Source organism: Elephas maximus, chromosome 3 (genome assembly GCF_024166365.1).
Source record: "Elephas maximus indicus isolate mEleMax1 chromosome 3, mEleMax1 primary haplotype, whole genome shotgun sequence".
Taxonomy (NCBI): Eukaryota; Metazoa; Chordata; class Mammalia; order Proboscidea; family Elephantidae; genus Elephas; species Elephas maximus.
In genome coordinates this window covers 35,324,359-35,394,779 of record NC_064821.1, presented here as the reverse complement: position 1 = coordinate 35,394,779, position 70,421 = coordinate 35,324,359, and the positions used below count along the sequence as shown (strand labels likewise).

The window sequence follows — 70,421 nt, the reverse complement described above, 5'->3', positions numbered from 1 at the left end:
ACAGATCCGAGCACTGGCACAGACTCCCAGCCCCGTGTGTTCATGCTTAGAGGAGAATGAGTAACAAGGAGGAAGGGGAGGCAGTTACCTGGGGGATAGCGGCAAGACTGCCTGGAGGAGGCGGTCTTAGAACTGAACCTTCCAATTCGTGGAAACTTCCCATGCGAAGAGTGCTTTAGCATTTCCCTGACCCGGAAAGAAGGTCTGGAATGGGTATGAGGCAGAAAATGTGAGATTATAAGGAGTTTGCACTTGATCCCCGGCGTGATGGGGAATCGGGGAGGAGAGGCAATAGGGGAGGGTCTGGAAGAATTTGTGTGTCTAGACTACTACTGGGGAGAGGGCGGGGCCAGAGGAGAAAGGTTGAAGATGGGGTGAGGGATTAGAAGGAAGCTGGGTGTGGTCCAGGCGCTAGGCGGTGAGGCCCCAATTCAGGGGCGGGGATATTTGGGGCAAAGGCATGTTTGGGGCCTGATCAATCTGAAGGGTCTGGGGAATGCCCTGAGTGGCAGAGCTGGACCTCTAGGGCAGGAACCTAGAAGCGTCTTATAGGCTGAAGACAAAGACGCCATAGCAACCGCCATGTTGTTGTGTGCCCTCCAGTGGATTGAGACTCAGAGTGACCCTATAGGACAGCGTAGAACTACCCAAGGCTGTAATCCTTATGGGAAGAGATTGCCAGGTCTTTTCTCCCATGGAGCTGCTGGTGGGTTCAAACCTCAGACCTTTTGGTTGGTACCCGAGTCCATAATCACGGTGCCACTGGGTCTCCTGTGACCACCACATGACCCAGCAATCCCATTCCTAGGTATCACTTACCTAGAAGAAGTGAAGGCAGAAACACAAACAGAAGCCTCTGCACCAATGTTCACTGCAGCACTTTTCATTACCAAAATGTGGAAACAACCCAAATGTCCATCGACAGACAAATGGATAAACAAAATGTGGTCTATACACACAACAGAATTCTACTCAGCCATAAAGAGAAATGAAGTCCTGATTCATGCCACTATATGGATGAACCCCAAAGCATCATGCTGAGTGAAGGAAGTCAGTTGCAAAAGAACAACTAATGTACGACCTCATTTATATGAGATAAGCAAATATATAGAAACCAAAGATTATTAGTGTTTTTTTTTTTTTTAAGGTGGGAGGGAAGGAGGAAAGCGGGAGTTCTTGCTTAAAAAACAGTTTCTGTCAAGTTGATTCTGACTCATACAACCCCATGTGTGCAGAGTAGAACTGCTCCATAGGGTTTTCAAGACTGTGACCTTTAGGAAGCAGATCGCCAGGCCTTTCTTCTAAGGTGTTTCTGGGTGGGTTCAAACCTCCAACCTTTTGCTTAGTCTAGTGTTTAACCATGTGCACCACCCAGAGACTCTAGAGTTTTTGCTTAGGGGGCACTGAGTTTCTGTTCACAGTGTTGGAATGGTTTGGAAAACGATAGCGAGAAAGGGTGTACAACTTGACAACTGTCATCAACACCACTGAATTGCACATGTATCAGTTGTTGAGATGGCATATGTTTTGTTAAGTATATTTTCATCACAATAAAAAATAAAAAAAGATGGCAGAGTGAGCATCAGTAGGGGCTGGGAACTGACACCAGGAGAGAGGGGGAGGTCTCCCCCAGAAGAGAGTGGAGAGCAAGACCCAAGATGGATCCCTGGGCCTCCAGACATTTCAGGGACACGCAAAGGAGAGAGATAGGAGAGGTGGGAGGAGAATCAGGCAAACATGGAGCCCCAGCCGTGGAGGAGAGAGAGTTTCTAGAAGAAGGTATAGCCAGTGGTGTCAAAAACTCCTGAGAGACCAAGTCAGAGGAAGAGTAAGCCCTGAAGATCCTAGTGACCTGGGAACACACAAGGCATGGGGCCTAAGGACAGAGGGCTTGAATGCTGTGTCATCAAACAGGCATGGAGAGGGGAGGGGTACCCCAGTCAGAAACCTGGGGAGCAGAAATGACACAATCAAATGGAGGTAATGTGGGGAAATTTCGCTACAGGGAGTGCGAACAGTTAATGTGTTCTGCTGCTAACGGAAAGGCTGAAGGTTCAACTCCTCTCAGAGGCACCTGGGAAGAAAGGCCTGGCAATCTATGCCAAAAAATCAGCCATTGAAAACCCAATAAAAAAAGTAACCAACCATAATAAATTGGAATAAATAAAATGTACAAAAACAATAATGCACACACACAAAAGGAAAAGAAAGAAAACACTGTGGAGCACAATTCTATTCTGACATACAGGCAGTCACCATGAGTCGGAGCCAACTCTACAGCAGCTGGTAGTGATGGTGGTTGCTACAGGGACCATATACAGCGGGCAGGCAGCCTTTGTGGAAATCAGAGAGGGGTGGTACTGCCTCCTGGGGCAAGCAAATTTACAGAGCTCTCACCACCCCTAAGTGCCTCCAGGGAGTCCCTGGGTGGCATAAATGGTGAACATGCTTGGATGCTAACTGAAAGGTTGGAGGTTTGAATCTCTACCTAGAGACACTTGGAAAGAAAGGTCTGGCAATCTACTTCCAAAAAATCCACCATTGAAAACTCTGTGGAGCACAGTTCTACTCTGACCCAGATGGGGTTGCCAAGAGTTGGAATTGACTCATTGGCAACTGGTTTTTTACATGCCCCCAAAGGGTCAAGGGGAGGAAGGACGGTAGCAGGGTAGCAGAGCCCATGGAGGGAGTCCTCTGCACAGGGCCTTGGGTTGAGGGGCTCGCCATCCCGTGGTGACCCCACAGGGAGGGAGAAGTCCAGGGGAATTAATGCTCCGTTCTCACTCTCCTCCGGCTTTACCTCCTGTCGGCGCCTCCTATTGGCCAGACCCACCTGGAGCCAGAGGACAAGAATGCCCATTGATGCTGCTGCTGTAGAGGTCAGTCTACAGGGCACAGACGGGGTGGAAAAGGGGGAGAGAGGCACGGCAGGGGGAAGATGCATCCGAGGGAGAGGGGTCAGGAGCTGGGGTGGGGATGGGATAGAGGGGGGAGTAGAGCTGAGAGAGGGTCTGGGAGCCGGCGGAGGAGCAGCTGCTGCCCAGAAGAGGGGCCAGGAGCTGGGGGAAATGTGGGGTGCACATTCACTGTGGATTTCACTCCATCCTGGAAGACAACTCGCTGTATGAATAGACTCAAAAACAAAACAAAACCTGTCACCCTCAAGTTGATTCCAACTCATGATGACCCCATGTGTTACAGAGTAGAACTGTTCCATAGGGTTTTCTGGGCTACAATCTTTACTGAAGCAGATCGCCAGGCATTTCTTCTGTGGTGCTACTGACTGGGTTCGAACCACCAACCTTTAGGTTAGTAGATGAGTGGTTAGCTATTTGTGCTACCCAGGGACCCTCATGGATGGACTAAGGGAAGAGGTAATGAAAAGCTGGGGAAAGTCAGAGGATGGGTGCCATGCCCACAGAAAGGAGGACAAGCTTCAGGGGCCAGGGAGGCAAGGACATCAGAGCAGAGGAAACGGGGTCCAGGGTGAGGCCATGGTGTGGAAGGCTGGGATGACCTGGATAGAGGACAGGGGATGGGGCCCATTGGAGGGTCCTGGGGCAGAACAGGTGGTGGGCTGGCCTCCTCTCTCCCCCCCGTCTAAAGCCACAGAGCCAGTAGGTGCTCCATAGAAGTGAGTTCCCTTCTCTCCACTCCCCTTTCCTCCTCACTCACTCCTCAAAGCTCAGCAATCAGGCCCCCCCCCCCAGGAAGCCCTCCTGCAGTCCCCAGCTCTCCCTCTGGCCTAGGCCTGACTCCACGGAGGGGCTGGATGTATCTGTGCCCTGACAGTGGGGTAGGGTCTCAAGGGCTGGCCATGGGCACATTCAGGGTCCCAGCTCCTGGGTCCAGCTCTGTCCCAAGCCAAAAACCAAAATAACCATACCTGTTGCCTTTGAGTCGATTCCGACTCAAGGTGACCCCATAAGTGTAAGAGTAGAGCTGTGCTTCATAGGGTTTTCTTGGTTGTAATCTTTATGGAAGCAGATCTCCAGGTCTTTCTTCCATGGCACTGCTAGGTGAGTTCGAACCACCAAACTTTAGGTTGGTAGTCGAGCACAAACCATTTGCGCCACCCAGGGACCTGGGCAGATTCATTCATTCAACTGGCAATGATTTGTTATACTGCGTACCAGCAGACTCTGTGCTCCATATTGGGGATTCCACAAGGAGCAAGACAGATGCCCGCAGAACTTAGTCTAATGGGAAGGCAGGATCATGTGGAGAGGTCTGAGGTACGAAAAGCCTCAGGGATGGCTCCTTGAAGAGTTGGCAGAGCTTCCAAAATGTTCCTTTTACAACTGAAATCAGATCAGCTTCCTGGTGCTGAAACCAGTGGCTTCCTCTGCACTTGGAAGAGAGTCCCAGGCCCTGTGGTCCCTTGGGACTTGGCCCCATCAGCTTCCCTGACCACCCACCCCTTATACACTCGGCCCCCGCCACAACTCTGGCTTCCTTGCTGTTCCTCTCTCCATCAGCCCCTCCTGCCTCTGGGCCTTTGCGCTTGCTGTTCCCTCTGCCTGTAACACCCTTCCCTGGCTCTTTGCCTCCTGGATCCTTCTGCCCCTTCAGGGCTCAGTTCAAATGTCTCTTCCTCTGCAAAGCCTGCCTTGACCTCCCAAGCGGAAATCTTTCCTCCCTTCAGATCATACTTAAATATCTCAATGACTCTTATTTGTTCCTTCCCTATCAGGGCAAGACCTGGACTGGTCTTGGTCCCCCCCACCTGCAATAGGGCCTGGCCCCAAGTAAGCTAAAAACCAAACCTGCTGCCATTGAGTCCATTCAGACTCATGGCGACCCCATGTACATAAGAGTAGAGCTATGCTCCATTAGATTTTCTTGGCTAAACTTTATGGAAGCAAATTGCCAGGACTTTTTTTCTGTGGCACCACTGGGTGAGCTCAAACTGCCAACTTTTCAGTTAGTCCTTGAGTGAAAACCATTGCACCACCCAGGGAGTTTGTTGAGTGACTGAATGAAGCTGAGAAGAGCCGAAGAGTCAGAGCAAGCCACAGGCGGAAGGAGCTGTCAGGGGTGGGGATGCTTCTGACCATAGGAACAGCCTGTACAAAGGCTGGGGAGCCTGAGAGAGGGGGGGGTGAAGCTGGCAAGATGGGCAGGGGCTGTACCACCTTGGCCATGGAGGGTTGAAGCATGGGAAGGCCCCAAGAAGGCAGCATCCCCATCCTATAGGCAATGGGGTCTGCCCAGCAGCCCCCACCCCTGCTGGTCCCTGTCCAGCTCCCACGGCCCACCGCCTGGTGTGAGGGCCTGGCCCTGGCTTCCGCACTGAGGACGGGACTGTGGTCCTGTCCTGGGAGGCAAGGCCGAGGGCACGTTCTCAGGTTCCCGGTCAGCGGGCCCAGCAGCTGTGTCTTGGCGTGGTCCCAGGTCCCAGGTCCCCAGGGACTGAGCTCACTGAGGAGAAATGTGGTCCCTGGCCAAGGCGGCCGGCAGGGGCAGGGGAGGGGGCTCCAGCCTACCCCCACCCGCTGGGTTGGGAACTGTTCCGCCACTTGATCTGAGGCCGTGGGAATGGTCACTCCGACTGTCTTGCCCTCTGGGGATCCGGACACCTTCAGCCAGTCCTGCGAGCATGGCTGAGGGTAGCACCACGGAACCAGAGCCAGGACCCTGCCCTCTTTGGTGGGGCCCTGGGAGACATGGAGCTTGAAGAAGGGGCTAGTACATAGTTGGGGCTCTGCATATGTGTGTCTTCCTTTTGTCCCTACTCCCCCATGTCGTCCTCTGCCTGCTTCTCTCTGTCTTCATCTGCCGCAGTCCAGGGCCAAATCAGCAGAGCCCCGGCCTCTGAACTCCCTGCCTAGCAAAATATGTGTCCTGGTTCCTTGGTTACTCCTTGTGGTGGAGAACTCAGCACCTCTGACTGAAAGTCCTTTCTCAGACAGTTCAGGGGAGGGTTGGCCTCTCCTGAGGTCCTTAGCTTTGCCCTTAGGACCCCCAGACCCTTTCGGGACCCCCAGCACCAGAATGGTCCAGAAGAGAGTCGTTCAGGCCACCTGTGGCAGTTCTTCTAGGCTGTGCATCCCAACTTCTTCAGCTACTTCCTGAGTTACCAAAGCCTCCCATGTCACCACCTCTGTACCCGCACCCTGCTAGGCAATGCTGGGGCCCCTGAGAAGCTTCATGCCCTGCATGGCCCCTGAGGAGCCTCCAGTTTTGGGGAAGACAGAGCTGCACACAGTCACTCTACCTGGTCTGAGCCAGAGGGGCACGGGGGCTTTGACTGGGATCAGGGAGGGCTTCCTGGAATAGGACTCCGGTTCAGACCCAGGAGGAGGAAAGGCATGCTAGGAAATGTGTGGCCTGTGCAGGAAATAGCAGGGCATTCAGAAATTCCTGGGCAGTGCAAACGGTGAATATGCTCGGCTGCTAACCGAAAAGTTGGAGGTCCAAGCCCATCCAGAAGCAACCTTGGAATAAAGGCCTGGCAGCCTAATCTCAGCCTACTTCCGAAAAATCAGCCATTGAAAACCCTGTGGAGCACAGTTCTACTCTGACACACATGGGGTTCCACGAGTTAGAATCCACTCGATGGCAACTGGTGTTTGATTTTTTCCCCCTATAGCCTAAAAGCAGATTTTTTTTTTCTTCTTTTTTTACAAGATGCATTTTCGTTATTTTCCAAGACATGTTTTGAAGAGAACATATTTGCTGGCGGTTCCTGCTTCGAGAGGAAGCACAAAGTCCTTCCCCTCCAGCTGGACACCCTAGGCAGAGGAGAGGCCCCAGGCAATGGCTTGACCCTGGCAGAGAAGAGTTTGACCTGACAAAGCATGATGATGAGGGGAGGGAGTGGGAGAGGGCCATTCCAGCCCTGAGGGGCCTGGAGGCTGGGCTGGGGGCTTGGATTGTCTCCTGGGGTGTTGGGTGTCTGGCCTCACCCACTGGGCGTGAGTCTCTCTGTGTCCCCTTCTTCCGAAGCGTTTGTCCTTATCTCTGCCCACCCACCACCCCTGCTCCATGTGGCGGGAATCACTCAGACATGGTTCTAATTCAATTCTCCCTCTGGGTACTCCCCCCTCCCACACAAGTCACTGCCCCTGTCTGCACTATGTGGCTGCACCAGCAGGGATGGGGTGAGGGGGCATCTCTGATACCAGGCGCTAGTCGGTCATTCAACTTCTGCTTCTGCCCTCTAGCTTCTGTCCTCTAGCTTCTCCTTTCTCTCAGATGCTCCTGTGCTTTAAAAATCATCCAAGGAAATCATCAAGTGCCAAGACTAGTGGGTAAGAGTTTGATGGGATCAGGATGTTTATACAGGTTCTAAGTATCTCCCAATACCACACTTGTTCATTACAAAGAGGTCTACAGAAAGAAGCCCGGCTGACTTCACTGAAGCGATCGGCGTTAACACCACTAACATCAGCTGCCTCCTGATACAGCACTCTGGAGAGGAGCAATAGCCGCTTCTGTGGTCCCTGCTGAAGATGGTCAGCCTTTACCTGGTCACCAGGAAACAGCTGATCAACCTGCTGAAGGACGTTCCACAAAGCAACTGACCTCAACTCTCCAAAAGTGAACATGTCACGATAGACAAAGAAGGGCTGAGGAACAGGTTTAGATTAAAAGTGAGCATGAGACAAGCCGATTAAATGCAACACATCATTTGGGATTAGAGCCTGCATAAGCACAGAAACATGCTATAAAGCATAGTATTGGGCAACTGGGTGGTGCAAGTGGTTTGCACTGGACTATTAGCCTGAAGGTTAACAGTTCGAACCCACCCAGCAGTTCCATGGAAGAAAGGTCTGGCGATCTGCTTCTGTAAAGATTACAACCAAGAAAACCCTATAGATTAGTTCTACTCTGTAACACATCTCTTCATGAATCAGAATTGACTTGACGGCAATGGTTATGGGAAAGTGGCAAAAATTGAGTGTGTATACATAAGAGAATGTCTTTGTTCTTAGGAAACACAATGAAGTATTGGGGTGGGACAAAGGGGTATCATGTCTGCAATTTACTCGAACAGAAATGTATATATTTTTAGAGTATTCTAAAGCAAATGTGACAAATTGCAGCTAGCTGGTGAATCTAGACAAAGGGCACATGGAAGTTGGGGGCAGCGCTGGTTTAGAGGTAGAATTCTTGCCTTCCATGGGGGAGATGGGGGTTTGATTCCTGACAATGCACTTCATGGGCAGCCACCATTCATCTGTCCGTGGAGGCCTGCGTGTTGCGAGGATGCTGAACAGCTTTCAGCGGGGCCTCCAGACTGAGAGGAACTAGGAAGAAAGGCCTGGGGATCTGCTTCCAAAAAGTCAGCCAGCAAAAACCCTATAAATCACAATGGTCCAATCTACAGCCGATCACAGGGATGGTGCAGAACTAGGCAGTGTTTTTGTTTCCTTCATTTGTGCATGGGGTCTCCATGAGTCTGAGGCCAACTCAACAGCAGCCAACAACCCCAGCAACAATATGAAAGTTCCTTGCACTATTCTGCAACTTTCTGTAAGTTTCACATTATTTCCAAATGAGAAGTTAAAAAATCATCCCAAGCTGTCTGGAACACCCATGTGACTTTCTCCTACTCCATGGTGCCCCAATGCTCAGCCCACGCATTCAGCAACCTTGTGGGTGACCCTCAGGTTCCTAGGACCCAACACTTCACCCCCTAACCTCATCACCAAGCCAGATACCAGGTGTCACCCTGGCCTCTTCCTCCTCCCATCTGGACAGCCTGGCCCCTGGCCTACTGGATCTCCCTCCCAACTCCACCTCCATCTCTTCTAGAATACCTTCTCTCCAGCTTGACTTCAGGGCAAGCCCCCATAGGACCCCTCTCTGGGAAGTCTTCCCCACTTTCAGGTAGCAGGGCGGTGTACCCCCAAACCTTAGAATAGAGCTGGACTTAGAGTTGGGGCTTTATACACACTTGTCCAATAAATGAGTGAACAAATAAAGACCGCCCCAGCAGGGCCCTCAACACCCCCTCTGTTTTCCTCCACTTAGCCCCTGTTTCTCCGCCGAGCCCAACCCTGACCCTTCTGGACTAGAGTTATCTGTGCTTGGCTCTTTCTTCCCCAGACTGGGAGCTCCTCTGGGGCTGTGTCTGGAGCTTCTTGGCAGTCCCCATCCTCACCACAGAGGGGGCAGCAGAAAAGGCTTTGCAGAGTGGCTGATTGTGCATTTAAGAATCCTCCGTGTCTTTCTCCACTACACATCTGTCAGTTTATCATACTGAGGTGGCTTCAGTGTTGCTGTGATGGTGGAACCTATGCCACCAGTATTTAAAATACCAGCAGGGTCATCCATGGTGCAGAGGTTTCAGCAGAGCTTCCAGACTAAGACAGGCTAGAAAGGACCTGGCAATCTACTTCAAAAAGCATTGGTCAGTTAAAACCTTATGAACAGCAGCGGAACATTGATATAGTGCTGGAAGATAAGCCCCTCAGATTGGAAGGCACTTAAAACACGACTGGAGAAGAGCTGCCTCCTCAAAGCAGAGTCGATCTTAATGATGTGGATGGAGTCAAGCTTTCATTTGCTGATGTGGCAGGACTCGAAATGAGAGGAAACAGTTGCAAGCATCCATTCATGATCAGAACGTGGAATGTATGACATAGGAATCTAAGAAAATTGGAAGTCGTCAAAAATGAAATGGAATGCTTGAAGATAGACATCCTAGGTATTGTTGTTGTTGTTAGATGCCATCGAGTCAGTTCTGACTGATAGCGATCCTACGCACAACAGAACGAAACACTGCCCGGTCCTGCACCACCCTTACAATCATTGTTATGCTTGAGCTCATTGTTGCAGCCACTGTGTCAATCCACCGCATTAAGGGTCTTCCTCTTTTCCGCTGACACTGTACTCTGCCAAGCATGATGTCCTTCTTCAGGGACTGATCCCTCCTGACAACATGTCCAAAGTGTGTAAGACACGGTCTCGCCATCCTTGCTTCTAAGGAGCATTCGGGCCACACTTCTTCTAAGACAGATGTGTTCGTTCTTTTGGCAGTCCACGGTATATTCAATATTCTTCGCCAGCACCACAATTCAAAGGAGTCAACTCCTCTTCGGTCTTCGTTATTCATTGTACAGCTTTCACATGCATATGATGTGATTGAAAATACCATGGCTTGGGTCAGGCGCACCTTAGTCTTCAGGGTGACATCTTTGCTCTTCAACACTTTGAAGAGGTCCTTTGGAGCAGATTTACCCAAAGCAATGCGTCTTTTGATTTCTTGACTGCTGCTTCCACGGTTGTTGATTGTGGATCGAAGTAAAATGAAATCCTTGACAACTTCAATCTTTTCTCCGTTTATCATGATGTTGCTCACTGGTCCATTTGTGAGGATTACTGTTTTCTTTATGTTGAGCTATAATTCATACTGAAGGCTGGAGTCTGTGGTCTTCATTAGTAAGTTCTTCAAATCCTCTTCACTTTCAGCAAGGAAGGTTGTGTCATCTGCATAACGCAGGTTGTTAACGACTCTTCCTCCAATCCTGATGCCCTGTCCAGCTTCTCCTATTATTTGCTCAGCATACAGATTGAATAGGTATGGTGAAAGAATACAATTCTGGTGCATACCTTTCCTGACTTTAAACCAGTCAGTATCCCCTTGTTCTGTCTGAACAACTGCCTCTTGATCGATGTAAAGGTTCCTCATGAGCACAATTAAGTGTTCTGGAATTCCCATTCCTCCCAATGTTATCCATAATTTGTCATGATCCACACAGTCAAATGCCTTTGCATAGTCAATAAAACACAGATAAACATCCTTCTGGTATTCTCTGCTTTCAGCCAGGATCCATCTGGCATCAGCAATGATATCCCTGGTTCCACATTCTCTTCTGAAACCAGCCTGAATTTCTGGCAGTTCCCTGTTGATATACTGCTGCAGCCGTTTTTGAAAGATCTTCAGCAAAGTTTTGCTTGCGTGTGATATTAATGGTATTGTTCTATAATTCCCACATTCGGTTGGATCACCTTTCTTGGGAATAGGCATAAATATGGATCTCTTCCAGTCAGTTGGCCAGGAAGCTGTCTTCCACATTTCTTGGCATAGACGAGTGAGCACCTTCAGCGGGGCATCTGTTTGTTGAAACATCTCAACTGATACTCCCTCAATTCCTGGAGCCTTGTTTTTCCCCTAGGCCTTCAGAGCAGCTTGAACTTCTCGCTTCAGTACCATCGGTTCCTGATCATATGCCACCTCTTGAAATGGTTGAACATCGACTAATTCTTTTTGGTATAATGACTCTGTGTATTCCTTCCATCTTCATTTGATGCTTCCTGCGTCATTTAATATTTTCCCCATAGAATCCTTCACTATTGCAACTTGAGGCTTGAATTTTTTCTTCAGTTCTTTCAGCTTGAGAAACACCGAGCGTGTTCTTTCCTTTTGGTTTTCCATCTCCAGCTCTTTGCACATGTCATTATAATACTTTGTCTTCTCGAGATGCCCTCTGAAATCTTCTGTTCAGTTCTTTTACTTCATCAGTTATTCCTTTTGCCTTAGCTGCTCAATGTTTGAGAGCAAGTTTCAGAGTCTCCTCTGACATCCATCTTGGTCTTTTCTTTCTTTCCTGTCTTTTCAATGACCTCTTGCTTTCTTCATGGATGATGTCCTTGCTGTCATTCCACGACTCGTCTGGTCTTTGGTCACTAGTGTCAATGTCTCAAATCTATTCTTCAGATGGTCTCTAAATTCAGGTGGGATGGCTCTCGTGGACTTGCTCTGATTTTCTTCAGTTTCAGCTTGAAGTTGCATATGAGCAATTGGTGGTCTGTTCCACAGTCAGCCCCTGGCCTTGTTCTGACTGATGATATTGGGCTTTTCCATCGTCTCTTTCCACAGATGTAGTCAATTTGATTTCTCTGTGTTCCATCTGGTGAGGTCCATATGTATTAAAAAAAAAAAATTTTTTTTTTTTTTTTATGTATAGTCACCATTTATGTTGGTGAAAGAAGGTATTTGCAATGAAGAAGTCGTTGGTCCTGCAAAATTCTATCATTTGATCTCCAGCATTGTTTCTATGACTGAGGCCATATTTTCCAACTACTGATCCTTCTTCTTTGTTTCCAACTTTCACATACCAATCGCCAGTAATTATCAACACATCTTGATTGCATGTTCGGTCAATTTCAGACTGCAGCAGCTGATTAAGATCTTCTATCTCTTCATCTTTGGCCCTAGTGGTTTGTGTGTAAATTTGAATAGTAGTCGTATTAAGTGGTCTTCCTACCACTGACAGCATTGTACTTCAGGATAGATCTTGAAACGTTCTTTTTGACGATGAATGCCACACCATTCCTCTTCAAGTTGTCATTCCTAGCATAGTAGACTATATGATTGTCCGATTCAAAATGGCCAATACCAGTCCATTTCAGCTCACTAATGCCTAGGATGTTGATGTTTATGCGTTCCATTTCATTTTTGACAATTTCCAATTTTCCTAGAGTCATACTTCATACATTCCTGGTTCCGATTATTAATGGATGGAATGGAATACACATAGACACTATATTCAAAAAGAATTGGTCAACGCTTAACCATTTCAGGGGGTAGCATATGATCAAGAAGTGATGGTTTGAAGGAAGTCCAAGCTGCACTGAGGGCACTGGTGAAAAACAGGGCTCCAGGAATTGATGGAATATCAACTGAGTTGTTTCAACAAATGGATGCAATGCTGGAAGCGCTCACCCATCTATGCCAAGAAATTTGGAAGACAGCTCCTTCCCCATTCCAAAGAAAGGTGATCCACCAGAATGCGGAAATTATCAAACAATGTCATTAATATGACAAGAAAGTAAAATTTTGCTGAAGATCATTCAAAAGTGGCTGCAGCAGTACATCAACAGGGAACTGCCAGGAATTCGAGCTGGATTCAGAAGAGGATGTGGAAAGGGAGATGTCATTGGTGATGTCAGATGGATCTCTGCTGAAAGCAGAGAATGCCAGAAAGATGTTTACCTGTGTTTTATTGACTAAGCAAAGTCGTTCAACTGTGTGAATCATAACAAATTAGGGACAACATTTCGAAGAATGGCAATTCCAGAACACTTAATTGTGCTCGGAAACTCTGGTGGTGTAGCAGTTAAGTGCTACGGCTGCTAACCAAAAGGTCGACAGTTCAAATCCACCAGGTGCTCCTTGGAAGCCCTTTGGGGCAGTTCTACTGTGTCCTGATAGGGTTGCTATGAATTGGAATCGACTTGATGGCACTGGGTTTGGTTTTTTGGCTTTAATTGTGCTCACTTATGCGGAACCTGTACGTAAACCAAGAGGCAGTCATTCAAACAGAACAAGGGGATACTGCATGGTTTAAAATCAGGAAACATGGGTGTCAGGGTTGTATCTTTTCACCGTATTTATTATAATCTGAGAAGCTGGAGTATATGAAGAAGAATGTGGCATCAAGGTTGGAGGAAGACTAACAACCTATGATATGTAAATGACACAACCTTGTTTGCTGAAAGTGAAGAGGACTTGAAGCTGTCAAGTTGAAGTTGTTAAGGATTTTATTTTGCTTGGATCCACAGTTGGGACCACCTCGACGGCACACAACAACCATCACTACAAGCGTTCTCCTTCCACCTCTTCATTCCAGTTTGGCAGACGGATGCAGAGAAGTTTACATACCATCAGTCTTGGCCTTGCGGCACAATTACATGTCATCTGTTCAGTTGAAGCCTCTGCCTTGCTGCTTTGGTCTCATCTGCCTCTCACTGTGGTTCTTGATCTCCTGCAGCCTGTACGTGAAAGCAACCTGATTCTCCATTACAAGGTCACTTGCCCTGTGCCGTGGTGATGTCCTGGTGAACTCACCAGCTATCACGAATTTGCATTCGCAGCTACTTCTCAGCTCTCTTTGGGGTGCCCAGGAACTTCTGGACCCCATGTGCCTCTCATAAAGCCCATTCATTATGAACCAGGGATGCTATCTCAGGCCCAATCCACTGGGACACCTCCCTCAGCCATTTCTATTCTAGGGCTTGGGCGCCATGTTAGATGCAGTGACAGGCAGACCCAGGGGCTGCTCTGAGAGATCTGAAGACTCCTCAGGCTACACCCAGCTTTGTAAATGCGGTGCCAGCTTTGATGTAAATGGAAATGGGGCACCAGTTGTGATGTTTTTGGAGTCCTTAAAGCTATGTAGGTGTTTTACTCCCTTTACACCTGGGGTTTTGATCCCAAAGAGTGGCATGGGGGAGCCAACACACTCACAACCTGACCTTTACCTGCCTTGCCTTGCTCTCGTTCTCCCTAACCTCCCCCAAGTTCTTAGAATAGCTTTCCTTCTTCTTGTGGGGTGGAAGCTTCTCTTTTGTCAAATCTGCATCTTTCCTCCTCTATGACTCACTTTAACCTTGGATTTCTTGATGTGTGAAAACTCCAGTCTTGGGAGTTGTAAGAAAACCCTTTCCTCTCTCTGAAAAAATCTGGCTTTCGAGACTATTGTCTTGCTATGGGATTTCAAGTCTGCTTCAAAACTCAAAGCAGAGAAATGACGGCTTTGATTCAGGCTTTATCCACCCTCCACTTCTTTAGAGAGGTATGTCTTTTCCACCTCCAGGTCTAGACTTAATGACAGAAGTGCTGTAAAGAAGGAAAAGAATGAATTATGGGAAAGAATATATGTTAAGTGATATTTGAAACATTATCGCACTGCATTATTAAAGAATAGATGTAAATGAGAACAAAAACCAACAATAAATATTAAAAGAAAACCCTATGGAGTTCCTTTCTGTCACGCATTGAGTTGCCAAGAGTCATAATCCACTCAGCAACTAACAACAGCCACCACGGTTTGCTTATCCATTCACCTATTTACGGACATCTTCGACGGCACTGGGTTTTTGGGTTGGGGTTGCTTCCAATTTGGGGCAATTATGCATAAAGCGGCTATAAACACTGCGTGGAGGTTTTTACATGGAGATACGTTTTGACGTCACATGGGTAAACACCTAGGAGGGCCATTGTTGGATCGAATGGCCAGTCAAGGTTTGGCTTTGTAGGAAACTGCCAGTCTGTCTTCCAAAGTGGAAAAGGAAGCTGATGAAAATGAGCAAGATTCGCTGAGCGGCAAAGCCGTGTGCGGTATGGGGAGGGAGCGTCTGGGATGGACCCTGAAGGTTCACACGGAATATTGAGGAGGACCTGGGGTTACTTCCTGGGATGGCTGAGAGTAAGGTGTGTATGTGCACGTTTGCACACGTGCATGAACCTTAGTGTGTGTGTGTGTGTGCGCGCGCGCGCGCGCCTGCGACTGAGGTCTCAGGTTCACAGACTGCTCAGGTCCGTAGCCTGGCTGGGCTGGGCTTGGAGTTTGTGAGTATTTCGGATTTCAGAGTTCCCATGAAACTCCATGAGCTGGTCTGCATTTGTGTGTCGGTGGCTGTGTGTCCAAGAGCCCCTCAGGGGTGGCCGGCCTCAGTTTCAGATTTCTGTAGTTTGTGCGTGTGTGTCCTGGCTCTGTGTACCCGGCTCTGGGTGGGTGGGTGGGGGTGTTCACGAGCCCGGTGTTCACGAGCTTTCCTGCCTAGCCAGCCTGGACTGCGGAGTTGCGAGGGTCTGCAGGTCCTCAGCTCCGGCAAGGGGCGGGAGAGGACCCCGAGGGCGGGGCGGGCGGGGCGCTCAGGGCCGGCCCCGGGGCGGGGCGAGCGCCGAGGGCTGGGGGCGGGGCGGCCGGCGGCCTCACTTGGGCGAAGTTGGCGGCGCGGAGGCTGGCCCGGGACGCGCCCGGAGAGCAGGGAAGGAGGGAGGAGGGAGGGTCGCGGCCGGCCGCCATGGGGCCAGGGGCCCGGGGCCGCCACCGCCGCTCGATGTCGCCGCCGCCGCAACCCGTGCGGGCGCTGCCTCTGCTGCTGCTGCTCGCTGGGCCGGGGGCTGCAGGTGAGGGGCCAGGACCCAGCGGGCGGGACGGGGAGAGTGCAAAGACCCACGAGCCCGGGATTGGGGGCCTGGGAACTAGAGACCCCGAGCCGGGGCAGCGGCGCAGGAGCCAGGGGGCCGCGTGCAGTCTCCGGGGCGCAGGGGTGCAGAATGGGGGGGAGAGAGCCCCAGGGTTTCGAGGAAAGGAGGCTCAGTTGTGATTGGGATTGGGAATGAAGGAACCCAGAAGTCTGGGACTGGGGGCTCGAGGTTTGAGGATCAGGAACCCAAGACTGGAGGGGCCCGAGGGTCCGGATTCGCTCCATCGCACCCCCGCCTGGAGTCCAGGGAAGGTCACGATCGGGGCCTCTAGGCCCCCAAGCCAGGGTTGCCCCCAGGCCGGGGGTGTCCCCACTCTGCACAAATTACCCCCCCATCCCAGGCAGGCCGGTCGGGCGGGGGGCGGGGAGGGGGCGCAAAGTTCTCGGAGCGCTGAACTGGGAGAAAACTTCCCAGGCCGGCGCGCGGCAAGACCCGGAGCGGAGCTGGAGCCGGAGCTGCCCGCGCCCCTGCCCCCGCACAGCCCTCCCCCAGCAGCGGCGACCCGGCGGCCCTGGGACCCGCCCCCGCGCTGGGACAGGAGGGGGCAAGGGCTCACGTGCTCCCTTCGAGTTCCAGCGCCCCCTCCCCCGCTGCCGGGGCCTCTCGCCCCTCCCCCGCCCACCCTCCCCTCCCCCGTCCGGGACAATGGCCGCGCCGTCTAGACACCCCCTCCCCCCGGCCGGCCTCGCGCTTTCTTTGCCAGACAAAGCGGGCTGGGCTTCGGGGGCCGGGCGGGGGATGCCGGGGCGCCCCCCACGGGAGGCTGGGCCGGCGGGGGAGGGGCGCGGACCCAGCCGTGGCCCGGGGTCCCGGGACTCCTTAGGGGCTCAGCGCTGGGCTTGGTGGAGTCGGAGTGGGAAGGGCCTTCCTTGCCTAGCCCCGGAGCCACGACCTGGGCAGGACCGGGCAGGAGCCGCTGCTCCCGCGGGCCGAGGCACACACATGGCCTGTCACACGCGTGCAGGCACACGTGGCCCGGGTCACACACAGATGCAAACGTGCGCACCTGGCTCACGTGAGGACACACCCTGGACCACAGAGTGCCTTGACACATGTGCACACAGGAGCACACATGAGCATAGGCCTTGCACACATGCAGACACACAGGGACACAAGTGCAAGGGCATGCCCACATCTGGCTCTCACATGTGCACAGGCACATCCTGCCCACCCCAGACACACACGTGCACACACAGACACACAGCTGCACACTCGCCTCCACAGTTCACACACAGGGATACACACTAGGCCCAGTCTGCACCCCCAGGTCTGTGATGTGCAGGCCCACCCAGGTATGCACATGCAAACACGCACACGCAGATGTGCACATGCAGACACGCACATGGCCATAGCATGCATGGCTGGGTCCAGACACAGTTCACACACTAGCCTACAACCATACACATGTGGCTTACACTGCCCACAGCTCAGTGCAGCCCACAGCCCATGTCCTGGGGCCCCAGGGTGAGTTCACAAACATCCACAGACCCCATCTGGGTGACAGAGTCCTGTCAGTTTTTCCCCATGTCACGGTGAACCTTCTCATGTCCAGTCGAACTCTCTGTCAACTTCTAGTTTCTTTTATGTCTCTGCCTCTGTTTTTTCTTATCCTCCCTTTCCCTCTCTTGGACACATGCATGCACCCACAGACGTGTGTACACGTACGCAGGCACGCATGCGCACTTGTACATGCACACATGCATACACATGCATGCAGTTCTTTGCTTGATCCTTCACACCCAGTCCCCGCCCTGACCCATTCAGTGGGACTGTTAAACTATGCCACACCCCAGAGGGACACAGCCCTCAGGGATGAGGACGCTGGACAGGGCAGGACACATCTTGTGCCAGCAGCCCCTCCCTTTCACACATGCTCCACTCCAGCAGTGTCCAACACTGGCTACCCTAGGAGTGGCTGGGTTGCCCACAGGGAGCCAGAGCCCCGACTCCCCCCTGGATATTTGCCCCACGGTAGTCGATGCCCAACATCAGGGGAAGACCCATGGGCTCCCAGTCTGCCCTGCCTAGCCCCTTCCATGACCCTGGGACCCAGGCCAACAGCCCTAGCCCTCCTGTTAGCACTTCCTGCCCTGTACCCCCATCCTGTGTCTCAACTCTGGCAGCTTCCTGAGCCCCCACATCTGGCACAGGCAGCCCCACCTCCTGCCCGCTCCCGCTTTGTGGGTTCCCAGGGCCAGAGCTGGCAGGGACAGCTGCAGCCCAAACAGCTGGGGCTGGGGCGTGGGAACTGCGGGTAGAGGGGCTCCCTGCACCCGCGGAGACACCCCCAGCTCGGCACAGCTGTTGTTGGGGGGGGTGGGGAGGGAAGGGGTCTGCCACTCTGGGGCCTGGCTGACCCTCACCTTCCTCTGTCGCCCCCCACAGCCTCCCCTTGCCTGGATGGGAGCCCATGTGTGAATGGAGGTCGCTGCACCCAGCTGCCCACGCGGGAGGCTGCCTGTCTGTGAGTCTTGGAGCCCTCAGTGAGCTGAGGCCCAGTGTGGGGAGGTGGTTTGTCTTCTGATGCCACTTCCTACATGCTGGTGGCATTGGGCAACAGTGATGAAACCTCTTATTTCCCCTTCAGGAATAGAGCAGGATTAAGGCTCTGGAGCAGGAGAAAGACATGGCACTCTGTTCCTGTAAAGATTGTTGTTAAGTGCCATTGAGTCAATTCCAACTCATAGCTACCCTATGTACAACAGAATGAAACACTGCCTGGTCTTTTGCCATCCTCACAACTGTTAAGCTTGAGCCCATAACGACATTGCCCATAAAGATTACAACCAAGAAAACCCTATGAGGCAGTTCTACTTTGTCACACAGGGTCTCTAGGACTTGGAATTGACTTGACCACACACAACAACGACAAGGCTCTGGAGTCCACCTGGCTTGGGTTTAAATCCCACATCATGTTGCCAACTGCCTGGTACATCCTTTAAGCCTCAGTGTCTGGGTCTGGAAAATGGTCCCATTAATCCCAACTTCAGGAGTCCCTGGGTGGCGCAAATGGTTAAGTGCTCAGTTGTTAACCAAAGGTTGGAAGTTCAAGTCTACCCAGAGGTGCCTTGGAAGAAAGGCCTGGCGATGTACTTCTGAAAAACGACCACTTAAAACTCTATACAGCTAGTTCTACTCTGGTACACATGGGGTCGGCATGACTTGGGGTCGACTCGACAGCAACTGGTTTTACTGGTAATCCCAACTTTACATACAGTCACTTTTAAAGCCTCTGATGGAGGGAGTTATTATTCAATCAACAAACTTTAGGGACCAATGCTAGGACTTGGCAGTGGTGTGGATACCATCTGTACCCTTCCATTTCTCTGAAATTTGGTGGCTCTGCTACACTTTCACTGAGTACCTTGGGTCAGTCACTTCCCCTCTCTGCACCTGTCTGCATCTGTGAAATAGGTATGTTCTCCCTGGCTTGTGGACTGTAAAGGGGCCCAAGAATTCAGTCATCTGTTAATACAAAGAAAGGCAAAGGGTTGGGGGGAGCAGGAAAGAGCTGAGCAGGGACAGATGAGCCGAGTTTGAATTCTAGGCTCGTACACCTTGGGCAAGTGTTTTGAGCTTTCTGAGCCTCAGTTTTTGCATCTGGAAAATGGGGCAGTAATTGCTCCTCAAGGAACCTTAGTGGTGCAATGGTTGGTGGTTCGAACCCACCAGCTGCACCAAGGCAGAAAAGACCTGGCCATCTGCTCAGTTCTACTCTGTCGTATAGGGTTGCTATGAGTCAGAAATGACCGCACGGCAAACTACCACCACCACCAAAATAGCTCTCCTTTTCGAGGCTGATTGTAAAGATTAACAAAGATCAGCATAGTGCTCAGCAAACGGTAACCAAAAAACCAAAAACCAAAGTGCTCAATAAATAGGTGTCATTATTATAAATAATAATAATGGTAGGGACACAGGAAATAGGTGGTATAGCAGGAATCCCTCAGGGTTATGGAGAAATGTTTGGTTTCATTTGTAATATTATTGTATTCAGCAGCCATGAATTGATTCATTAATGTATTAATTTATGCAACAATGGGTGCCAGGCACTGGTTTGGGCCCAGGTTGGTGATCTGGGGGCGACTGTATTCCCAGGGGAGCCCCTGTGAAGTTACACAGGCACTCACTTTGGTCAAGCCCCATCCGGGGTCACCTGGGTGGGGGCTGAGTCTGGTCGAGGGGGTTTCTAGGGGGGTGGTGGTGGGAGTAGGGTAAAGTGTGATCTTACCTGGAGCCACTCGCTTGGGAGGTGGAGTCGCGGGGTCGGGCGCCTGCGCAGTAGGGCTCCGCACCTGGAATACAGCCGACAGGTGAATACGCCTGCGGCTGCCCCGCCCCTCGACAGGTGAATCACCGGCGCTCGCGGCTGCCCGGAGCCCGGATTTCCCGGAGCGGAGCGGGCTCAAGACCCCGAGCTGGGCCATGGGAACCACTCCCTACAGGGCCCCCCAAATCTCCTTCAAGGTCCAAAATACGCGTGTCCTTTTGGGGACACCCCAAATTGTACACCCCCATGGAACTCCCAAGGCTTCCTTCCCAAGCAGGCTCCCACGCTTTTGTCCGCATCGCCAACCCCTCACCTCCCGGCGGGCCCCCCCCAATCCGCGTCCCCCCCACCCGCGTCTCCCCCAAAGCCCAGGCCGTGGGGCGGGGCGGGGGCGGGGGCTGGAACCGGCCAGACCGGTCGGCGGGGGCGCTGGGCGCGGAGCGTGGGAACCCGCCCGCGGCGTCGGGAGGGGGCGGGTGGGCCGCGCCCCACTGGCGGTGGCACAGGCGGTGTGCGGCACTCGGGCGCAGCGCGCCCCCTTCCGACGCGCAGTCGAGGCAGTGGGCGTCACCCTGCGGGCCTTTGAGAAGGGGCTGGAAGCTGGGCCCCCCTTCCTACTAGCGTCACCCGCACACTCCCCCGCCCGGCCGTGCCCCGACTTGTCCCGCTGGGGGTTGGGGCGGGGGGATTTTGTGGGTGACGCGTACTGAGTCAGCTACTTGCTTGAGCTCAGCCCCAGGCGTCTGGGACAAGGAAGGGGGCGGATAGAGCACCGGAAGGAGTGGAGGCGAGGGAGCAGCATTGGGGGCTGGGCCTGAACCCTCAATCCTTTCCAAGCTGCTCCCTGTAGCCCCCCTCCCCACGCCAGCCCCCAGGCGGTTCCAGGCTTGAGACCCCTCCCCTCCCAGCTCTCAAATTTCTAACCCTCGTAGTTGCCTTCCTGGGGCTGGAAAGGGGCTGCGTACTGATGGACCCTTCCCAACAAGAGGGGAATCCCGACGTTGATGTCGCAGTTCCCCCTCGCCCCATGAAGGAAAGGTTGTGTGTGGCTGGCTAAAGGGCTGGAGTATTTGTGGGGGCCCCGGTGTTGTCCAAGGAGCCCTGGTGGCACAACAGTTAAGCGCTTATCTGCAACCCGAAAGATTGACGGTTGGAACTCGCCCAGTGGCTTGCTGCAGAAAGACCTAGGGATCTGCTCCAGTAAAGATTACAGCCTAGAAAACTCTAGGGGGCAGTTCTACTCTGTCACATGGGGTTGTGACTCGAAAATTGACTCCATGACACCTAACAAAAACAACACGTGTTGGTCCATGTGAGGGTTGCCCTGTCCTTGGGTCTGATTTTGCCAGGCTGATAGGGTGGATTGGTGTATTTGTGTATGTCAAAAACAAACAAACACAAATACCCACAAAACGGTATTTTGTGTCTGTCTGGGAAACCCTGGTGACCTATTGGGTAAGAGCTATGGCTGCTAACCAAAAGGTCGGCAGTTGGAATCCACCAGGTGATCCTTGGAAACCTTATGGAGCAGTTGTACCCTGTCCTATAGGGTCGTTATGAGTCGGAACCCACTGGACAGCTATGGGTGTCTGTCTCTGTGTCTGTTTGTGTGTGCCTGTGCACTTGTCTCCTGGATTCAGAGACTTTGCACATGCTTTTCCCTCTGCCTGAGCACTGTTCCCCACAGCCCCTCACTGCCTTTGATCTGCGCTTGAGTGTCCCATTATTGGAAAGGCCTTTCCTGACTCCATTCTATAAAATAGCCCCACCCCATCACTTTGTCTGCCTTATCCTTACTCTTTGTGTGAGTTCTGGGGGCTGCTGTAACACATGACCCCACTGTTAGCTTAAAACAACAGGAATTTATTCTGTCACAGTTACAGAGGCCAGAAATCCAAAATCAAAGTATCAGCAGGGCATGCTCTCTCCTGAGGCTCTAAGGGAGGATCTTTCCTTGTCTCTTCCAGCTTCTGGTGGCTCCAGGTGTTCCTGGGCTTGTGGCTGGATCGCTCCAATCTCTGCCTCTGTTGTCACATGGCTGTCTTCCCTGTGTGTGTCTCTGTCTTCTGATCATTGGATTTGGAGCCCTGGTGGTATAGTGGTTAAGAGTTTGGCTGCTAACCAAGAGGGTGGCAGTTCAAACCCACCAACCGCTCCTTGGAAACCCTATGGGGCAGTTCTACTCTGTCCTGTAGGGTCGCCAGGAGTTAGAATTGAGTTTGGTTTTTGGTTTTAGTCATTGAATTTAGGCCCCACCTGGATAAAGCAAGATGATCTCATCTCGAGATCCTTAACTTAGTTACATCTGCAAAGGCCTTTTTTCCAAATAAGGTCACTTTCACAGGTTCCAGGATGTGGACATCTCTTCTTTGGGGTCCACCATTCACCCCATTTACCCTTCCTGGCCCTCTCTCCTGCCTGTGGTCATGTTAAATATTAATTCACTATTGTATATGTTCTCTTTGTCTGGCCTGGTTGTGAGCATCAAGAGGGAATGTTGTATGTCGTTGTTAGTGCATTGAGTTGGCTCAGATTCATGGCGGCCCCATGTGTGCAGAGTAGAAATGCTGCATAGGGTTTTCATGGCTGTGACCTTTCAGAAGCAGATCGCCAGACCTGTCTTCTGAGGTACCTCTGGGTGGGTTCAAACTGCCAAACTTTTGGCTAGGAGTCTAGCACTCAACTGTTTTCACCACCCAGGGACTCCATTTCAAGTAGGTTGGGACCTTTTTTATCTTGTTTCTGGCTGTATTACTAGTGAGTCCCTAGTAAGGTCCCTGGGTGATGCAAACAGTTTCTGCTTGGTTACTAACCAAAAGACTGATGGTTTGAATCCACTCAGCTGTACTTCGAGAGAAAGACCTGGTGATCTACTTCTGTAAGGTAAAACCAAACCCGTTGTTGCTGAGTCAATTCTGACTCATAGCGACCCTATAGGACAGAGTTGAACTGCCCCACAGGGTTTCCAAGGAGTGGTGGTGGATTCGAACAGCCAAACTTTTGGTTAACAGCTGTAGCTCTTAACCACTGCACCACCAGGGCTCCTCCTATGGAGTGTAGTTTTATTCTAACACACATGGGGCCACCATGTCACCTGGCAACAGGTTTCAGGTTTGGCTTCCTAATAGGGGCTCGGGCAATACTTGTTGCACGAATGAATACGTGTGCTTGTTGGGCTGTTTGCCTTTGTGTTTCTTGCTTGTCTTGTGTGTATCTCTGTGTCCTGTCCTGCCCCCACTGACCTGTCTCTGTCCACAGGTGTCCGCCAGGCTGGGTGGGTGAGCGGTGCCAGCTGGAAGACCCCTGCCACTCAGGCCCCTGTGCTGGCCGAAGTGTGTGCCAGAGCTCGGTGGTGGCGGGCACTGCCCGCTTCTCCTGCCGCTGTCCTCGTGGTTTCCGAGGTGAGGGGGGGGGTCTGGAGGGGAGCCTGAGGCAGGCAACCATGTGGCCAATCCCAAGCTCACCCTCCCCCAACCCCTCCAGGCCCGGACTGCTCCCTGCCAGACCCCTGCCTCAGCAGCCCCTGTGCCCATGGTGCCCGCTGCTCTGTGGGGCCGGATGGACGCTACGTCTGTTCCTGCCCGGCTGGCTACCAGGGCCGCAGCTGCCGCAGTGATGTGGATGAGTGCCGGGCGGGTGGGCCCTGCCGCCATGGGGCCACCTGTCTCAACACGCCGGGCTCCTTCCGCTGCCAGTGCCCAGCTGGCTACATGGGGCCACTGTGTGAGAACCCTGCTATGCCCTGTGCCCCATCGCCGTGCCGGAATGGGGGCACCTGCCGGCAGAGTGGTGAGCACACCTACGACTGTGCCTGCCTTCCGGGTAAGTAAGCTGTGCCCAGTGGAGCCAGTGGGAGGGGACAGGAGGCAGCCCAGCTGTGGCCATCCTTCCTGTCTTAGTTTCCTAGTCCTGTTGTAACAAAAATACCACAGTGGGTGGCTTTAGTGAACACAAATGTATTGCCTCACAGTTCAGGAGGCTAGAAGTCTGATTTCAAGGCACTAGCTCTAGGGGAAGGCTCTCTGTTCGCTCTGGGGGAGGGTCCTTTCTCTTTCAGCTTCTCTTCCTCAGTTCAGCGTAGATCTCCATGAGGCGTCTTTCTTCCCCCATCTGTGCTTCCTTGCTTTTGGGCCTAACTTGCTCCTTTTATATCTCAAAAGGGATTGGTTTAAGACACACCCTACACTGATATGGCTTCATTATCATAACAAAGGAAACCTTATTTCCAAATGGGATTATATCCACAGGTATAGGGGTTAGGGTTTACAGCACATAGTTTTTGGGGACACCATTCAATCCATAACACTGCCCCTCCCCCCATGCCAGGGTTTGAGGGCCAAAACTGTGAAGTGAATGTGGACGACTGTCCAGGACACCGGTGCCTAAATGGGGGGACGTGTGTGGATGGTGTGAACACCTACAACTGCCAGTGCCCCCCCGAGTGGACAGGTGGGTTCTGGGGTGAAGGGAGCTGGGCCGCGGAGCCCAGGTGGGCATGCACCAAGTGGCTGGACTGGGGTGTCTGTGCACCACAGGCCAGTTCTGCACGGAGGACGTGGACGAGTGTCAGCTGCAGCCCAATGCCTGCCACAATGGGGGCACCTGCTTCAACACGTTGGGTGGCCACAGCTGCGTGTGTGTCAACGGCTGGACAGGTGAGAGCTGCAGCCAGAACATTGATGACTGTGCCACAGCTGTGTGCTTCCACGGGGCTACCTGCCATGACCGTGTGGCTTCCTTCTACTGTGCCTGTCCCATGGGCAAGACAGGTGAGTGGCTTTCTTCCCTGAGGGTGGCAGGGAGCCTTTGATAGTTTTTGAGTGGTGCCAGAATGGAGTCTGACTTGAGTAGTAGAAAGATGATATTAGAGGCTGGGTTTGGGGGGAAGGATAAGACTGGGGAAGGCCTGGGAGGAGGCTGGCCACGGCCTGGGGCTACAGCTATGGGAATAGAGAGCTATTGGGACGTGTAACTGAGAAACCAGAGGGCAGTGGTGGTTCAGTGGTAGAATTCTTACCTTCCATGTGGGAGACCCGGGTTCCATTCTGGCCAGTGCATCTCATGCACAGCTATCACTCATCACCCGTCTGTCACTGGATGCTTTCATGTTGCCGTGACGCTGAACAGATTTCAGCAGAGCTTCCAGACTAAGATGGACTAGGAAGAAAGGCCTGGTGATCTACTTCTGAAAATCAGCCCATGAAAACCCTATGGGTCACAGTGGTCTGATCCACAACCAATCATGGGGATAACGAAGGACTGGGCAGCATTTCGTTCCATTGTGCATGGGGTTGGCATGGTCAATCAGGGGTTGACTTGATGATAGCTAACAGCAATAACAACTGAGAAAGCAGGGGATGGCTTCTAGTGAAAGAGAACTTTGAAAAGGACAAAGGGTCAGAGAAGGTGTTTGGGAAGGGGGACTTGGAGATGGAGGGAAGGGCATGCCAGGCTGCGGGTATTGCAGAAGCAAAGGCTTGAGGGTAACATGCTTTTGTAAGCAGAAAATGCTTCAATAGAGTTAAAAACAATAAGTGGATGTTTGGAATTTATTTTCAAATGGTTCAAAAAAAAAAAAGAAAAAGGTAGATGATAGATAAGATTAGATAGATTGATAGAGCTAACAATAGTGGAATCGAAATGGTGGGTATATGAATTATCGACTTTTCTGTATGTTTGAAATTTTTAATAATAAATGCTTGGAAAAAAGCATTAAGTGAGAGGTTGGCTGTTTGAACCCACCAGCCCCTCTGTGGGAGAGAGATGTGGCAATCTGCTTCCGTAAAGATTTATAGCCTTGGAATCAACTTGATGGCCATGGGTTTTTTTTTTTTTTTGGTACTAAATACACTGTAGGTAAAAGCAAAAAACAGAACAAAACAAAAACAAAGGTTTGAGACCTTTACGAAGATTTGGAGAGTCCACTGACCTCTGCCTGCCCCCCCTTCCCAGGGCTCCTTTGCCACCTTGATGATGCCTGTGTCAGTAACCCCTGTCACGAGGATGCCATCTGTGACACCAATCCAGTGAATGGCCGGGCCATCTGCACCTGCCCCCCGGGCTTCACAGGAGGGGCCTGTGACCAGGATGTGGATGAGTGCTCCATCGGTGAGGGGGTCTGTCTGGGAGTGGGTAAGGAGGGGCGGGGCCTGGACTGACCACACCAATACCAGCTGTGCCTCCTTCCCCAGGAGCCAACCCCTGTGAGCATCTGGGCCGGTGTGTGAACACACAGGGCTCATTCCTGTGCCAGTGTGGCCGCGGCTACACAGGCCCACGCTGCGAGACCGACATCAATGAGTGCCTGTCGGGGCCCTGCCGCAACCAGGCCACATGCCTGGACCGCATCGGCCAGTTCACCTGCATCTGTATGGCAGGTGTGTGGTGGGCGAGACTAAGGTTGAGGCCTGAGGTCAAGGTCAGGGCCAAGTGGGGCCGGCAGAGGAGGAGGAGGGAGGGCAGGGGTGAAATTGGGCTTGGGGCTACCCTGAAAGACTGGGGGCAAAGCCTGGGACAGATGGGGGCAGGGCCAGAGCAGAATTGTGGGTGTGGCTGAGGGTGGATCCAAGTGGAGGAGCCTCAGGTGGGCTAGGAGTGGAGTCCAGGTCTTGGGACATGCATGGTGGTGGTGGTGGGGTGGGGGCCGAGATGAGGGTGGGCGGGGCAGAGTGCACAGGGCAAGGTGGGGCCTGCAGTGTAGGACTAGGCCTGGGGGCCTGGCCTGGCCTGGACTTAGTCCCGGAGAGAGGGTCTGAAGGACAATATGGACAATATGGAATCTCAGGAGCCTTGGACCAGTTGGGACCACAGTGGAGTGAAGGTCCAGCTGAGGCCAAAATCGGAATCTAAGATTAGGGGTCAAGGTCCAGGGGGCCTGTCCATTAGTAAGGAGGGGACCATCTTCCCTTTTGACCCCCTTCACACCAAGGGGAAGCCTCCATTGCCCTGATCCTCCCCCGTCTCCCCCAGGTTTCACAGGCACATTTTGCGAGATGGACATTGACGAGTGTCAGAGCAGTCCGTGCGTCAACGGTGGCATCTGCAAGGACCGCGTCAATGGCTTCAGCTGCACCTGTCCCTCAGGTGAGCTCCCTGGGCCGTGGGGCTGGTAATGGATGGGCCCTGGGTGTAGGGGCAAAGGTGAGTAAGGCCGTGCTAGTGGGTAACACGTCAGAAACCACGCGTTTGTGAAAAACTTTGAAATTATTTTAAAATCAAGTAAATGGGCTTCCCAGACCCAAAAGAGCAGGGCTGGTGAGGAGTGACCGCTCCTGACCCTGCCTGGGCCTTCCTCGCCCTCCCTCTCTTCTGCCCCCAGGCTTCAGTGGCGCCACGTGCCAGCTGGATGTGGACGAGTGCGCCAGCACGCCCTGCAAAAATGGCGCCAAGTGCGTCGACCAGCCTGACGGCTACGAGTGCCACTGCGCAGAGGGTGAGTGTGGGGTGAGGACCAGCCAATGACAGGCCGGAGGGAATTTAGAGGCGAGGCTAGTACGGGAGAGGGCAATCACAGGCTTGGGGAGAGCCTGGGGACCAGGCAGTGCTAATGAGAGGCTGCAGCAAGGCAGGACCTGGGTGGGGCCAATGATGGACATAGGCGCAGGTGAGGCTGGGGGTGGAGCCAATGGCAGAGAATAGGGGAGGAGCCAACGATGGACAGACAGAGGTAAGGGTAGGGGAGGAGCTAATGATGGAAACATGCAAAGAAAAGGCTACTGGAGAGCCAAAGAAAGGATCCAGCAGGCTCCAGGACTAGTTTAACTAGAGGGGGCGGTCCGAACCCCTTTATCCTCCCCAGGCACCTCCCATGTGATGACTGGAACAGGGCTGATTGTGTAAGAACTGGAGGTAGGGCCACAGCTTCGGGAGGGTCGTGGTTAGGGAAGAGCCCTGGAGCTTTTAGCTGGATGGATTGGCGGCAAGCTGGGGGCTGGGCCCCAGTGGAGTCAGTCTCCTGACGGCCCTGTGGGCGGGGCCTGAGGTAGAGCGAGCCAGGATTGGGCTGAGGCACGGCTGTGGGCAGAACTTGGCCAGCGGGCTCATCCTGACCCTCGCGCTCTCCACAGGCTTTGAGGGCACCCTGTGTGAGCGAAACATCGACGACTGCTCCCCAGACCCTTGCCACCACGGGCGCTGTGTGGACGGCATCGCCAGCTTCTCGTGCGCCTGCGCCCCGGGCTACACCGGCACGCGCTGCGAAAGCCAGGTGGATGAGTGCCGCAGCCAGCCCTGCCGCCACGGGGGAAAATGCTTAGACCTAGTGGACAAATACCTCTGCCGATGCCCACCGGGCACCACAGGTAGGGCTGGGGACTGGGCTGGGGCAGCAACAGCACACCTGGAGGGACACAGGTTTGGGAATGGGGCAAGGGGGGGTAGAAAGGATTGAGGACTCCACATCTGGAGGGGCACAGGTTTGGCAATGGAGCATCTGGGGGGCGACAGTGGTGGCTAGTCCCTGCCATGTTGTCCTCTTCAGGTGTGAACTGTGAGGTGAACATCGATGACTGTGCCAGCAACCCCTGCACCTTTGGCATCTGCCGTGATGGCATCAACCGCTATGACTGTGTCTGCCAGCCTGGCTTCACAGGTAAGTGAGTGGCTGCCTTGGGAAGAGGGTCCTTACAGGCGATGGTGAAGTCACCTGTCTTTGCTGGCCAGGTCATGGCCTTCTGTAAAAAATGATGTGGCAGAAGTGCCTGACCTCGTCTAACTTCACGAGGGGGAGGGAGAATCACCAGCAGCATCAGCCCAAGGCTGATTCCTATGACGCAGAGGTCAGACATACCCCCTCTCTCCCACCTTTTTACCAATTTCGACACCAGTTGTCCCTCCCATGGTACTCCCTTCTTCCCTGCTGGGCTCAATAATTCATTGCAATGGACGCACAGAACTCATAGACAATACTCACGGATATGGGGCTTACTGGGGAAGAAACAGGTTACGATTCAGGATCAGAAATGACTCAGAAGACAGTTCTTTGGTTAGGACAGCTTATAGGCAGGCCTCTTTCTGGCCGCAGCCCCTTGGCCCCTTGGGTCTTTTGGAACTCTTGGGCCTCTTGTGCTGGCTGACCTGGCCTGTGACCTGCTTGGGCAAGTGTTACAAAGCTTTTTAGCTCCACTAGCAAGTCTCAGTCTGAAGGTGCTCAGCTTTCCCTCTCCATGGGCTGGGAAGCCCACTGCACCATCTCCTGCTGGTCTCCTGGTTCTACTGCTTCTGCTGCTGCAACTTCTCTGCTGCTTCTTACCCTCTCTCTCTGTCTCCTGGGTCCAGGAGGTTCTCAGCGCAAGGATCCTGGGCCCAAAGAATGTGCTCCACTCCTAAATTTTTTTTTCTTTGTGATAGTGAATCCCCTGTCACCTCTTGGATGGCTCATTTTAAGCCTAGTGGGATGGCAAATCTGACCAATCCTCTTGTTAGGGTTCCATATACCTTATTTGCATGGTTCCACCTCCGTAAGCGTACCATGCACCATATTCGCATTATTAGCAACCTATCCAATCCCCTTGATGGGCCACAAGCACCTCATTTGCATAGTCCTACCTAGCCATTTGGAAACCCTGGTGGTGTAGTAGTTAAGTGCTACAGCTGCTAACCAAGCGGTCGACAGTTCGAATCCACCACGCGCTCCTTGGAAACTCTATGGGGCAATTCTACTCTGTCCTATAGGGTTGCTATGAGCCGGAATCGACTCGATGGCAATGGGTTTTTTTTTTACCTAGTCATTTGGTGGGAGTTACAAGACCATAGCGAGAAGGGCCATATAAAAGTGATCCACTGCACCCCACCCTCTCTTGGCACACACTTGTCCAATGAGATTATTCACTTTTTGCCCTGAGGTTCTGCTCTCTCTCTCGCTGGCATGAGGCTGTCCCCGTGTTGGTTCAAGATTATCCTGGGGCATATGTGAATGTGTCCAGACTCGGTGACAGGGGTATCTCTGGGTGGGGGCAATGCGATGCTTTATGGAAATAGAAGTGACTTTGTATAAATTTGTGGATGAAAGTGACTGGAACAATGCTGCTTTGGCTTGGGGACGTGGCTGTCCTGGTTTGAACAAGAGCTTATGTGGTATGAGAATGAGGTCCATATGTTAAGTACCACAAACTGGGTGGCTTAAAACAACAGAGTCTTACAGTTCTGGAGGCCAGATGTCTAAAATCAAGGTGTTGGCAGGGCCACATTCTCTCAGAAGACTCCCGGGGAGGATCCTCCCTTGTCCCTTTCAGCTTCTAGTGTTGCTGGCAATCCTTGGCGTTTCTTGGCTTGTAGATGCCTCACTCCAATAATCTCTGTCTCTGTCTTCATGGTCTACTCTGCTGTGTCTCTGTCCATAGTCCTGTCTCCAACTTTCTCTCTTCTCACAATGACACCTTTTGTATTGGATTTACGGCCCACCCTTATTTAGTATGACTTCAGTTACCTCTACAAAACCCTATATTCAAATAAGGTTCCATTCACAAGTTTTCTAGTACTGCTGTGACAGAAATACCACAAGTGGGTGGCTTTAATGAGCAGAATTTTATTTGCTCACAGTTTAGGAGGCTAAAAGTTTGAATTCATGGTGTCGGCTCTAGAGGAAGGCTCTCTCTGTCCACTCTGGGGAAAATCCTTGTCTCAGCTTCTCTAGCGTTCTTCTCAGTGTTCCTTGGTGATCTTCACATGGCATCCATCTTCCCCCATTTCTACTTGCTTGCTTCTATGCCTCATCTGCTCTTTTTATATCTCAAAAGTGGTGTTTAAGACTCACCCTACACTGTTATGGCCTCATTCACATAACAAAGAAAACCCTATTCCCAAATAGAATAACATCCACAGGTGTAGGCGTTAGTATTCTAACACATATTTTGGCAGGACACAATTTAATCTGTAATATAGGTGGACGTGAACTTTGGAGGAGACACAATTCAACATTTGCTCAAAGGTGTGGCTGTCCTCAGTGGGTCAAGGTTGAACCTCCATGGGAGGTATTGGGCCTGGAAGGGGGCTCGGACATCCTTATCCTGGTATGACAGGGTTGCCTGTGTGCCCCCTGCCAGGGCCCCTCTGCAATGTGGACATCAACGAGTGCGCTTCCAGCCCCTGCGCTGAGGGAGGCTCCTGTGTGGATGGAGAAAATGGCTTCCGCTGCCTGTGCCCCCTGGGCTCCCTGCTTCCGCTCTGCCTCCCACCCAGCCACCCCTGTGCCCAGGAGCCCTGCAGTCACGGTGTCTGCCATGATGCGCCTGGCGGGTGAGGCCTTTCCCCAGCCCCTGACCCCCCAACACCTCCCTGGCCCACCTGACACCCCTAATGCCTCCTGCTAGGTTCCGCTGCGTGTGTGAGCCTGGCTGGAGTGGCCCCAGGTGTGGCCAGAGCCTTGCCCAGGATGCCTGTGAGTCCCAGCCCTGTGGGGCCAGTGGCACCTGCACCAGCGATGGAGTGGCCTTCCACTGCACCTGTCCCCCAGGCATCCAGGGTCCGTATCCCTTTCCTTCCCCAAACCCCCATCTTTTCTCCCTTCTCCCTCTTCCTCGTCTATGTTCACCTATTTTGTTCCTTTTCTCTTTCCCCTCAGGAACTTGGGGGGTGGGTATCAGAAGGGAGATGAGAGAACCTCATTCTGCTTATCTATCACAGGCCGCCAGTGTGAGCTGCCGTCTCCCTGCATCCCGAACCCCTGTGAGAATGGGGGCCACTGTGAGTCTGCCCCTGGCCAGCTGGCTGTCTGCTCCTGCCCCCCTGGCTGGCAAGGTATACCAGTTGCTTATTCCTCCTTCTCTTCTTCACTTCCTATGCACCCTGCCCGGTATGGGGTGATGCTGGGGAACCAGAGGGGACTCACCCAACCCTGCCTTTGAGGGGGCTTCCTTTTGCCAAAGGATGGAGCTGGACACAAATACCGCCAGCCCATGTGAGCTGGAGAAGAGAAAGGAATATAGAGCTGGTAGAGCTAGGATGCTGGCTGGGGGTTTGGGGACAGCTTCCCAGACGAGTGGAGTCCATGGGTGGTGCAAAAAGTGAAGGCGCTTAGCTGCTAACCAAAAGGTTGGCTGTTTGAGTTGACCCAGAGGCACCTCAGAAGAAAGGCCTGGTGATCTACTTCTGAAAAATCAGCCATTGAAAACCCTATAGAGCACAGTTGTGCCCCGACACACATGGGATTGCCATGAGTCGGAGTTGACTTGATGACAACTGGTTGGAGTCCCTGAGTGATGCAAATGGTTACCAGGCTCGGCTGCTAATCAAAAGGTTGAAGTTTCAAGTCCACCTAGAGGTGCCTCGGAAGAAAGACCTGGCAATCTATGTTCAAAAAATCAGCCATTGAAAACCCTATGGAGCACAATTCTACGCTGACACACATGGGCTCGCTGTGAGTTTGAGTCATCTGGACAGCCAAAGGCTGTTTTTTTTGTTTGTCCTGGAAGAGCAGATTTCCATCAGTGTATTCATTTCCCACTCTCTGAGATGGAGAGGAAAGTTCCAGAACAGCGTGTGCAAAACCCCCAGGGTGAACAGCACCATGACTTGTTCTTGCCTGTGCCTGGCTCAGCCTTCAGTTCTCCCTGAGCCCCAGGTATCTTCAGACCCTACCCAGCACCGCTAACCTTAGGTGTTCCCTTACCTGCTTTGACCAGGCCCACGATGTCAGCAAGACGTGGATGAGTGTGCAGGCCCCTCACCCTGTGGCCCCCATGGAACCTGCACCAACCTGGCAGGGACTTTCAGCTGCACCTGCCATGGGGGGTATGGTGGCCCTTCCTGCGATCAGGACATCGATGACTGTGACCCCAGTGAGTACAGGGAAGCTATGGGGGGTGCTGACTGACCTAGGGAGCCTGGTCCTCAAGCTTGTCCTATGTGCCTGACACCGAGGCCCAGAGAGATTGAGTGACTTGCCCAAAGTCACACAGAATGTAAGGAGAAGACTCTTAAGCCTGTGTACTGTCCCTGGCCGGAAGCACGTTAGCACTGTGTGTAAAGTTTGAGCTAGCAGCCCTTCAGAGAGTTCTCCAATAGCGCTGTCCCACAGACATGTGACACAAGCCACACATGCGGTTTTAAATTTGGAAGCCTGGAGACCCCACGTGTGCAGAGTAAAGCTGCACTCCACAGAGTTTTCAAGGCTGTGGCCTATCAGAAATAGTATCACCAGGCTTTTCTTTGGAGGCACGTCTGGGTTGGTCTGAACCACTAGCCTTCTGGTTAGTAGTCCAGTGCTTAACCATTTGCACCAACTACGAATGCTCCATAGGGTTTTTGGTGGCTGATTTTTTGGAAGTAGATTGCCAGGCCTTTCTTCTGAGACACTTCTGGATGGATTTGAACCTCCAACCTTTCGGTTAGCAGCCGAGCGTGTTAACTGTTGGCACCACCCAGGGACTTCTACGGCCATGGAAGGGGACAGGATTTGAGCCCCCTGACCACATGGGGACCCTCCCAATGGAGCCAGATCTCCTCTAGAGTCCCCTTCTGTACAAGTTATGGCCAGGGAGGGGCTGGGCTGATGGAGGACAAGACAAGTGACCAGCCTGCTGCCCTTCCACCTACAGACCCATGCCTGAATGGCGGCTTGTGTCAGGATGGCGTGGGCTCCTTTTCCTGCTCCTGCCTCCCTGGCTTCGCTGGCCCCCGCTGTGCCCACGATGTGGACGAGTGTCTGAGCAGCCCCTGTGGCCTGGGCACCTGCACCGACCACGTGGCCTCCTTCACCTGCACCTGCCCTCCTGGCTATGGAGGATTTCACTGTGAACGGGACTTGCCAGACTGCAGCCCCAGGTAGGTGGGGCCTGAGGCAGGTCCATATTGGAGCTCAGAGATGGGATGGGGCTTGGGAAGGAGTGGGACGGGCAGAGATGGGGGAACCTCAGTTCAGGCCCCACCTTAGGGGCTCTATTAGGAGCCCTAGGGGCGAATTAATTAAAGTGCTAGGCCGCTAACTGGAAGGTTGTCATTTGGAACCCAGACACTCTGCGGGAGAAAGATGTGGCCGTCTGCTTTTGTAAAGATTTACTGCCTTGGAAACCCTATGGGGCAGTTCTACTCTGTCCTGTAGGATCGCTGTGAGTCAGAATCGACCTGACGGCAGTGGGTTTTTGGTTGGATGTCTGATGGGGCTGGGCCGACGAAGGGGCAGTGCATGCTTGGGAGGGTCACCTTTAGGTTGGGGTACAGGCTGGGACGGGGCCTCCATGTGGCTCTGAAATACTTTAAAACTGAAATACCTGGCAAGTTGGGCTAAGAAAGGGGCAGCTCTTCCTTGGGACCTGGGGAGGTCAGAGAGAGGGTGGAGTCCCCACCCCTAGGAGAAGCCAAGGAGGGAGGGTGGGTCTGCTTTGGCAGCAACTTCTCAGTGCTGTTCCCGCGAAGGGGCGGTGCCTGTGAGGGGGCGGGGCCTTGATGGGCGGGGCCTGACCCACACCTTCTCCCAGCTCCTGCTTCAACGGAGGCACCTGCATTGACAGCGTCAACTCCTTCAGCTGCCTGTGCCGCTCTGGCTACACAGGCTCCCACTGCCAACACCAGGTCGACCCCTGCCTGTCTCGGCCCTGCCTGAATGGGGGCGTCTGCAGCACCGCCCACCCGGGCTTCCACTGCGCCTGCCCCCAGGGCTTCACTGGCAACCAGTGCCAGGTGGGCAGGTCGCTGGGGATTCTGCGGGAAGGGGCCTGCATGGATGGGGGTCGCGGTGTTGTGGGGGAGTCGTGGTGAGGAGCTTTCTGGCAACCTGAGGGAGGGGTCTGGAGGGGTGTTCTGGGGCAGGGGCCTGCGAGGGTTCCTGAGGTGGGGTCTTCAGAGGCTGTGGGGGAGGAGCCTAGAGGGTCGTTTGGGGAAGGCGCCTGCCGGATACCCTCGGGACCGAGTCTTAGCAGAGATGCGGGGTGTGGTTCCTAGAGGGTTTCCCTAGTGATGCCTGGGTCTTGGCAGAGGAACTGGGTGCGGTTCATAGGGGGTTCCCCTAGTGATGTTCAGCCCACTCCCCTCCAGACGCTGGTAGATTGGTGCAGCCGCGCGCCCTGTCAGAACGGGGGTCGCTGTGCCCAGACTGGCGCCTCCTTCTATTGCCTTTGCCCCCCGGGGTGGAGCGGCCGCCTCTGCGACATCCGGAGCCTGCCTTGCAGGGAGGCCGCAGCCCAGATCGGTGAGGGGGAGCACGGGCCGGGGCGGGGCTCGGCAGGGTGCTGTGGGCACTCGCTAATGTGAGGTGATGGAGGTGCAGTGATGCATATGGACGTACTGGGTGTGTGGCTGAGTGTGTGGGGGCTTGTAAGGTGTGTGTGTGACTGTGACATCTGGTGAAGGTGTGTGTGTGGTGTGTGGGACACAGTGTGTGACTGTCAGTCTCCTAGAGCTGCTGTAACAGAAATACCACAAGTGGGGGCTTTAATGAACAGAAATTTATGTTCTCACAGTTCAGGAGGCTAGAAGTCAGAATTCAGGGCCCTGGCTTAGGGGAAGGTTCTCTCTCTGTCAGCTCTGGGGGAAGATCTCTCAGTTTCTGTAGCTCCGGCACTCCTTGGTTCATTGGTGACCCCCACGTGGCATGTATCTTCCCCTGTGTGCTTACTTCTCTGTGCCTCATCTGTTCTTTCTATATCTCAAAGGTGAGTAGGTTCTGGACAGATGCTACACCAATAGGGCCTCATTAACATAAAAAGGAAAACCCTATTTCCACATGGGATTATATCCATAGGAGTCCCTGGGTGGCATAGAGTTACGTGATCGACCACTAGCCCAGGGGTTGGTGATTCAAACCCACTCAGAGGGGCCTTGGAAGGCAGGCCTGGCCATCTGTTGTCAAAAAGTCACAGCCTTGAAAACCATACAGAGCAGTTCTGCTCTGCACACATGGGGGTCTCCATGAGTGGCGGCTGACTTGATGGCAACTAACAACAACTACATGTATAAACCAAACCAAACCCATTGCCATCCAGTCGATTCTGACTCACAGTGACCCCATTCACAGCCATACGGCTTTGGATTCCAATATATTTTTGGGGGGGGGGACACAATTCAATCCATAACAGTGACCACGCTGGTGTGTGTGTGTGTGTGTGAATGCACACTTATGATTGAGGCCATGCCAGCTGGGACTGTGTGAGATAACTTTGATTAGATGCCAGCAGGGATGCTGGGTAATGCCATGGGTGATGCTCGCAGAGGGGTGTGCGCGTGCATGTGTGATTGAGGTTTTGCCAGTGGGGAGACCTGTGACAACCTTGATGAGACTCCAGCAGGGATGCTGGGTGATGCCATGGGCGATGCCACCGGGATGTGTGTACATGACCAAGGCCATGCCAGTGTGGGTATGTGTGACAACCTTGATGAGACCCCAGTAGGGATGCAGGGTGATTTGTGGTTGATGCCAGTGGGGGTGTGTGTGTGTGCAAGCTGAGGAATGTGTGACAACTTGGGTGATGCTGGTGGGGGGAGGGGGGGCATGTGTGGCTGCCTCTGTGTCTGATGCTGCCCTTCTCTGCCCCAGGTGTACGGCCAGAGCAGCTGTGCCAGGCAGGCGGGCGGTGTGTGGACGAGGGCAGTGCCCACTACTGCTTGTGTCCAGATGGCCGCACAGGCAGCCACTGTGAGCAGGAAGTGGACCCCTGCCTGGCCCAGCCCTGCCAGCATGGGGGCACCTGCCGTGGCTACATGGGAGGCTACATGTGTGAGGTACGGGGTGCCCAGGGAGGGCATGAGGGTCTCGTCATGCCTGTGTGTGTCTGGATGTGGCCCTGTGTGTGCCTTCTCTCTGGGCATGTCTGGGTGTTTGGTTTTGTGACTGGGTATATTTTTGTGGGTTTCATTCTTCAGTTGAAATCTCTGGGTGGTGTAAGTGGTGAAAATGCCCGGCTGCTAACCAAAAGGTTGGAGGTTTTAATCTGCCCAGAGGCTCCTTGGAAAAAAGGCCTGGCAATCTACTGGACAATTAAACCATTGAAAACCCTGTGGAGCAGTTCTACTCTGACACACATGGGGTCGCCATGAGTTGGGGTTGACTCAATGGCAACTATATCTATCTATCTATATATTTTTAATTCTCTGTAGATCCAAGGTGTCTCTGTGTCTGGGGTGTCTCTGTCTTTGGTTGTTCCCTGAGTGTATCTGTGTTTCTGGCCATGGTGCCTTTGGGTGTGTCTGCATGTGCTAGGGTCTGGGTGTGTGTCTTGGCTGTTTCTCCTGTGTCTCTTCCTCTGCGTTTGTATGTCTGTCCCTCTGGGCTGGGTGTGTCTCTGTGTGTGTTCTGCACACTAGGCATGTTGCTGTGGGTTTCACGTCTCTGTGTGTCCTCTGTGCTGGCTTCTCTGGGACCTCACAGGGAGGGTTGGGTGTGTCTGTGTCCGTCCGGGCTGAGTGTCTGTCTTGCCTCCATGCCACAGTGCCCAGCTGGCTACACTGGTGACAACTGTGAGGATGATGTGGACGAGTGTGCCTCCCAGCCCTGCCAGCATGGGGGGTCCTGCATAGACCTGGTGGCCCGCTATCTCTGCTCCTGCCCCCCTGGGACGCTAGGTATGCCAGGGCCACCAGGGCCAGGGTCAGGGAACAGGATGGGAGGCTGGAACTCCATCGCCCCTGACTGCCCCCTCCCTCAGGTGTGCTCTGTGAGATCAATGAGGACGACTGCAGCCTAGGCCCACCCCAGGAGCTGGGCCCCCTGTGTCTGCACAATGGCACCTGCGTGGACCTGGTGGGTGGCTTCCGTTGCACCTGTGCCCCAGGCTACACTGGCCTGCGCTGTGAGGCAGATATTAATGAGTGTCGCCCGGGCACCTGCCACTCAGCACACACCCGGGACTGCCTGCAGGACCCAGGTGGGGGCTTCCACTGCCTTTGTCACGCAGGCTTCACAGGTAAGCTTGGGAGAGTGACTGGGCTGGGACTCTGCCTTTGTTCCCCCGGTACAGCTGATCCACCCCCTCCCACTTTCCCAGGTCCGCGCTGTCAGACCGTCCTGTCGCCCTGCGAGTCCCAGCCTTGCCAACACGGAGGCCAGTGCCGCCCCAGCCCGGGTCAGGGGGGTGCGCTAACCTTCGCCTGCCACTGTGTCCCAGTAGGTGTGGGTGGGCGTGGGTGGGCGCTCACGTGGGAGACAGAGCTTCTGGGGGCGGGGCGTGCCCTCGAGAGGGCCGTGCTTTTAGGGGAGAGAAAGAAAGGGTGGGGCTTCCTTGGGAAAGGCTGAAATTACCTGGAGGGTGTAGGCGTGTGGCCTGGGAAGGGGGGAAGGTGGGCGGCTCTGCTAGATGGAGCCTCCAGTGCAGGCAGGGGGGAGAAGTTGGGTGGGACCTGGGGAGGTCGGGGACTCAACCTGTCCCAAGTCCTGACCCTCAGCTTCCCTCCTCTCTCCCTCCTTCCCCCTCCTCCTGCCTTCTCCCCTCTCCCACTTTTTCTTCCCTTCCTCTCCACCACCTCTAGCCCTTCTGGGGCCCGCGTTGCGAGCGAGTGGCGAGCTCCTGTCGGGAGCTGCAATGCCCAGTGGGCGTCCCGTGCCAGCAGACGGTCCGCGGGCCGCGCTGCGCCTGCCCCCCGGGGCTGTCGGGGCCCTCCTGTCGGGGCTCGCGGGGGTCGCTGCCGGGGGCCACCAACTCCAGCTGCGCAGCCGCCCCCTGCCTGCACGGGGGCTCGTGCCGCCCCGCACCACTCGCGCCCTTCTTCCTCTGTTCGTGTGCCCCGGGCTGGGCCGGGCCGCGCTGCGAGACGCCAGCTGCGCTCCCTGAGGCGCCCGAGGAGCCGCGGTGCCCGCTTGCCGCCTGCCGCGCCAAGCGCGGGGACCGCCGCTGCGACCGCGAGTGCAACAGCCCGGGCTGCGGCTGGGACGGCGGCGACTGCACGCTGAGCGTCGGCGACCCCTGGCGGCAGTGCGCAGCACTGCAATGCTGGCGCCTCTTCAACAACAGCCGCTGCGACCCCGCCTGCAGCTCACCGGCTTGCCTTTATGACAACTTCGACTGCCGCACTGGAGGCCGGGAGCGCACCTGCAAGTGAGTCCATCCGTGCGTCCGTCTCTCTGTCTGTCCGTCCTACTGTATGTCCGGGCCTGTCTGCACGTGGGCCCCACCTTCCGGCCGGTGTGCCCATTCTGTCTGTCCTTTTTGCCCAGTTTCTCCATCCATTCGCCCAGTCTGTGTATCACATCTGACCACCTCTCAGTCAGTTTGTCCATCGACTTCCCTTTCGGTCCATCTGTTTTGCCCAGTCTGTCCATCCACTCACCCTGTCTGTCCTTCTACTCATCCTGTCCATTTCTACTCATCCTTCTGTCCGTTTGCCACATCTCACCACCCATGGGTCTCACCTCTCTGTTCATCTGTTTATCCACTCATTCTGTCTCTCCATCCATTTGCCCAGTCTGTCTGTGTGCCACATCTGACAATCTGTACCCCACCTCTCCGTCCATCTGTCCCTCCATTCACCCCAATCTGTCTGTTGATTTACCCTTTGTGTCCGTCTGTTTTGCCTCAGTCTGTCCATCCACCCGCGCTGTGTTTCTGTTCCTCCATCCATTCTCCCAGTCTGTCTGTCCATGTGCACCACCTAACCACCTAGCCCTGCCTCTCTGTCTGCTTATCCATCTGCCCTGGTTTGTCTGCGAGGTGATCCAAGTGCCCTATATGTTGGGATGTCCATTTATTCTTTGTCTCTTTGTACCCTATCTGTCCATCCAAGTGCTCTGTCTGTCTTTGTACCCCATCTGCCCATCATGACTCTGTCCATCTGTCCATCCGTGAGCCCTGTTTATGCATCCCTGTGCCCTGCCTGTCTGTTTTTCTGTCCCACACACTTTACCTTTCCTTCCATCTGCCCTGTCTGTTCACCCTTCTGTCCATCCCCACTGGCCCCTCTGTGCACCTGTCTGCACTATTGTTTTTCCATCCTTGGACCTCATCTGTCCATCCATCTGTCTGGATGCCAGTCTGTCCATCTGTGCACCTCATCCATCTGTCCAGCACTGTGCCCTACCTGACCTTCCGTGTGCCTTTCTGTCCTTCTGTCCATCCATGCACCCCTATGGTTCCTCTGTGTGCCTGTCTGTCTGTCCACGACCCTGCCTGTTTGTCCACACCCCTGCTTGTCCATCCCTGCACCTCTTCTATCCCTTTGTCTATCCATGATTCTTATTTGTCCTTTTGTTCACCCTCAAATGCCATCTGCCATCGCTGCACCCCTCCTCTTCTGTCTTTGTCTGCCTGGAGCTGTCCCTCACCTTTACCTCCCGCCCTCATTTCCCCCTGCTCGCTCTCTTGCTTACTCTGCTCTAGCCACCCTGACCTCTCTGTTGTCCCTCAGATTCCCCAGGCTTGGTCCTGCCCCAAGGCCTTTGCACTGGCTACTCCCCTTGCCTGGACTGCTCCTCCCTCACCTCCTTCAGGCCTTTGCGCCTTCTCAGTGTGCGTCCCCTCCCCTGCCACCCCCACACCTCCCCAGCCCTTCCCCTGCTGTATTTTTCTCCTTAGCACGTAATTCCATCCAGCGTACCCTATATGTGTCTGCGTGTTGTTGTTAGTTTGCTGTCAAGTCAATTCTAACTCCTGGAGACCCCATGAGTTCCGAGTAGAACTAACTGCTCCATAGGGTTTTCAGGGCTGTGTGACTTTTCCGAAGTAGATCACCAGGTTTGTCTTCCGAGGCTCCTCTGGGTGGGTTTGAACTGCCAACTTTTTGACTAGTTATATTTTTACTTTTATTGACGTGTAACTGGAATGTGTATATTCTGCTTACTCATCTCTAACATCTGTCTCAACCACTGGAATGTCTGCTCCACACAGGTGAGGATTTGTGGCTGGGCCATATCCTCAGTGCCCACAGTAGCCTGTGGCAGGCAGTCCATCAACAGTTATTGATTTATTAATAGTTAATGAATGAATGGAGTCCTTGGGTGGTACAAATGGTTAAAATGCTTGGCTACTAGCTGAAAAGTTGATGGTTACAACCCACCAAGAGGTGCCTTGGAAGAAAGGCCTGGCCATCTGCTTCCGAAAGGTGACAGTATAGAAAACCCTGTGGAGCACAGTTTTACTCTGCACACATGGGTCACCAGGAGTTAGAATCAACGACCGGCAATTCGTATAGTATGGTATTGAGCTAATAGTTGAATTTACACAAAGCCTGACATGTGCTGGAATATTCGGGCCCCCTGTGCACGTGCTATGGCCCTGGTGGTGCGGTAGTTAAGCATTAAGAGTGCTAACCAAAGGGTCGGCAGTGTGATTGTACCAAAGCTCCTTGGAAATCCAATGGGGCAGTGCTCCTCTGTCCTATAGGGTCGCTGCGGGTCAGAATCGACTCAGCAGCAACGGGTTTGGTTTTTTGGGGTGCACGTGCTGTCTGCCATTCTGGAGATCCCCTGATCTGCCTCTTCCCTCCTCCCACCTCCCCCCCGCACCCAGCCCCGTGTATGAGAAGTACTGCGCAGACCACTTTGCCGATGGCCAATGCGACCAGGGCTGCAACATGGAGGAATGCGGCTGGGACGGGCTGGACTGCGCCATGGAGGTGCCGGCACTGCTGGCGCGCGGCGTGCTGGTGCTCACCGTGCTGCTGCCGCCCGAGGAGCTGCTGCGCTCTAGCGCCGACTTCCTGCAGCGGCTCAGTGCCATCTTGCGCACCTCGCTGCGCTTCCGCCTGGACGGGAACGGCCAGGCCATGGTCTTCCCTTACCACCGGCCTAGCACCGAGCCGCGTGCCCGGCGGGAGCTGGTCCCTGAAGTGATTGGGTGAGTGATTTCGCCCACCCTGCCGGGACCCAGGACCCCACCCAACCTGCCTGTGATTCCTCCCACTCTGACCCCGCCCCCACGTGATCCCACCTATCTCCGCAAGTGGATCCAGCCAATCCCCTCTGCCCCAGGGTTTTGCAGGGGGCGGTAAGGTGGAAGGGGGGTGGGGCTCTGAGCAGGGGAGGGACTCCATGGATCCATGTCTCTGCGCATTTTTTTTACTTCACGCTTTGTAGTGGAGTCCCTGGGTGGTGTAAACGATCTACGTCTTGGCTGCTAAGCCAAAGGTTGGTGGTTCGGGTCCATCCATCAAGTTGGTGCCTCGAAAGAAAGGCCTGGCAGTCTACTTCCTAAAGATCACAGGCATTGAAACCCTATGGAGCAGAATTCTACCCTGAGTCCCATGAGTCAGAGGGCAGCGGTTTTTAAAACCTTGGATATGATCTAATTAATATAACAAAGAAAACTCTATTTCCAAACAGGCTTACTTCCACAGGTACAAGAATTAGGATTCCAACACGTGTTTTGAGCAGTTCTACTCTGCACACACTTTAATCTATAACACACAGGGAGCCCTGGAGCATGAACAGCACCCCAGAGTTGGTTCCACCTTGAGGCAGAAGTCTTTTGTATCCCATATCAGTCAGTTGTTGGCTGTGGGCTGCCCTACGGGTGTCACCTCCCAAGTGAGGTGGCTGCCATTTTGCCGAGGACAGTTTTCTGGAGAAGGGTCAGCTGTGAGCTGTTAGAAGCCAACTCTCACAGCAACTGGGAGATCAGTACAGGGAATCCAGGCAGGCACCAACAGCACCCACTGTGGTATGCGAGGAACGTTCTTGAGATGTTGACCTGAAAAAAATGTCCATTGGATTCAGTGGCTCAGGGAACACTAGTGGCCACAGCAAGACCTATTGGGGGGCTCGGTCGGGTGAATGCCAGATAGGCCATGGAGTCCTGGAGAGTGGAGATAGCTCTGTGAGGGTGGAGTAGGGGCAGGAGGATGGTACTGAGCTGCCTGTCCTTCCTGTTAAAGAAAACACAAAGAGATTAAAACATACAGGGTTTATTCCAGCAGTTACTCTGTATGCATATGCATAAAGAGAGACCATTCTGTTTTTAAAACAACAAATTGCTCCATGCAGGCTTGTCACAATGAAGCTTTTAAGGAGAAAAGGAGGAAATAGAAGTTAACCATTGGTTAATCTGGTTGTTGTTAATTGCTGTGAGTTGACTGCAACTCATGGTGACCCCGTGTGTGCAGAATAGCACTGCTCCATAGGGTTTTCAAGGTCGCGGCCTTTCAGAAGCAGATTGCCAAGCCTGTCTTCCAAGGTGCCTCTGGGTGTGTTCCAACAGCCAACCTTTTGGCTAATAGTTGACTGCTTAACCTTTTACATCACCCAGGGACTCCCTGTCCACAGGTAGAGGCGTTAGGATTTACAAAGCATATTGTTTGGGGACACAGTTCAGTCCCTAACAGTTAGCACATGCCTTAACATAAAGGAGGTTTGCAAAGCTTAAGCATTACGTCAAGGGGTCCCTGGGTGCCTCGAATGGTTAAGCACTAGACTAGTAGTTGAACCCACCCAAAGACTCCTCAGAAGACAGGCCTGGTGATCTGCTTCTGACAGGTCAGTCTTGAAAGCCCTACCGAGCAGTTCTACTCTGCACACATGGGGTCATCGTGAGTTGGAATCCGTGGTGACAACTAATGACAACAGCTTGGTTAATATACGTCTTACGACAAAGAGGGTTTGTGAGGGCTTGATCACTGTGTCAGTCTGTGCCTCCTGTCCATCTGTCCATCCCGCAGCTCTGTAGTCATGCTGGAGATTGACAACCGGCTGTGCCTACAGTCATCTGAGAATGACCACTGCTTCCCTGATGCCCAGAGCGCAGCCGACTACCTGGGTGCCCTGTCGGCTGTGGAGCGCCTGGACTTCCCGTACCCGCTGCGGGCTGTGCGTGGTGAGGCTGTGCCCCAGGGCAACATGGGGGAGCTGGGGGCTGGGGCGGGGTGCTCTGCTGTGCTAGAACCCCACTTCTTCCTGCAGCTGAACCGCTGGAGCTGCCAGAGCCGAGTGTGCCACTGCTGCCACTGCTGGCCGCGGGTGCCGTCTTCCTCCTGGTTATCCTTGTCCTGGGTGTCATGGTGGCCCGGCGCAAGCGCGAGCACAGCACCCTGTGGTTCCCTGAGGGCTTCACATTGCACAAGGATGCTGCAGCAGGCCACAAGGGCCGGCGGGAGCCAGTAGGCCAGGATGCGCTGGGCATGAAGTGAGGCCCCTTTCTGGTCTCTGTCCTTGCCTTGAACTGACTCTGACTTTTGACCCTGGCCTGACCTTAACTTCAGACTCTACCCTGGACACCAGTGTTCATCCCCCTTGACCACTGACTCTGTGACCCCTGACCCTTGACCGTATTTCCCATGTCCCAGTCTCCCTGACTCCACACTAAGCCTGCCACTCAGTGTGTGTTCCCACGTGACTGCTGACCTCATGGACTCTATGTCTGCTCTCCTGGCCCTATTCTCCATGACCCCCAATCCCACCTCTGGCTCCAACCCACCCTGACCTTTGACCCTACCTCTTATCCCATCACCATTTCGTGGCCGTGTATTCCAGACTTGACCCTGGGCCTCACCTTCAACTCCCTGACGTGTCTTCCAAGATGCCCAACCCCACCCTTACCTGACATCACCCTGACCCCTGAACTTATCCCTCACCTCTGACTCCATGACCATTGACCCTTCACCACAACCTCCTTCGTCCTGGCTGCATCTCCTACCTATTACGAGGTCATCCTCTGTAACCCCGCTGTATCTCCTGTGACCCCTCACTTATCCTGTAACCTGCTCTGATCCCTGACCCCACTTCTCTTCCTCTGATTCTACCTTAGGACCCAGCCATCACCCGTTATAACCCCTGACTCTCAACTGTCCTTTTCTGATTTCATCTTAGGCCCCTAGTTATCACTTATCATAACCCCTGACCCCACAAATGTCCCTTTCCCAATTTCACCGTAGGACTTGGCCATCACCCATCATAACCCCTGACCCCACAACTGTCCTTCAATTCCACCTTTGGACCCGGCTGTCACTGTCATAACACCTTACTGTGCACCCTGTGACCCTGACCCCATCCCATACCCCCTCATTGGACCCTGTCCCAACCCTGTCCCCTGTCTCCTGTGTTTACTGTTCCAAGACCCCGGATCCCCTTCCAGATCCCCAAATTCACCTCTCTGACCTCTGCCCTGACTCCACCCCCAAAGTCCCCCACCCAGGTGGCAAGTATCCAGTGACCCCTCTCACATCTGCCCTTTCCACTGTCCCCACAGGAACATGGCCAAGGGTGAGAGTCTGATGGGGGAGGTGGCCTCAGACTGGATGGACACCGAGTGCCCGGAGGCCAAGAGACTGAAGGTGCTGCCCCTCCTCCAACCTCTCCTTCAGGGTCCTGGGTACCCAGGGGAGGCTCTGCTTTCCCACCTCCCAGGCTCCAGAGAACACTCGTGGCCTTCCGGCTTTGCTCTGTGGCCTCAGGGAGAGAGGGACATTTGCCATTTGGGTCCACTTGTGTGGCACAAATGGTTAATCGCTTGACTACTAGCCAAAAGGTTGGTGGTTTGAGTCCACCCAGAGGTGCTTCAAAAGACAGGTCTGGCCATCTGCTTCTGAGAGGTTACAACCTTGAAAACTCTATGGAGCAGTTCTACTCTGCACACATGGGGTTGCCATGAGTTGGAATCAGCTTGAAGGCAACTAACAACGACAATGAGTGGAAGGTCCCTGCCCCATCCTGCCCCCTCCCCAGTCAGGTCCCTGGTGTTAGGCCAGCCTGGGGTCTTTCCAGAGGAGATCCCCTGGTCCAGATAGACTGTTCTCTCTGCTGTGTCTGACTTTGTCCAGTGCGCCCAGCCCAAAAATGTGCCCAGACGGTCCTGAGTGCTATTTCCTCTCCTGGGGCAATGCCCATGGGCTCCTACTAGTGTTACCTGGGTACCTGCTGGATGTCCCAAATGCACACACAGAATGCTTTCACCTTCATAACACACAAAGCATCCGACTTCATTTTTACAATAATCCTACAAACCAGTTGTTGTCAAGTCAACCCTGACTCGTGGTGACCTCGTGTGTCAGAGTAGAACTGTGCCCCGTAGGGTTTCCAGTGGCTGGAGTTTTGGAAGTAGATCCCCAGGCCTTTCTTCTGAGGAGCCTCTGGGTGGACTCGTACCGCCAACCTTTCAGTTAGCAACCGAGCACATTAACCGTTTGTACCACCCAGAGACTACGACAACTCTATACAATAGCTATTGATGTACACCTCAATTCTCAGCTGGCTTTCCCCTATTTTAATGTTTGTGAAATGGAGACATCTATTATGATTGACGGGGACAATGGTGGTTCAGTGGTAGAATTCTCACCTTCCATGCAGGGGACCTGGGTTTGATTCCCAGCCGATGCACGTCATGTGCAGTCACCACCTGTCTGTCAGTAGAGGCTTGCGTGTTGCTGTGATGCTGAACAGGTTTCAGCAGGGCTTCCAGACTAAGATGGGGTAGGGAGAAGGACCTGGCAATCTACTTCCAAAAAATCAGCCATTGAATACCCTATGGAGCACATTTCTACTCTGACATAGATGGGGTCGTCATGAGTAAAAATCGACTCTGTAGCAACTGGGTTTAGTGTATAGACAGGTGTGTGCTGACAGGTGCTATGCTCCCTGCCCTTTCCTGGCTTATCTGCTTCGGGTCCTTACTCCCTCTGTCCAAGTTGGGTTAAAAATCCTAGTTCTTCCCTTTATTGGCTCTGGCATCTAGCAAGTCAGTCTGCGCAGTTTCCTGATAAGAAACATATGTAACAAAGGGGGTCCCTGGATGGCACAAATGGTTTGCATGTGACTACTAACCTAAAAGTTGGCAGTTCAAACCCACCCAGTGGTACTGCAGAAGAAAGACCTGGTGACCTGCTTCCCTAAAGATTACAGCCAAGAAAACCTTAGGGAGCACAGTTCTACTCTGTCACACACAGAGTCACCATGAGTCGGAATAGACAGTAGTGCATTTGGTTTTTGGGTGTAACAAAGGTGGGATGTTCATGATTTCGCAGGGCCCTGTGTGTGTTTCAATGAGAGAAACCCCACTGGTGTGTCCAGTTCTACCCCTACTGGTATCTGTGCCCGCTTCCAAAGGGTGGTGTCTGAGGACCCAGGGTCCTTGTACCTCCAGGTAGAGGAGCCCAGCGTGGGGGCTGAGGATGCTGTGGACTGCCGCCAGTGGACTCAACACCACCTGGTTGCTGCTGACATCCGCATGGCACCAGCCATGGCACTGACACCACCACAGGGGGACGTGGATGCTGACGGCATGGATGTCAATGTGCGTGGACCAGGTCAGTGATGGCGCCCTCCACCCCTCGTCCTGTTCATGAGAAGCTGCATCTGGATATGTGCTCTGGGGAGAACTGGGCTATATCCAGGCTTCTGTGGATGTAGGTGCTAATCAAGAATCTTGGTTTTAAGTACAAAAGCCCAACTCACACTAGCTTAAGTGAAAAAAAAGGGGGGGTGGGATTTATGGGTTTATAGAACTGGAAGTGTTGGGAATGTCTGGATCCAGGACTCAGTCTTCCTCTTCCCACCTCTTGGCTTGATTTCCAGCCAGCCGTGGTGGTTTCAACCCAAGCTGGCTTTCCCCTGAGAGTAGCAAGTCATGCCAACTGTTTTCCCAACTGCTCCAGCAAACATCCCAGGATGAGTTCTGATTGGACAGGCTAGGGTCACATGCCCATCCCTGAGCCAATCAGTGTGGCCAGGGAGCCAGAATATGCAGATCAGCTGAGCCTATCCCTGATCTGGGGAGGGGTTTGATCTACCCAGGGCTAGAGGATGGAGAATGAGGTGCACGTGGCTTCCTAAAGACACCAGAACAAATGCTTGTGACGAGTGTAGCCAGCTGTGCTGTCCAGATCCTCTTGAGTCTGTCTTTACCACATTTTAGGATATTCCTATCCCAGCTTCATTTTGCTTTTTGCATATGTGGTTCTTTTTGAAAGTATCTTGGGTGCAGGAGCCTGAAGTGCCTGGGAGTTTATGTCCGTGGGGGTGGCGTTTAACCAGAGGGTGCGGAGTATGAAAGGCACAACCCATTCGCCTAGCATTGCTCTGTGGCCTCAGGGAGAGAAGGCAAGTCCTCCTGCAGGATCAGGCTGACTTAGCTCCCTGGGAGTTTGCCTGAGGTTGCACCCTTGCTTGGCTTCTCCCTCCCTAGTCCTGTATCTTCTACTCCCTAGGAACCCTTCTGTGACAAATCACATGCCCAGGAGTCCTTATCCTGGGTTGGCTCTGGGGCACCTGACACAGGTGTGTGCAGATGGAATGACTTGCCACTCTGTTGTGCTCCCACCTGTCCCACTTCCTCCTAACGCAGAGCCGAGATAATATTCCCTGGAGGGACCTCTGTGCCAGCCTCCCTCATGATGCACTCCCGATCCCCACAGATGGCTTCACCCCACTTATGCTGGCCTCCTTCTGTGGGGGAGCCCTGGAGCCGATGCCGGCAGAGGAGGATGAGGCCGATGACACGTCAGCCAGCATCATCTCGGACCTGATCTGCCAGGGTGCCCAGCTTGGAGCACAGACTGACCGCACTGGTGAGACTGCCCTGCACCTGGCCGCCCGCTACGCCCGAGCCGACGCAGCCAAGCGGCTGCTGGATGCAGGCGCAGACACCAATGCCCAGGACCACTCGGGCCGCACCCCCCTGCACACGGCTGTCACCGCCGACGCCCAGGGTGTCTTCCAGGTGAAATGGGCCTGCCCTCTTGAACTTTAGGGCTGGGAAGGGCATCAGACAACCTGGGTTTGAGCCCTGGCTCTGCCTTTCTGTAATGGAGTTATTCTTATTGATCTCATTCCCATTTATAAAATGGGGATGTACAGGCATACAGTGTCAGTCTGTTTGATGAAACTCATTGATTCCAGGCCATGTGGAGGTTGGCGATGTTAGGGGCTTGGGAGTCCTCCTGACTCCCCTATTTCTGCCCTGACTGCCCTGGTGCATGATCCCCTCTTCTCCCCCTCAGATTCTCATCCGGAACCGCTCCACAGACCTGGATGCCCGCATGGCAGACGGCTCCACGGCACTGATCCTGGCAGCCCGCCTGGCAGTGGAGGGTATGGTGGAAGAGCTCATTGCCAGCCACGCGGATGTCAATGCTGTGGATGAGCTCGGTAGGTGGGCAGGGGTGGTGGTGGGTGGGGGCTCGGAGGGTGCCACCTGGGCCCTGACTGTTACGTTTGTGTGAACTCACACCTACATGTAGAATCGCTCATTGAAGCTCATGCACACATAACCAGGTTGCAACATGGATGTCCACTCTCATACAGGGTGGCCACTAGCCCATACAGTGCCTCTGTGGTTTAGAAAAAGGCACTTTTCTCCAAGACACTTTCTTTCCATCTGCTTTGCTAGAACAACTCATCCTACTGCCCTCTGCTGGGAAACTGTGATAATGCATGGGCAGATTCACCCAATCTACAGTACAAGGCGGTCCTTGGGCGGTGCAAACGGTTGACGTGCTTGGCAGCTATCAAAAGGTTGGAGGTTTGAGTCCACCCAGAGGGGCCTTGAAAGGAAGTCCTGGCAATCTACTTCTGCAAAATCAGCCATTGAAAACCCCATGGAGCACAGTTCTACTCTGACACACGTGGGGTCGCCATGAGTCAAAATAGGCTCAACAGCAGCTGATTTATAGGACTGGACAGCATTTCATTCTGTTGTGCACAGAGTGGCTGTGAGTCGAAGGCTGCTAGCGACAGCGACACACTGAGAGGGCACCTCTGTGGAGGCAGCTCGTTTGCATCTGTGCAGAGTCACCTGTGCGGATTCATGGCAACCTGCCCTCCAAGGGACAGCACACATCCTGTGCAGCAGGGTTTTCTGCCTTAGCACTGGATCAGGCTCTGTGATGGGAGCTGTCCTGGGCCCTGTAGGAGGCCGAGCAGCACCTCTGGCCTTGACTCACTCGATGCCAGTAGCACTGTTTTCCGGGGGTGGTGACCACAAATGTCTGCAGGCACTGCCCTGGGCCCTGCCAGGGGGTAAAATCGCCCCTGGTTGAGAACCATGGCCCTACTAGCAGCACTGTCGGGTAGAACTTTCTGCAAGCATGGAAGTGTTCTGCGTCTGTGTCGTCTAATGTGTAGGCCACCAGCCACATGCGGAGGCTATCCAGCACCGGAAATGTGACTAAGTGGCAAAATTACTGAATTTTTTATTGTATTTTATTTCAACTAATTTGAATTTTAAAAAACCACATGTGATTGATGGCTCTTGTATTAGATGGCACAGCTCCAGGTACCTCCCAAGGGAGGCACACGCAGCCCCCGCCCCCTGGCTACCAGAGTCAGGTCTATAAGTATGCACAGGCACACATAGTCCACCAGTACTGGGAGTCATCTATAGCTGTGCACACCCAGTCTCCGTGTACTGTAGTCAGGTCTACAGGTATGCACACACACACACACACACACACAGAGTCCTCTGTGTACTAGGAGTCAGGTCTACAGGTATGCACATGCACACGCAGTCTCCCGTTTACTGGAGTCAGGTTTGTAGGTATGCAAATGAATGCACAATTCGCTGGGTACTAGGAGTCATCTACAGGTGTGCGTGCACACACACACACACAGCCCCTCGTGTACCAGGAGTCAGGTCTACAGGTGTGCACATGTATGTACAGTCCCCAGTGTACTGAGAGTCAGGTCTATAGGTGTGTTTATGCACACACAGTCTCTCCTCCCATGTTCAGGGTCATTCCAGAGGTGTCCACATACAGGCCTATTACCCTACGTACAGTCAGTTCACAGGTGTGAACACACATATACCCAGACACAGGTGCTTGTTCGTGACCATCCTGCCCCCATCCTCCTCCAGGCCATGTTATGGACACTTTCTGCCCTCTGCCATGGGGGCAGGGACATGAGCTGGGTCCTGACACTGTCCTCTCCCCTCTCACTCCAGGGAAATCAGCTTTACACTGGGCTGCTGCCGTCAACAATGTGGAGGCCACCTTGGCCCTGCTCAAAAATGGAGCCAACAAGGACATGCAGGACAGCAAGGTGAGCCTGGGCCTCAGCCCACCCGGGGGCCAGCACCTGCACAGCCCCCACAGGTGGCAGAGAACAGGGTAGTGTAGGCCGGTAAAGGTATTCACCCTGTCTGAGGCCAGCCTTCAGGGTAGGATTTGGGGCCAAGAAGCTACGACCAGGGAGCAGAGGAGGAAGCCTGGCCATTGCTGTGTGATGTTGGGCAAGTTAACTTCTCCGAGCCTCAGTTTTCTTACTGTGAAGTGGGAAAGTAACAGTATCCACCTGATGGCATGTTCCAAGGACTCGGTGAGCTAAAGCGTTTGTAAAGTGCTTTAGTGGCTCCCCGTTAAAGGTAACTTATGATCATGGCAAGGTTCCTGGGTGGCGCAAACAGTTTGTGCTCAACTACTAACCTAAAGGTTGGCAGTTTGAACCCTCCCAGTGGCACCATAGGAGAAAGGCCTGGTGATCTGCTTCCGTAAAGATCACAGCCAAGAAAACTTGTGGAGCAGTTCTAATCTGTAATACATGGGGTCACCATGAGTCAGAGTTGACGGCAATGGGTTTGGGTTTTTTTGGTTTTTATGGTCATGGCAACCCATGAGTTGCCATGAGTCAAAATCGACTTGATGACAACTGGTTTACTGGTTATGGTCACGGTTTACAAACTCTTCCAAGGTGGTTTTTCTCTCCTCATTTTACAGATGGGAAGGGTGAGGCTCAGAGGGGACAGGGTCAGATCCTGTCCTTATTTAAAATTCTGGTTTATTTGTTCGTCATGGGTTTTTTGGATTAATCTTCATTTTTTTAAATAATTTTTATTGTGCTTTAAGTGAAAGTTTACAAATCAGGTCAGTCTCTCACACAAAAACCCATTAATCTTCATTTTTTTAAATATTTAATTTTGATGACTGAGGTTTTTGGTGGCCCCTTGGACTTAGTGGTCCCTGGGTGGTACAAATGGTTTGTGGTTGGCTGGTGGTTCAAACCCACCCAGTGGTGCTACGGAAGAAAGGCCTGCTCTGCTGTAAGATCATATCCAAGAAAACCCTATTGAGCAGTTCTACTCTGTAACACGTGGGGTTGCCATGAGTTGGAATCAACTCAACAGCAATGGGTTTGGTTTGTCTTTGGACTGAGTGGCTGAGGTGAATGCCTCGCTTGCCTCACCATAGCCTTGGCCCTTGGGCTCCATAGATGTGGCATAAAGGAGTGAACTTGCCTAGGTTCTCCCAGCAGAGTAAGGATTTGAACCCAGGTCTGTCAGGCCCGAGAGTACGAACCCCTAGCTCTCAGGTCCCACTGAAGGTGGAGACTTGGCTGAGAGTGGCCAAGAGTTAGAGCGTGGCTCTCGTGGCCCTGATGCCTGTGGGTTCTGGCCCCCCAGGAGGAGACGCCTCTGTTCCTGGCTGCCCGTGAGGGCAGCTTTGAGGCCGCCAAGCTGCTGCTGGACCATTTCGCCAACCGTGAGATCACAGACCACCTGGACCGGCTGCCACGAGACGTGGCCCAGGAACGGCTGCACCAGGACATCGTGCGGCTGCTGGACCAGCCCAGTGGGCCCCGAAGCCCTCCCGGCCCCCATGGCCTGGGCCCCCTGCTCTGCCCACCTGGAGCCTTCCTCCCAGGCCTTAAGGCAGCACCGTCAGGGGGCAAGAAGAATCGAAGACCCCCTGGGAAGGCAGGGCTGGGGCCACAGGGGACCCGGGGACGAGGCAAGAAGCTGACGCTGGCCTGCCCAGGGCCACTGGCGGACAGCTCGGTCACCCTCTCGCCTGTGGACTCGCTGGACTCCCCACGGCCCTTCGGGGGCCCTCCTGCCTCCCCCAGCGGCTTCCCCCTTGAGGGGCCCTATGCAGCTGCCACCGCCACAGCAGTGTCTCTGGCGCAGCTCGGGGGCTCCGGGCGGGCGGGTCTAGGGCGCCAGCCACCAGGGGGCTGTGTGCTCAGCCTGGGTCTCCTGAACCCTGTGGCGGTGCCCCTTGACTGGGCCCGCTTGCCCCCACCGGCCCCACCAGGCCCCTCCTTCCTGCTGCCACTGGCCCCGGGCCCCCAGCTGCTGAACCCTGGGACCCCCGTTTCCCCCCAGGAGCGGCCCCCACCATACCTTGCTGCCCTGGGACACGGTGAGGAATATGTGGCAGCTGGGTCCCACAGCAGCCCCCGCAAGGCCCACTTTCTGCGGGTCCCCAGTGAGCACCCTTACTTGACCCCCTCTCCTGAGTCCCCAGAGCACTGGGCCAGCCCGTCGCCCCCCTCCCTCTCGGACTGGTCCGACTCAGCACCAAGCCCTGCCACAGCTTCTGGGGCCACGGCCGCAGGGACACTGCCTGCCCAGACCCTCCCCCTGACTGTCCCTGGCCCCCTCACCCAGACCCAGACCCAACTGGGGCCCCACCCTGAGGTCCCCCCCAAGAGGCAGGTGTTGGCCTGAGACCCTTCTCAGTGCCTGGATCTCGGGGGCTGAGAGACACCCTATCCTGACCTCTCTTTTCTTTTTAGTCCTTTTCATTCTCTTCTCTTTCCACCAGCCTACTTGCACCCCCTTGCTGGTGACCAAGGCAGGTCACCAAACCAGGGCCTCAGTCTTCCTTTATTTATAATGAGTGGAGGCTGACTGCCTCACCCTCCTAATCTTGGGGTGAGTCTGGGACCTCCTCTTTTTCCCTTTCTCTTTCTTCCTCCCTCCTCCGGCTTTTCTCTCCTCACACTCTTACATGAGTGGATTATTATTTTCTTTTTTTTTACATTTTGTATAGAAAACAAATTCATTTAAACAAACTTATTATTATTATTTTTTACAAAATATATATATGGAGATGCTCCCCCCTCCCCATGAACCCCCAGTGCCCCCGTGGGGCTGAGTCTGTGGGCCCATTTGGCCAAGCTGGATTCCGTGTACTCAGTGCACAGGCAAACTGGGATCCCGTGTACCAAGTACACGGCCCTGGTATGTACCAAGTAGGCACCCTTGGGCGCACCCTCTGGGGCCAGGGGTCGGGCAAGACTTGGGAGCCTCCTCTCCCAACCCTCTCCCTCACTTCACTGCATTCCAGATGTGATTTGTTCTGTAACTTGCTGGAGGAAGGGCCATTCTGGCCTGCAGAACCCATTCCCAGGGCCTCCCCTCCACAGAGCCCTGCTGCCCCCTGGGCCACCTACCATTGGGTACTGTGGGGTGGCTGGTGAGAACTTGGGAGCCAGGGGAGAAGTGTGCATTCCACTTTGCCTTCCTGTAAATATGGAAATGCAGGGAGGAAAGGAGCTGCCTGGGTGGAGACTCTCCTCCTGGTGCTCCCCTGGCCCAGTTCCATGGCAGAATAGAAGTATTTTTAGGCTATTTTTGTAATATGGCTTATGGTCACAACCCCTGTGTAGCTGAATACCAGTCCCTGCATTGTACAGCCCCCACTCCCCTCACTGCCTAATAAAGGAATAGTTAACACTTGGTGTCATTGGTCTGTGTCTACGTGATGTGGGGAGTGATGGTGGTGGGGCCTTTTCTGTCTTTCCCCACCCCCAGAGCTAAAATGAGCTCCCATCTTGGGGTAAACCTATTGGGCTCGACTGCCCACTCATGAATTCTCTTTCAGCAGAGGATGCCACTGATTGGCTCAGAGGTGGTCACCTGACTTAAGATGAGCTAATCAGGTTCCCTCACTTGAGAACTTTAATTGATGCTAAGGTCATCATCTGTTGGTGGAGCTTTTAAGGTCACAGGCAGATTAAGAATGTGAACGGCCATTTTGGAGCTTTTACCAGTGTGAGTAAACAGGAGAATGGAGCTAATAAGCAGGGAGAATAAGAGATGGAAGCTCATATGGCTTCAGCAGACTTGAAGGAGCATTATGCCCAGTTAATTGAACATTCATTCCATCAACATCAACAAGTGCTTACTGATTGCTTCGTAAGTGCCTGAAGCTGGTTCTGCATCAGTCCACCTGGAGATAGCCCTGTACCCATACAAGAAATACTCCTTTATGTATGGCAGCATCCTTTACATATTCCACTCTTAGTTTCTTTGGGCTGCTGAAACAAAATACCACAAAGTGGGTGACTTTAAAGAACAGAAATCAATTTTTCTCACAGTTCTGGAGGCTAGCAGTCCAAATCAGCACATCAGCTATGTAAATTCCTCCTGAGAGCTCAGAAAGGAACTGTTCCATGTCTCTCTCCTAGCTTCCGGTGGCTGTTGGCAATCCTTGGCATTCTTTTGCTGCTTATAGATGCATCTTCACATGGTATCTACCCCTCTGTGTGATTCCGTCTCTGTGTTTGTTTTCTCCTTTTATAAAACACCCTCAGAAGGGATTAGGATTAGGACCCACCCTGCTCCAGTATGACTTCGTTTAATTTAAATGATAACATCTTCAAAGAAAGGCCCTATTTTCCCAAACAAGTTCACATTCACAGGTACTGAGGTTAAGACTTCAGTTTATTCTTGAAGGACACGATTCAATCCATAGCAGGTGGGTCTCTGTGTCTTGCAACCAACTGTGCCCCAAGACAAGATTGTCTTTACACTGAGACCCTTCAGGAAAGGAGGTGGGATTTAATGTCCATTGATTCATCCTATTAGCTGAAATGATGTTGGTTGCAAGTGGCAAAAGTCAACTTAACTGGCTTAAACAAACAAAAAAAGATTAATTAGCTCATAAAACTAAAAAGGACCAGCTTCAGGAGAGATTTGATCTAGTGGCTCAAATGAGGTCAAGAAGGACTAAGTTTCTCTTCTCTACAGCTTTTCTCTGAGGTTCAGTTTCAGCCTCAGGCTACATGTGGTACCCAGTCCAATCTCTTTTTTCCACCCACACAGCCCTAACCCTCCCTCTGTGTTAGCAAAATATGTGCAAAAGTCATAGACTTCACATCTGCACATAGTACTATCCAGGGAAGAAAGAACCTTGCAGCAACTTTTGTAGGAGTCTTGGAATTGATTTTCTAAAGACTCCAATTGGGTTGTGTTGTTAGTTGCAATTGAGTTGGCTCTGACTCATGGTAACCTAATGCATAACAGAAAGAAAAGTTGCCCAGTCCTGTGCCATTTTCATGATCATTAGCATGTTTGAGTCCATTGGGCCATGTACCCATCCTCTAACAGAGTTTCTCCACCTCAGCAGTACTGACATTTAGAGCCAGAGATCACTCTCTGCTGTGGAAGCTGTCCCGTGCATTGTGGGATGCTGAGGAGCATCCTTTGCTTCTTCCCACTATGTGCCAGCACGCACACACACACACACACACACACACACACACACACTCATTGTGACAACCAAAAATGTCTACAGACGTTGCCAACTTCTCCTGGGGGAAAAACTGCCCCAGCTGAGAACCACTGCTCTAACCGATCACTATGGCCATGGGCTAAGGAATATACTGCCTTTTATTTTTTATTATTTTTTTCATTTGTACTTTAAGGTTTACAGAACAAACTGGCTTCTCATTAAACAGTTATTACACATATTGTTTTATGACATTGGTTAACAAACTCATGACATGTTAACACTCTCCCTTCTTGACCTTAGGTTCCCTATTACCAGCTTTCCTGTCCCCTCCTGCCTTCTAGTCCTTGCCCCTGGGCTGGTGTGTCCGTTTTGTCTTATTTTGTTTTATGGGCCTGTCTAATCTCTGGTTGAAGGGTGAACCTCAGGAGTGACTACATTACTGAGCTAGAAAGATGTCCAGGGGCCATACTCTCAGGGAGTGTCCAGTCTCTGTCAGGCCAGTAAGTCTGGTCTTTTTTTGTGAGTTAGAACTTTGTTCTACATTTTTCTCCAGCTCTGTCAGGGACCAACTATTGTGATCTCTGCCAGAGCAATCAGTGATGGTAGGTGGGCATCATCTAGTTTTGCTGGACTCAGTCTGGTGGGGGCCATGGCAGTTGTGGTCCATTAGTCCTTTGGACTAATCTTTCCCTTGTGTCTTTAGTTTTCTTGATTCTCCCTTGCTCACAAAGGGGTGAGACCAGTGGCATATCTTAGATGACCACTCAGAGGCTTTTAAGACCCCAGACACTACTCACCAAAGTAGAATGTAGAACATTTTCTTTATAAACTATATTATGCCAATTGAGCTAGATGTTCCCTGAGGACATGGTCCCACAGCCCTCAGCCCAGTAATTCGGTCCCTCAGGGAGTTTGGATGTGTCTACGGAGCTTCCATGATCTTGTCTTGTACAAGTTGTGCTGGCTTCCTCAGTATTGTGTACTGTTTTACCCTTCACCAAAGTTACCACTTACCTATTGTCTATTTAGTGTTTTTTCCATCCCCACACATCCCTCCCTCATAACCATCAAAGATTGTTTCTTTTTGTGTGTAAACCTTTACATGAGTTTTTATATTAATGGTCTCATACAATATTTGTCCTTTTGTGATTGACTTATTTCACTCAGCATAGTGCTCTCCAGATTCATCCATGTGGTCAGATGCTTCGCAGATTCATCATTGTTCTTTATGGTTGCATAGTACTCCATTGTGTGTATGTATCATAGTTTGTTTATCCATTCATCTGTTGTTGGGCATTTAGGTTGTTTCCATCTTTTTGCTATCGTGAACAATGCTGCAATGAACATGGGTGTATATATGTCTATGTGTGTGACGGCTTTTATTTCTGTAGGATATATTCCTAGGAGTGGGATTGCTGGATCATATGGTATTTCTATTTCTAGCCTTCTAAGGAAGCTTCATGTTATTTTCCAAAATGGTTATGCCATTTTACATTCCCACCAGCAATGCATAAGAGTTCCAGTCTCCCTGCAGCCTCTCCAACATTTGTTATTTTATGTGTTTTTGATTTGTGCCAGTAATGCTGGGGTGAGATGGTATCTCACTGTGGCTAGTGATCGCGAGCATTCCCTCATGTGTCTGTTAACCTTAACTTGAATGTCTTCTTTGGTGAAGTGTCTGTTCATTTCCTTTGCCCATTTTTTAATTGGATTATTTGTCTTTTTGTTGTAGAGGTGTTGGATTTTCCTGTAGATTTTAGAGATTAGACCTTTATTGAATTTGTAATAGCCAAATTTTTTTCCCCCAGTCTGTATGTTCTCTTTTCACTCTTCGGTGAAATCTTTTGATGAGCATGAGTGTTTAATTTTTAGAAGATCCCGTTTGTCTAGCTTATCTTCTGGAGTCTGTGTGTTGTTAGTTATGATTTGTATTCTGTTATTGCTGTGTATTAGGGCCTCTAGAGTTGATCCTATTTTTTCTTCTATGAGCTTTATAATTTTTGGTTTTATATTTAGATCTTTGATCCATTTTGAATTAGTTTTTGTATATGGTGTGAGGTATGGATCCTGTTTCATTTTTTTGCAGATGGACATCCAGTTTTGCTAGTACCATTTGTTAAAAAAGACTGTCTTTTCCCCATTTGATGGACTTTGGGCCCTTGTCAAAGATCAGGTGACCATAGGTGAATGGATTTACATCTAGGTTCTCAACTCTGTTCCACTGGTCAATGTGTCTGTTGTTGTACCAGTACCAGGCTGTTTTCACTACCGTAGCTGTATAGTATGTTCTGAGGTCAGGTAGTGTGAGTCCTCCTACTTTATTCTTCTTCTTCAACAGTGCTTTACTTATTTGGGGCCTCTTCCCCTTCCATATAAAGTTAATGATTAGTTTTTCTATCTCTTTAAAGAATGTCATTGGTATTTGGATTGAGATTATATTGTATTTGCAAATTGCTTTGGGTAGGATTGTCATTTTCACAATGTTAAGTCTACTTATCCATGAGCATGGTATGTTTTTCTATTTATGTAGATCTCTTTTACATTCTTGCAGTAGTGTTTTGTAGTTTTCTTTGTATAGGTCTTTTACATCCCTGGTTAGATTTATTCTTAGGTGTTTTATTTTTTTAGTGGCTATTATAAATGGTATTGTTTTCTTGATTTCCTTTTCATCATTTCTTTATTGGTATATAGGAATCCAGCTGGTTTTTGTATGTTTATCTTGTATCCTTCTAATCTGCTGAATCCTTCTATTAGTTCCAGTAGTTTTCTCATGGAATCTTTTGGATTTTCTATGTATAGAATCATATCATCTGCCTATAGGAATGGTTTTACTTCTTCCTTACCAATTTGGATGCCGTTTATTGCCTTATTGTTCTAGCTAAGACTTACAGCATAATGTTAAATAGAAGTGGTGATAAAGGCCATCTGTCTTAGGCTGGGTTCTTCAGAGAAGCAAAACCAGTAAAGAGTATAAACATATATATACATATATATATATATACAGAGTGATTTATATCAAGGAAACAGTTCATGTGATTTTACAGGCTGGAACGTCCCAAGTCCATGGATCAGAATAGAGGCTTTTCCTGATTCATGTAGCTGCAGGGGCTAGTGAACCCAAGATCAGCAGGCCAGAGACCCAGGCTCTTGCTCACAGACTGTGAAGACTGACAAATCCCAAGATTCACAGGCAAGCTGATAGCTCAAGTCCCAAGAACCGGAGGTCAGATGAACAGGAGGTGGCTGCAGGATACAGAGTGAGCAAAAAGCCAGAATGTCTGCTTATATTTGGATGCAGGCCACTCCCCCAAGGACAATCCTTTTCAACTGATTGGCTGCTCACAGAAGATCCCATCGTGGGAGTGATCACATATAAACACTGAGAATAATGGCCTAGCCAAGTTGACACAATCTTAACTATCACAGTCCACCCCTTGTCAACTTGGCACATGTATAAATCTCCTTAAACCATACATAATCTCTGAATAAAGACAATTACAAAGTCATACTTGCGCCTAACATGATAGAACTAACATGCGTAGAACCAAAAATGCGCTACCCCCGTTTACATCTTATATTTTATAAATGAAGAAAACAGAGATAGTTGATGCACACATACAAAGCAGAAATACTCATAACAGTTACAGTCCTCGTTTCTGCAACTGGTCACGTGGCCGTAACTGGTACTTAGAACTACCTCCTTCCACCACCCATTCCGTATTCCCTTTGCCCTCAGCAAGCACCTCATCTGGTCATGTCTTTGCCTGGTGGGGTGACCCAAAACTCTATTCCTGAAGGGGATGGGTCATTAGTCATGTTGGAATTGGGTTGCTGTAGTTTTTCATTGACTTTGATCACAGGGCATGGCCTAAGGGATCTCCTGCATTCCAGACATATTCTTCTTTACCTCCATTATGTAATACCAATCTGATTTCCTCTTGGCAATCAGGATCAATCACACCAAACAGTATGGTAACTCCCTTCTTTGCCTGTTGATCCAGAGGCATAAGAAGCCCAAAGTAGCCAGGTGGCATTCTTAGCTTCCAGTTCAATGGAATCAGTGGTGTGTCTCCAGGTAGGAGCATTCCTCCCTTTGGAACTAAGACCTCTAGACCTGCAGACCATAAGGTCATGGGGACAGGAAGCAAAAATCTTGCAAGTGGGTCACTGGGGGTAGTAGTGAGCAGTGCCACTCTCATTTCCACCTCTTGATTCCTGGACCCATGAATCCTGGCTATGGGAGAAACAACACCATATATTAGAATGCTGGTTTAGAGCATAAACAGCTTCTTGGAGGACATTGTCCCAACCCTGCAAGGTATTGCCACCTGGCTGACACTGTGATTGTGTCTTTAGAAGGCCATTCCATCATTCTACCAAGCCAGCTGCTTCAGGATGATGGGGAAAATGATAAGACCATTGAATTCCATGAGCATAGACCCATTCCCACACTTCTTTTGCTGTGAACTAAGTCCCTTGATCAGAGGCAGTACTGTGTGGGATACCATGGTGTTGGGTAAGTCCATGGATGGTAGTTTTGGCAGAAGCATTGCATGCAGGGAGGGCAAATCCGTATCCAGAGTAAGTGTCTATTCCAGTAAGGACAAAATGGTGCCCGTTCTATGATGGAAGTGGTCCAGTGTAATCAACTTGCCACCAAGTTGCTGGCTGATCACCTCGAGGGAGGGTGCCATATTGAGGACTCAGTGTTGGTCTCTGCTGCTGGCTGATTGGGTACTCAGTGATGGCTGTAGCCAAGTCAGCTTTGGTGAGCGGAAGTCCATGTTGTTGGGCCCACTCATCCCTGCCACCATGGCCTTCATCTTTGCCACCATGGCCGCTTTGTTCATGAGCCCATTGGACAATGACAGGAGTAGCTGGGAAAAGAGGATGACTGGTTTCCATAGAATGCATCATCCTATCCACTTGATTCTTAAAATCATCCTCTGCTGAGGTCACCCTTTGGTGAGCATTCACATGAGACACAAATATATTCACTTCTTTGGCCCATTCAGAGAGGTCTATCCACCTACTTCTTTCCCATAAATCCTTATCTACAATTATCCAATCATGTTCCTTCCAAGTCCCTGACCATCCATCCAAGCCATTGGCCACAGCCCATGAATCAATATATAATTGCACATCTGACCATTTCTCCTTCCAAGCAAAGTTAACAATCAGGTGCACTGCTCAAAGTTCTGCCCATTGAGAGGATTTCCCTTCACCACTGTCCTTCAGGGAGGTCCCAGAAAGGAGCTGTAGTGCTGCCATTGTCCACTTTTGAGTGGTGCCTGCATGTTGCACAGAACCATCTGTTAACCAGGCATGAGTTTTCTTCAGTCAGCTGATCATAAGGAACTCCCCATGAGGCCATAGGTACAGACTGGGAGATGGAAGGTAATGTGACAGGAGTGGAGATCATAGGCATTTGGGCCACTTCCTCATGCAACTTACTTGTGCCTTCAGGTCCTGCTCAGGCTCAATCTCGTATATACCACTTCCATTTAATGATGGAGTGCTGCTGTGCATGTCCAACTTTGTGACTCTGTGGGTCAGACAACACCCAGTTCATGATGGGCAGCTCAGCCTCCATGGTGACTTGGTGTCCCATGGTTAAGTGTCCAGTCTCTACTAAGGCCCAGTAACAAGCCAAAAGCTGTTTCTCAAAAGGAGAGTAGTTATCTGCAGAAGATGGTAGGGCTTTTCTCCAAAATTCTAAGGGTCTGCACTGTCATTCACCAATAGGGGCCTGCCAAAGACTCCAAACAGCATCTCTATCTGCCACAGACACTTCAAGCACCATTGGATTAGCTGGATCATATGGCCCAAGCGACAGAGTAGCTTGCACAGCAGCCTGAACCTGTTGCAGAGTCTGCTCTTGTTCTGGGCCCCACTCAAAACTAGCAGGTTTGGAGTCACTTGATAAACAGGCTGGAGTAGCACAACCAAAAGAGGAATATGTTGTCTCTAAAATCCAAAGAAGTACATTAGGTATTGTGCCTTCTTATTAGTTGTGGGAGCAGCCAGATGCAATGACTTATCCTTCACTTTAGAAGGAATATCTTGACATGCCCAACACTACTGGACCCTTAGAAATTTCACTGAGGTGGAAGGTGCCTGAATTTTTGTAGGGTTAATTTCCCACCCTCTAGCATGAAAATGTTTTACCAGTAAGTCCAGAGTCATTGATATTCCTTCCTTACTAGGTCCATTCAGCAAAATGTCATCAATGTAATGGACCAATGTGATGTCTTGTGGAAGGGAAAGGTGATCAAGTTCCCTGTGGACTAAATTATGACATAGGGCTGGAGAGTTGATGTAGCTCTGAGGTAGGCAAGTGAAGATGTATTGCTGGTCTTGCCAGCTGAAGACAAACTGCTTCTGATGGCCCTTCAAAATAGGTATGGAGAAAAAGGCATTAGCCAGATAAATAGTTGCATAGCAGGTAGACCAGGAGATGTATTAATTTGCTCAAGCAATGAAACTACATCTGGAAGAGCAGCTGCAATTGGAATCACCACCTGGTTAAGTTTTCGATAATCCACTGTCATTCTCCAAGATCCATCTGTGTTTTGCACAGGCCAGATAGGTGAGTTGAGTGGGGATGTGGTGGGAATCACCACCCCTGCATTCTTCAAGTCCTTGATGGTGGTCGTAATCTCTGCAATCCCTCCGGGAATGTGGTATTGCTTTTGGTTTACTATCTCCCTAGGCAGGGGCAGTTCTAATGGCTTCTACTTAGCTTTTCCTACCATACTAGCCCTTACTCTATTTGTCAGAGATCCAGTGTGGGGATTCTGCCAGTTGCTGAGTATATCTATTCCAATTGTGCATTCCGGACCTGGGGAAATCACTACAGGATGTGTTCAGGGACCCACTGGACCTACTGTGAGACAGACATGAGCCAACACTTCGTTAATAACGTGACCTCCATATGCCTCCACTATGACTGGTGGGCCACAGCGAAGTTTTGGGTCTCCTGGAATTAGTGTCAGTTCAGAGCCAGTATTCAGTAATCCCTGAAAAGTCTGATTATTTCCTTTTCCCCAAAGAACAGTCACACTCGTAAAAGGCCATAGATACCTTTGGGGAAGGCTGGGAGAAAGATTAACAGTAAAATTTTTGGCAGTGTATTGGAGTCCTTCCTCAAGGGGACCCAGCCTCCCCTTCATTCAAGGGGTTAAGGGTCTTTAAACTCACCAAATCTGGAAATTGATTGAGGGACCATGACTCTCTATTCTGGTGATTCGAGTTAAACTGCTGTTCACCTGACCCAGAATTTATTCATTTGTACAGATCAAGTAAATATTTAGAGATTTCCTATCTATTTCACTCCTAGGGATGTCATGACTAATTAGCCAATGCCATAATTTCGTAAGAGTCAGACTATTCTGATTACTGCTTTGACTCAGCTGTCCATTACTGTAACCATGCCCACCTTGTTTTGTTGATTGAGTGCAGCCACTTGGCCCCTACTACCACAGGATCCAATCAGCTCCATTGTAGTTTAGGTGTCTTAATTCAGTTAGGGCACTTCCCACTGTCGAATCTGACTTACATAAAATAGCAAGGATTCTGGAGTTCCCTTCACAAATTTGTTCTTCACAGTTGTGGTAAAAGGTGTGTCATCTGGGCACTCCATGTGTGGGTGTGTGAGTCTAACCTGATAAATCCACTCTAGAATGCCAATTTCCCTAAGCCTTTGGATACATTCTTCTACAGTATAGCAAGGCAGGTCTGGTACTTCAACTTGATTTAGTGTAGGCTACCTCATAATCCATATTTCAGCAACCCAACCAAATAAATTACTAGATCCTTTCCTAACTTCTCAAGCTGAAACATTGAATGAAGAATCCATGCTTAGTGAACTCATATCAATAAACTCAGACTGATCCATTTTTATTTTCCTTGCACTCTTATCCCACACCCTTAATAGCCATCCCCACACATATTCCCCAGGTTTGTTTGTACATATTAGAAAAGTCATGCAGTTCTTTTGGAGTGTAGGGTACCCCCTCCTGGGTCACACATTGTACCTCACCTTTTGGGGCTCACTGGGACTTAAGCCAATTATAGGTCTAGAAGCCAGAATCAGTAGGTAGTGTGGAATTCTTTTGAGAATATTCAGCATTGTCTTCTAAAGCCTCTGCCTTAGGCAATGCCCCAGGCAAGGACTCAGGCAAGGGCTCTTTAGAGGCAGCTGGGCTAGGGATAATCTAATTAGATGGGAGTGGAGGGGCTAATGGTTTTTCTGGGCAGGGTGGTTTAGCAGACAAACATGAAGTAATCTCTTCAGATGGGAGCTGTTCAGCTGGTAGGAGTGATTCGATGGAATTTAGTGGCTCAGTGTCTCCAGCTTCCTGATTATCTGCCCATATGTCCCCATTCCAAGTTTTAGGATCCCATTTCTTCCCAATCAATGCCCTTACTTTAACTTCAGACACATCTCGAGTTTGGCAATTGAGTTGGCATTTTAACTCAGCCACTCTCACAATAAGACTCTGGGTTTGGTTTTTTGCAATTTCAGCTCTGTTATTACAAGAAATAAGGCTTTCTTTCAAAACACAAGTGAAAGCCTTGAGGTCATTTATGCAGACTTGAGCTTTGACTCTGAAGTCCTGAGTGCATCTCTTTCCTTCACCAGTTTGTCTAGCGAAAGTAGGACCAACCAACCAGCTTCCTTATACTTCTCATTCTGATGAAACTGTAGAATGATATCACACATGTGTTCACCCAGATCCTTGCCTCTCACCAACATCTGATCTACTGGTGGTGCTATTTTTCATATTTGTATCGCCACCTCACACCACGGATTAGCAGTGCCCTCTTTAAGATGCTTTACAAGACAATGTTGAATGTTCTCAAAACAATTCCACGCTACCTACCGATTCTGGCTTCTAGACCTACAATTGGCTTAAGTCCCAGCAAGCCCCAAAAGGTGAAGTACAATGTGTGACCCAGGAGGAGGTACGCTACACTCCAAAAGAACTGCTTGACTTTTCTAATATGTACAAACAGAGAGTGGGTCACCAACATCTTTAAGACTAACCCAGGTTTGAGAACCAATTTAGAAAACTTATCCTTACAATTTTGTTTCTCTAGAACCACTCTCAGTATTAAATGTCTTAGTCTGGGTTCTCTAGGGAAGCAAAACCAGTAAAGTGTATAAATATATATATTGAGAGATTTATAGCAAGGAAACAGCTCACGTGATTGTAGAGATTGGAATGTCCCAATTCCATGGATCAGAATAGTGGCTTCTCTATTCTTCACGTAGCCGCAGGGCCTGGGGAACCCAAGATTGGCAGGTTGGATAGCAGGGCTCTTGCTTACAGGCTGTGAAGATCCACTAATCCCAAGATTGGCAGGCAAGCTGATAGCTCAAGTCCCAAGAACTGGAGGTCAGACAAACAGGAGGTGGGTACGGGATCCAGAGCGAGCAAAAAGACAGAATGTCTGCTTACATTTGGATACAGGCCACACCTCCAAGGAAACTCCTTTTCAACTGATTGTCTCCTCACAGCAGATTCCATTATGGGAATGATCACATATAAACACTGAGAATAATGGCCCAGTCAAGTTGACACCCAATCTTAACCATCACGGCATCCTGTCTTGTTCCTGTTCTCAAGGGGAAAGTTTTCAGTCTCTCTCCATTAAGAATGATGTTGGCTGTTGGTTTTGTATAAAAAAACAAAAAACCCAACCTGTTGCCATCGAGTCGATTCCCACTCATAGCGACCCTGTAGGACAGAGTAGAACTGTCCCACAGAATTTCCAAGGAGTGCCTGGTGGATTCAAACTGCCGACTTTTTGGTTAGCAGCCATGGCACTTAACCACTATGGCACCAGAGTTTCCTCGTTTTGTATAGATGCCCTTTATATGTTGATGAATTTCCCTTCTATACCTATTTTATTGAGAGTTTTTATCAGGAATGGGTGTTGGGCTTTGTCAAATGCCTTTTCTGTGTCGATGGAGATGATGATGTGATTTTTTTCTTTTATTTATGTGGTGAATTACACACCACATAATGTTGAACCATCCTTGCATATCTGGTATGAATCCTACTTGGTTGCAGTGCATTATAATTATTATTATCTTTTGATATGATGCTGAATTCTATTAACTAGAATTTTGAGAATTTTTGCATCTATATTCATGAGAGTTAAAAAAAAAAAAAAAACCAAACCTAGTGCCATCGAGTCGATTCCGACTCATAGCGACCCTATAGGACAGAGTAGAACTGCCCCATAGAGTTTCCAAGGAGCGCCTGGAGGATTTGAACTGCCGACCCTTTGATCAGCAGCCGTAGCACTTAACCACTACGCCACCAGGGTTTCCATCATGAGAGACAATGGTCTGTAATTGTCTTCTTTTTGTGATGTCTTTGCATCATTTGGTATCAGGGTTATGCTGGCTTCATAGAATGAATTTGCAAGTATTCCTTCGTTTTCTGTGTTCTGAAATAGTTTGAGTAGTACCGGTGTAAGCTCTTCTCTGAATGTTTGGTAGAAAGAATTCACCAGTAAAGCCATCTGGGCCAGGGATTTTTTTTGTTAGGAGTTTTTTTTTTAATTACCTTTTCAATCTCTTGTTATGGGTCTTTTCAGATTTTCAACATGATTTTGTGTTAGTTTGGGTGGGTAGTGTGTTTCTAGAAAATAGTCCATTTCCTCTAGGTTTTCAAATTTGTTGGGGGTATAGTTTTTCATAATACTCTGTTATGATCCTTTTTATTTCATTTGGGTCTGTTGTAATGTCCCCCATTTCATTTCTTATTTGGGTTATTTTTGTACTCTCCTTTTTTTTTTTTTGTCAGTTTGGCCAGTGGTTTGTTGATTTTGTTGATCCTTTCAAAGAACCAATTTTTGGTTTTGTTGATTCTTTCTATTATTTATTTTATTTATTTCTGCTTGGATCTTTATTATTTCCTTTCTTCTGGTGGCTGTGGGCTTCGTTTGCTGTTCTCTTTCTATTTGTTTGAGTTGTAGGGCTAGTGTTTTGATTTTGTCCCTTTCTTCTTTTTTGATGTGTGCATCTGTTGCTATAAATTGACCTCTGAGCACTGTCTTTGCTGTGTCTGAAAGGTTTTTGCATGATGTGTCTTCATTCTTGTTTGATTCTAGGAATTTTTTTATTCCATCTTTGATTTCTTCTATTGCCCAGTGGTTTTTAAGCAGGGTGTTATTCAGCTTCCATGTAATTGATTTTTTTTCCTTGCTTTTCCTGCGGTTATTTTCTACTTTGATGGTGTTGTGGTCAGAGAAGATACTTTGTATTATCTCAGTGTTTGGAATTTTGTTGAGGGTTGCTTTGTGCCCTAAGATGTGGTCTATTCTGGAGAACGTTCCATGTGCATTGGAAAAGAATGCGTACTTTGCAGCTGTTGAGTGGAGTGTTCTATATATGTCAATGAGTTCAAGTAGGCTGGTTGTGTCCTTTAGATCCTTTGTGTCTTTCTTGAATTTCTTTCTAGATGTTCTGTCCTATACCAAGAGTGGTGTGTTAAAGTCTCCTACTGTTAGAATTTGTTTTATGTATTTTGGAGCCCTGTCATTGGGTGCGTGGATATTTATTATGGTTATGTCTTCATGATGGGCCATCCCTTTAATCATTATATAATGCCCTTCTTTGTCTGTTGTGTTGGGTTTTGTTTTAAAGTCTATTTTATCTGAGATTAGTATTGCCACTCCTGCTCTTTTTTGGTAGCTGTTTGCTTGGTATAGTTTTTTCCATCCTTTGATTTTTAATAAATTTACGTCTTTGTTTTTAAGGTGTGTCTTTTGCAGACAGCGTATTGATGGATCCTTTTTTTTTTTTTTTAATGCATTCCGTCACTCTCTGTCTCTTTATGGGTGCATTTAGGCCATTTCCATTCAGTGTAATTATTGATAGGTGTGAGTTTATTGCTGTCATTTTGTAGTGCTTTTTTTTGTGGTGTTGACATTTTCTTTGTTCCTCTTACTCTCCTGTGCCGAGTTCCTTTTGCTTGTGGATTTTTTTTCATTTCTTTTGTTTTTGTAGTTCTTTTCTTTCTTTTTTTTACTGAGACTTTATATATTTCTTCTTTATTTTGAAGATTAGGTTTGTTAACTTTCTTCGTGGTTACCTTGAAATTTACCCTTATCTTTCTAGATTTGAACCAGTCTATTATTGTTTGGTATCACCTTGCCTTCCTCTCCATTAGAAAACTCTATACCTACACCATGTATTCCCTCTTTCATTGTTTTGACATTGTTGTCATTTACAGATTAACCTTTCTGGTTCCCTGTTGTAAATATTTTGGTTTTGAACAGTTCTTGAGAGTTCATTTCCTAGGTTGGTGCCTGGTTGGTGTGATCTTGGATCCTAGAGTCAGGCTGTTACCTGATGCTGTTTGTTCTCAAGCCAAGGACTCCGTTTAATAATTCTTATAAGTTTGATTTAGTTTTCACATATTCCTTTAATTTCTGTTTATCTGGAAATGTCCTAATTTCACCACCATATTTGAATGAGAGTTTTGTAGGAGATATTATTCTTGGTAGGCAATTTTTTCTTTCAAGGTTTTATATATGTCCTCCCAATGCCTTCTTGCCTGCATGGCTTCTGCTGAGTAATCAGAGCTTAGTCTTATTGTTTCCCCTCTGTATGTGGCTTTTTATTTTTCTCGAGCTGCTGTCAGGATTCTTTCTTTGTTTTGGTTTTAGCGAGTGTGATTATTATATGCCTTGGTGATTTTCTTTTGGTGTCTATCCTATATGGGGTTCGTTGAGCTTCTTGGATGGTCAGCTTTTCATCTTTCATGATATTAGAGAAGTTTTCTGTCAGCAATTCTTCAATGATCCTCTCTGTGTTTTCCATTTTCTCCCCCTGTTCTGGAATTCCAGTCACTTGCAAATTTTTGCTTTTGATTGTACCCCACATCATTCTCAGGATTTCTTCATTTTTCTTCCTTCTTTTTTCTGATTTTCCCTCAAACAAAGTGGTATCCAAGTATTTATCTTCAATTTCGCTAATCCTTTTTCCATTGTTTCAGACCTGCTCCTCAGACCTTCTATGACACTGTCCATTTCTGAAATCTGGTTGTTTATCTTTTGGATTTGTAATTGTTGTTTTTGTATGATTTCTAGTTGTGAACTTATTTTGAAATTTTTTCCTGTATTATTTTCCTGAATTCTTCCATTGTTTTGTTTGTCTTTTCCATGATTTTGTCTATTTTTCCTCACTATGTCTGCTTTTTCCTTCAACTCTTGGATAGCTCTGAATATTAGAGTTTTGAATTCCCTATCAGGTAGTTCCAGTGCCTTTTCTTTTACTGGAAAGTCATCTGGTGTTTTATTTTGGATGCCTGCTGGAACCATCCAGTCTTCTTTTTTAAATATGTTTTGATATTGTCTGCTGTTTTCAGGTAATTCAAAGGCTATTTTCTTCCTTTTTTGATTGTAGATTTGTGTGTTTCATCCTGCTTTTCTGTTTTATTTGGTTATGTCTGAGCAGGTGGGCTGTGCGTTCTTTGTTATTTGCTTGTCTGTGGGCACTATAGTTTTCACTTCCTTGTCCAATGGGCAGGGCCAGTTGCTCAGCTATGGTGCAATGGGGCAAGTCCAGCTGAAGGGGAAGAGCTGGGATGGGCTGTTTGTGGCATGTTCTGGGGATGACAGGGCAGGCCAGGGGTCACTGCAGGGCAGGTTCTGGTAGGCCATGCCTGTGATGCTTGAGGGTGCAGTGTTTAGCACACCATGCAGGTAGGTATAAGTGAGGGGAGAGGTTGTGATGTGTGGAGCTGAGTATGAGAAATAAGTGAGAGAGGAGAGTGAAACAGGAGCCAAAAAAAAAAAAAAAAAAGTGCCTAGGGAGTCTGAAACTGGAGTGGAGAGATGAGAAACTGAGAAAGAGAGAAAAACAAAAAGAAAAAAGAAGAGAAAAATATAAATAAATAAAAATTAAAAAAAAAAAGAAATGCCCCTATGGATCCCACTGGCAACCAGAGAAGTCGCTCTCAGGCCTCGGGGCACAGTCTGTCTACAAGGGGCAGAGATGGCACATGGTCAGGTATTCAGGAGACAGGAAATGAAGGAAAGTAGAGAGGGGGAGAAACTGAGAGATGAAAAAAAACACAAAGAAAAAAAGAAAAGAAAAAAATCAATTAATTAAGAAAAAATAAAGGCCCCAGGGATCCCCCAGGTGTGGCTGTGCAGACCAGGGAA

General features: G+C 50.9%; 1 protein-coding gene across 2 annotated transcripts; it reads left to right on the top strand.

The window, feature by feature from the left end:
• The first annotated feature begins 15,689 nt into the window (after positions 1-15,689).
• On the top strand, positions 15,690-54,453 carry NOTCH3 (notch receptor 3). 2 transcript variants are annotated; one of them, XM_049877210.1, is made up of 33 exons: positions 15,690-15,868; positions 18,335-18,413; positions 23,478-23,620; positions 23,703-24,041; positions 24,546-24,668; positions 24,755-24,988; positions 26,172-26,327; positions 26,411-26,596; positions 27,189-27,302; positions 27,538-27,651; positions 28,286-28,519; positions 28,699-28,809; positions 31,262-31,454; positions 31,529-31,680; positions 31,842-31,955; positions 32,840-32,995; positions 33,755-33,980; positions 34,634-34,835; positions 35,190-35,343; positions 36,688-36,872; positions 37,580-37,712; positions 37,796-38,053; positions 38,135-38,253; positions 38,616-39,181; positions 41,588-41,914; positions 43,731-43,885; positions 43,972-44,194; positions 45,257-45,341; positions 47,147-47,309; positions 48,417-48,721; positions 49,002-49,149; positions 50,942-51,039; positions 52,397-54,453. In XM_049877210.1, exons 1-33 carry the CDS (start codon positions 15,763-15,765, stop codon positions 53,441-53,443), a joined length of 6,948 nt encoding a protein of 2,315 aa, XP_049733167.1. In that variant the 5' UTR covers positions 15,690-15,762; the 3' UTR covers positions 53,444-54,453. The 2 variants fall into 2 exon arrangements, with proteins under 2 accessions (XP_049733167.1, XP_049733169.1); XM_049877212.1 differs by lacking the exon at positions 32,840-32,995.
• Positions 54,454-70,421: the final 15,968 nt, after the last annotated feature.

What these genes read in the sequence shown, in the direction of transcription:
- NOTCH3 (XM_049877210.1), top strand. Translation starts at nt 15,763, where the DNA reads ATGGGGCCAGGGGCCCGGGGCCGCCACCGCCGCTCGATGTCGCCGCCG. An exon ending in TGGGAGGCTACATGTGTGAG is followed by an intron (nt 36,873 to 37,579) that starts GTACGGGGTGCC and finishes TCCATGCCACAG; the next exon opens with TGCCCAGCTGGCTACACTGG. An exon ending in CAGGATGCGCTGGGCATGAA is followed by an intron (nt 44,195 to 45,256) that starts GTGAGGCCCCTT and finishes CTGTCCCCACAG; the next exon opens with GAACATGGCCAAGGGTGAGA.